This window comes from Humulus lupulus, chromosome X, assembly GCF_963169125.1.
Source record: "Humulus lupulus chromosome X, drHumLupu1.1, whole genome shotgun sequence".
NCBI lineage: Eukaryota > Viridiplantae > Streptophyta > Magnoliopsida > Rosales > Cannabaceae > Humulus > Humulus lupulus.
In genome coordinates, this window is record NC_084802.1 from 15427439 (window position 1) to 15486592 (window position 59154).

The following is a 59154-nucleotide window of genomic DNA, read 5'->3' on the forward strand; positions in this document are numbered from 1 at the left end:
AAGGCATATGATCTTTGTATTTTTGAAACTTACGAGAATTTAAAAAGAACATCAAAGGAGGAAGGTCAGAAACACCACCAGATGGAACTGGAACACAAGAACGACCAGAAGTTGCTTTGGAAGGAGCAGGAGACTTGTGCGAAATAGATTTTTTCTTTTTGACCACAGGAGAAATATGTTGCTTCTTTTTAACCACAAGAGAAACATATTTTTTCTTTTTGACCAAGGAGAGTTGGAATGAGGCTTATGCTTTTTCGGAGGGTTAGGGGACTCGGAACCTAAAGATCTCTTGTTGGAAGACACATTGGACGAAGAAGGCTGAGAAAGGACAGATGGGGAAGGAGATGGAGACGCAAAGTCAGGGGTTTTCGAATGAGAGCAAGTAGAATGCCTGGGATGTAAGGGTTTAGAAGAGGGTTTTCGGGCTACAGAATTAATGTTTTTACGCACAGATACAATAGGCACAACAACAGAAGAAACTAGAGGAATATTAAGGAGAACAAAGTCGAACTGAATACCTGAAGATGGAGCAATGGAAGCAGCCTCATCTGGAACAACAACAGAGGTGATCACTAGCACAAGAGGCAGAGAGACAGTCAGAGAACCCAAGGACGACTCAGCAGGAGAAGCAAGGGAATTTTGAGAAGAGTCCACATTGTCAGAAGCCATTGAACTGAAAAGGCTAGGGTTGAACTCAAGACAAAGATGAATAAGAAGCTCTGAGAACAGATTGTATATATATAAACACAAAACCCTCGAAAAAAATTAAAATAAACCAAAAAAATCACTGTGCACCAAAAGACTAATAAAAGGCTCGGCTCAAAACAAGGTAGAGAAAGTGAATAGAGACAAACCAAGCATGATATATCAATGAGATTTTAAGATATGGCAAAAAGACCAAAACGGAATATGTCAGACCAAATGAGAAAAAAAAAATGAAACACCAAAGAGCTCAAAAAACAAATAAGAGAGTGTGAATAATAAAAAAAATGAAGGTGACTAGAACAAAACTACTCATAACAAATATTTTCAACAGGATATTGAACCAGTATTTTCCATGACTGTGTGCAAAAGTGACCTCATGTGAGTCAACTGACTCACTCTCTTAAAAAAAAATCGCTCAATTTTTTTATATATTTTTTTAATTTTTTATTATTTTTTTATTTTGAAAAACAAAAGTACAGCTATGGTTTTTACTCTTGACCAGGGATGTAGCCATCTTCTCTAATGTAGAAAATACTAATGAAGAATGAGCAAACTACTCAAAAGTAAAATCAATAAGAGAAAGCTATTCCCATTACACCTGACAAGGTAGCCTTCTTAGCTGAGAAAAATAAAGGTTCAGATAAACACACAATCCTGAAAAATAATACTACTAAAAAAAAGGTAATTGTGTCAGTCAAACGCGTCAGTCAACGCAGTTGACTGGCGCTGTTGACCAAGAATTAGCATTTGTGGCAGTTAAGCACTGCCACAAATGAGGGGTAATTGCGTCATAATGTACACTGACGGTGTTTAATGGGGTTGTTAGCGTCAGTGGCCCACTGACGCAAACAACCCTTTTGCTGAATAAACCCCCTTCATCCCCAACAGACCCCATTTTACCTAAAGTTTCATAAACGAAAAAGTAAGATACCAGCAGCACCCCCTTCGACTTTTGCTCTATTTGGTACAATTTTATCCATTTTTTTTTTCAATTTTAATGAAAAATAATAATTTATATATGTTTATGAAACTTATATATAGTTGTTTTTTTGAATTTTTTTGTATAGATTTTGTATTTTTGAAGATTATTGTTTGAAAACTCATAAACTTTCTTGGTTTTTTTGGGTTTTCTACTTCAAGAACCCACATTGCTCAATTACCACAAATAAGTGCAGTTTTATTAATTTTTATGATTTAAATTTAATTTTTGTGGTTTTTTTTTTTTATAAATTGACTATATTTCGGATTTTTTAATTTTTGGATAGTTTTATATTAATGATTATGTAATTGTTTTAGGTTTAAACTTTGCATTTTAATATTTTATTTTTTAGAATTTTTTTTATTATAATTTCTTTATTTTTTATAAATTTTTTCTTTTTTTTTTAATTTAATTTAATTTCGAATTTACTTATGTAAATGAGTATATAGATATATATTAATGTATATATTTTGTATAAGATTCATTTTATTAATTGTTTAGTTTGATTATTATTAGTAAATTTTTGTTTATATTTTGTTAACTTTTTAAATTTATTTTTAAATTTTGGGTTTAATTGGTTAAATATGTATATATTAAAATTGTTTGTTTTTTTTAAGTTATATTTTATTATTGATTTAGTTAGGATATTTATAGTCGATTTTTCTTTATGTGATTTGTTAACTTTTTTAAAAATATATATTTTATTTCGGGTTTAAGTATATAAATGAATACATATAAAAATTATTTATTTTCTTTAAGCACTATATTGTTTATTTAATTACACTATAGCTTTAATATATTTTTCTTTATATTTTGTCAAATTTTTTATTATTTTTTTTATTGTTATATTTGAGTAGGTATTTTGTTGGTGAGATCAAGCTTTGAAGGATTTTATATTAGAGGTAATATTTTAAACCTTAATGTATAATTAAGATATTGAACTTAGTGGAATGTACGAATTATAAAATAACGGAGATAGGTTCTGGGATTGTGTGCTGCGGTGATATAAGGCTGTAATTATGCATGTTTGATTGATTAATTAGTTTGTTGTGTTTATGTGATGAATATATGTTTATTTAAATTTTGGGAAATATGATAGAAATAGAGGAAATGTTGGTCAATTTTTTTTAAGATTTAGTAATTTGAAAATTATGCATGTTTGATTGATTTGTTGGATATTTTTGTGTATACCATGTAATATTGTATAAATGCACATTTTAAATTTGGTAAATGTGATAGAAATAGGGGAAATGCTGCCCAATTTTTTTTGGACATATTGTTTCATTTATTTACTTGTCAATTAAGTAATCCACGAACTTAATTGTTAATGTTTGTTGTTGTTTTTTTTTTTTTTGTGAAGTTTGACAATGATAGAGATTGGATGTCAGTGACAGGTTATCCGTGAAATATGAGAATTGAGTACATATATACTTATATTAACTTTGATATCTGAATTACTTTTATAGTTTTGATCACAAATGTTAACTCTAGAGAAATGTTTAAAAAAATTTATACTGCTGTTTTTCTATTCATACTGTTGTTTTTCTGTTTCTGCTGCTGTTTTTTTATCAAAATAGGCCAGGGAAATTGGCATAAATATTTGCAATTTCCCTAGTTAATATTTTATGTGACAGTGCCCAACTGACGCAAAAAATACTCATTTTTAACATTTGTGGCAATGTCCCACTAACGCAAACCAGAGTACCATTTGCGTCAGTGGGGCATTATCACAAATCTGGCATTTGCTCAATTGTGGCAGTTATAAACTGGCGCAAATGGTCTTTTTTGTTGTAGTGTAATGAAATAAGAGTGTTCTAGACAAAACAACAACAAAAAACTGAAACTTGACCCAAAAAAATAAAATAGAGCAAACTCCAATGCATTTACGTAAATGAACAAAGGTCTGAGAGTTCAAAGCTTTGGTAAACAAATCTGCATATTGAGCTCCAGAAGACACATGAGATAACACAATTGATTTTGATTCTACCAACTCTCAAATAAAATGGTACCGAATGTCAATATGTTTAGTCCTAGAATGATGCACAGGATTTTTTGAAATATTAATGCACTGGTATTATCACAATACATGATTAAAGACTTTTGAGGGAAACCATAATCAATAAGCATCTTATTCATCCAAAATAATTGAGTGCAACAACTTCCAGCTGTAATATATTCGGCTTCGGTAGTGGAAAGAGAAATAAAAAAAAAATTCTTGCTTTGCCAGGATACAAGGTTATTTCCCAGATATAAACACCCTCCAGATGTACTCTTCCTATCATCTGAATTTCCAGCCCAATCCGAGTCACTATATCCTACTAATGACATATTCGAATCATTTGTATACCACAGACCAAACTCAGCTCTACCAGCCACATATTTCATAATCCTCTTAACAGCTATAAGATGAGACTCAGTAGGGGAGGATTGATATCTAGCACACAATCTGACACTAAAACAAATATCTGGTCTACTAGGAGTTAGATAAATAAGACTCCTTATCATACTACGAAAGAGTGCTGGATCTATAGGTTTGCCTGACATGTCTTTAGTAAGTTTAGAGGTTGTGCCTATAGGAGTTCTAGCATGCTTAGAATGATCAAGAACAAATCTTTTAAGCATGTTAAGAGTATATTTAGACTGGGAAATAAAAATTCCAGTTGATAACTGTTTGATCTGCAACCTAGGAAAAACAAAAGATCACCTATCATGCTCATCTAAAATTCAGACTACATTAAATCATCAAAATTGTGTATAGCATCAGGGCAAGTGGATCCGAAAATTATATCATCTACATAAATTTGAGCTACAAATATACCTAGATTCAAATATTTGATAAAGAGAGTTTGATCTGCATTTCCCCTGACAAATCTATTACTGAGAAGAAAAGAGGTTAACCTGTCATTACCAAGTTTTCGGTGCCTATTTTAGTCCATATAATGCCTTTTTTAATTTGTAGACATGATCTAGCAAATGAGGATTTGTAAAGCCCATTGGTTGCTCCACAAACACTTCTTCCTGAAGAATGCTATTCAAAAAGGCACTTTTAACGTCCATTTGATGAAGCTTCATTTTTAGTTGACAGGCAATAGCAAGAAGCATACGAATAGATTCAAGTCGAGCTACTGGAGCAAACGTTTCTTCAAAATCAATACCCTCCACCTGATTATATCCTTGAGCTACTAGATGAGCCTTATTTCTAGTCAATCCCAACTATATATGATTCTGCAGGCCTAGGAACCAGCTCCCAGACATCATTTCTCTTAAATTGTTCCAGTTCTTCTTGCATTGCACCAATCCAATGTTCATCTAACAAGGCCTCCTTAGCATTTTTTGACTCTATCAAGGACAGATAACAGGAGTGACTTATTTCATTTGCTGCCTTTTGCCTAGTCACCATGCGGTCAGCTAGATTACCAATAATCACTATTGGAGGATGAACTTTTGGAATCCATGAAGGTGGACCATTTTTGTATAATCTAGCATGAGTTGGTACGACTAGATTGGAACTAGTAGTCTCTTCTAGGTAAGACCTGGGAGAAGATTCATCCACAAAATCATTAGATTGATCTAATAGAGATGTCTCAACAGACTGAGAAGGGGACTGATTTCTTCAATGACAGGCTCAGTGAGAACAATTGGTGGAACAGATAGAACATTAGGATCATCATCTTCACTAGTCTCATCTTTATCCTCTGATTCATCAAATCTCACATTTACAAATTCCATGACTTTATGAGTGCGCTTATTGAAAACTCGATAGGCTCTACTGTTTACTGCATAACCTATAAACATTCTGTCATCACTTCTTGGCTCAAATTTGGTCAGATGTTCTCTATCATTCAGAATATAGCACTTACATCCAAAAATATGAAAGTGAGCTAGATTTGGTGCCTTACCCTTCCAAATTTCATAAGTTGTCTGAGTTGTTCCTGATCTGAGATGAACTCGGTTGCTAATATAACAAGTTGTATTCACAGCTTCTGCCCAAAAACAAGTGGCAATCTTCTTTCCACTTAACATGACTCGAGCCATTTACTGAATAGTTCTGTTTTTTCTCTCAACTACACCATTATATTGAGGTGTTTTTGGAACAGAGAACTCATGAGCTATACCGAGATGATCACAAAATTTAGCAAAAAGACTACTCTCAAATTCTTTTCCGTGATCACTCCTCACCCTGTAGACTTTCATAATCTTTTGGAGTCTTTCATTTTGGAGTTTAAGAACAAGGGCAGAAAATACTCCAAAATTATCAGACTTTTCTCTGATAAAATTTACCCATGAGTATCTAAAATAGTCATCTACACAGACCATTACGTATATTTTCCCACTTATGCTCCCAGTCTGCATGGGTCCCATCAAGTCCACATGCAAAAGTTCAAAAACTCGTGAAGTCTGTAGAAACTTAACTGTAGGATGAGTTGCTCTAGTTTGTTTCCCTAACTGACACGGTCCACAAACCTTTTCTCGACTAACTTTACATTCTGGAACCCCCCTAACTGCCTTGAGCTTGATCAGTTTCTAGAGGTCTCTAAAGTTTAAATGACCCATTCTATGATGCCACAACTCTGATTTTTCAAGTATAATTCTATGACACAGAACTTCACTATCCATCTTATAGCAGTTGTCATTGGATCTTTTCCTTGTCAAGACTGTATTTCCATCAGACGAAACAACAGAACAACGTCTGTTAGAAAAATTTACCAAATATCCTGAATCACACAACTGACTTATACTAATCAAGCTCACTTTCAACCCCTCAACATACAGAACATCCTTTAGAGATGGAAGATTCTTCAGAACAAGTTCACCTCTTCCTTGTATAGCTCATTTGTTCCCATCACCAAAAGTTACAACGCCTTCAATCCTTTCTTGGTACTTGATCAACAAGTGTTGGTTTCCAGTCATATGACGTGAACAACCACTATCAAAATACCACTGGTTGTCCTTAAATGCAAATAGAGAGATATGAGCCACACATGCTTTTGGATCCTCTGAATTTTCTTTAGGACAAATGTCAAAAGGGTCAAAGTCAATCTTCTTGGAAGACTTCAATCCCTCATTTCTATCAACTAAGTTTTGAAGATAAGATTGCAACTTAAAGCACTTTGTGCGTATATGACCACATTTATCGCAGAAATGACAAACTGGGACAAACCTTCCACTAGTCGAATTTGTTAAACTAGTTGGCCTACTCCAGGATTCATCTTCTTGAGACTGAAAATTTACAGATTAAACTGCATTTGAACGAAAACCTTTGGAAGTAGAGGGACCATCAATAAGAGTCTCCTTTCCATTTTTGTTTAATAGCCTTACCTTGTTTCGAGACCCTTCCATTCCAGATTCATCTCTTGGTTTTTAACTTTATGAACTTCAAATCTTAAACCCTACAACTGAACATTCTTATCATCAATTTCCTTTAATAGCCTTTTTAATTTTCCCTTAAGGTTTTTGTTAACAAGAATTAATTCTTGATTTCTTCCTTCGACTTGCCTTACCTTCTTGGTCATACTTACCCACTGCTCATACATCTGTTCATACGCAGTTTGTTGATCCAGGCTTTCTGTATCAGAGTCACCAGTCTCTTCATTCTCACTTTCATCTTTTCGATTAGATGAAGCCATAGAAGCAACCACACATTTATCTTGATATGAGTATTCACTGCAAGTTTCATCTTTATCCTCATCACTGTCACTCCAAGTTACAACCATAGCCTTCATCTTCTTTAGCGTATAGGCACACTCAGCTTGAATGTGACCAAAACCTTCACACTCTCGACACTGTATTCCTCTACTTTTCTTTTCTTGAAGAATCATAGATCTTTGATTAAAGGGCACACTCTTCTCGAAGGAATTCTCTTTTCCACCAAGGTTACCTCTTCTCGTGTTCTTTTTCATGAACTTTGCATAGTTTTTTGTAAGAAATGTCACCTTATCTTCAGTCATACATTCTGATACATCACACTTCTCCACATCTTCTTTGTGAACAAATGCAAGGTTGTTGTTTCCCTTATCCTTTTCCTTTTCTTTTCTTTTTTGCTTTGCCCCACCTTTTTTAGGTCATCTCATAGTTTTGTAAAGAACCTATCTGCTCATCAAGATCCAGTTCCAAAACATCATGAACCTCTTCAATAGAGGTAACTTTGGCTTTAAAAGCTCTTGGCAAGACAGCAAGAACCATCCTGACCAACTTCATATCGGAGTAAGTATTTCCAAGAGCATAGGACTCGTTTGAGATATCACATAATTTGGCATGAAAATCTGCTACTATCTCTCCATCCTCCATATTCAAGTTCTCGAACTAAGTAGCCAGAGCCCTTAATCTTGCTTTCTTGACAGCTTGAGTCCCTTCATTCTTTGTCTTCAATTTTTCCCAAGCATCTTTAGCAATTTCACAGTTGGTTATGACTTTCATCTGGTTTGTAGAGACGACATTGAAGATAGCATGAAGAGCTTTGGAGTTGAAATTTTCCTTCTCAATCTCAGTTTCAAACCATTCACTCATAGGCTTGACAATTTCAACTCAATTTTTAGTAACACTTAAGGCTTTCCACCCATTCACCACTGCCATCCATACTCTTTCATCTACAGCTCTTAGAAATGCCATCATCTTGGTCTTCCAGTATGGATAATTTGATCCTTCTAGCATAGGAGGTCTAGAAGTATATCCCCCTTCTCTGAACATACCCATTTGAATCTGTACACAACAAAAACAGACACCCAGATACAACAAGACAAAGGTTTGATAGATCACGAATTAACCAACACAGATCCACACAAAAAAAGTCACTAAAGCGAATAAACCCAAACAAAATGTCAAACAGATAGAGATCGGTCTTTGGAAACCATGCTCTGATACCAATTTGAAGATGGATTTGCTACTCTAATGAAAAATTCAAATTACTTGTGGAAATGAAAGAATCTTAATCTCTATGAATGTAAGCATTAAAACAAAGTAACATCAATTTCAAAAACTCAAGAAATTTTATCATAGATCTGAAAGTATACAAGAAATGTTAATGAAAACTTTGTACAGTCTAAAGTAAAGTATATATTCTGATTGTACAACAAAATCAAGAAATATAAAATAATCAGTGAAAGAACAATTCTAAAAGCAAAACTTCGGCAGAGCACGCTCTTTGAACCCCTTCAGTTGTTGTCTGATCCAAGCTTTTGCTTCCCTTCTGATCTTCAAAAATCCAGCAAAGATCTTTAGCTTCTTCTTCAAAATTTTCACTTGCACCTGAAACAAAAAGATAAGACCAAGAAACGAGATCTAGGGTTTTTCTATCAGAGTTAGTTGATTCTATTATGCTCAATATTTTATTTATAGAAAGAATGATAGGACTAGGTGACATTACACAGTCACGTGTGAACTGCCAGCTCGAGAAAGCACTGTTAGTTAAACTAAACAACTAACTCGTCAATTCAATATTAACAACTAATAATATTGAGATAAAACATATCGTAGCACAGACAGAATAAGATGCATAATTTTTGCCAAACAAAAGCAGGATCTAAAAACTGACATTAACACATAGGTTAATTTTAACATATGTAATAAACTCAAAATTAAAACATAATTCTAATAATAAAAATATAAGATATCATGTAACGCCCTACTACTGTAGGATCGTTATACTGTGTGTTTAAAATAATGCTTAACTCGTTATGTGAGTTATTTGGACTCAAAAGTGTAATTAAAATTAAAATGCGGTTTACGTGTTAAAATTTTTGGTTAAAATAATTAAACTTTTGATTGAAACTTTAAATATTTACATAGGCTAGTATTATTATTGCTCATTTATGACTCTTCTTCTAAGCTTTGCAAAACATTAAACTATTTATTTATATACATCGTTATTAGCATATTCAGATATGAATTTAGCTATTTTAAAAATAAAAAATAAAAAAAACTCAGTTTCTCCATATAGTTATGAGATCAGTGTTGTATCATTTTTCTTTTTTAATATATATATATATAAATATCTCAATTTATTATTACTATTAATATTTTTCTTTTCTGATTAAACTATATATCCGAGTTTAGAGAATTCAAAAGTTTGCTTTAATATTTGTCGTGTACTTTGCCACCAAACTAAGCACCAAAGAAATTCCAAAAAAAAAAAAGTGTAAAGACAAATAATAATTGTTAGTACCACTCAATTATACATTTGCGGTTTGATTATTATTGTTAATAATTATTTTCTTGTTTGCTTTGATGACTAATGATATGAACATTCCACCATAGTTTTTGTCACTTTCTTCCTCGAATGATAATACTATGAGCCTCATAATCGAGACCTTAAAAAGCCCCCAAAGGTAAAATGACTACTTAATCCAAATGATTATATCTATCCCATCTTAGTTAATGAAGGGCATAATTGACTTTCGGATCGGACTAGACATCAATATATTCTAATACTTCCTTTACATTTTCAGACCATCTTTTAATATCAAGCTCACAATTGTAGAAAAATAAAGATAAGATGGAAGCCCAAGGAACCAGCAACCAATCTCTCAGGTTTCAGTCTATTCTATAAATAAATATACATATCGATAAGAGTTGTGATTTTGTGACTTTTTTCGTTCATATATATATATATATATATATTATAGCTGATTTTGATGAAAGCCTATATGCTGTTGCAGCAGCAAGGCATTTTGCAAGTGCAGTGAAGGGTGGAGCTGTGTGATCACTCGTACGGTGGGGCCCGACGCCGGCAAGACCTTCGCCAAATGTGGCGGTGGATGCTGTTGTACTGTGTATGCATGCATGTCCATATATATATATACAATCAATATTAATTACAACCCAAAAATAATGAAAGAAAAGCCCTAAAGCTATATATGAATTATATATATGTGCAGTGATGCAGATGGGACAGTGTCCCAAGAGTTGAATGCGGAAGAGGCCAAGGGAGAGGCATACTGTGAGTGTGGGGAAGGATGGAGTTGTGTCATCTCTAAGCTTGAAGGGCCTGATATGGCTAAACCCTACTACGAATGTGCTCAGAAAAGTTGTGTTTGTACTACTACTGCTTCTTCCTAAGTTGTATTTGTACTGCTGCTGCTGCTGCCTGATGAATATGCCTTCATATGGCTTAGTTTGTTTGTGTGTGTGTATCTGTAATATCAGTGTTGTAAACTATGCTAGGATGATCCGGTGATGATGTTCAATGGAATAAAAATATAATACTAGATATCTTCTATAGCTAATGGTAATGAATATTTGTAAGAGTTTGAGAATAACAATAACTTACTTCTTTTTCCCCCCAAAAAAAAAATGGAATTTTGGGACCCTTTCGATCCATAGATCCATAGATGGACAAGAAAAAAGTCTCGGTAAGTTCTTCCCTTGTCACCATTTCGTACCATCGGTGGTCAAGAGCAGGGTCTAACCCTAAACATGAGCAAGATAGGCTCTTGTCCAAGGTTTCTACTCTAGTACAAACTCAAAAAATATACTATCACTTTTTCATGTATAAGTTTGATAAAAAAAATAATTAATTTAAGAAAAATTGTATGTGATAAAGACCCATAACTTAATTTTAACTTGGTGTCCTAATTGGATAGGACCAGCCTGGTTAAGAGTACTAACGTATTGATCTTATGTTATGTGTACTACCACACATAAAAAGGGACAATTTAAACCCTGGAATTAAATCCAAGAATCTCAACTAATCATGCACATGTTGCACCGCTACCTAGATTTGTTTCTTTATTCTGAATAAAAAAAATTAAATCATAACATGTTAAAAGACAAGTTGCATATTTTCAAAATTATTGACACCTTACACTGCCGTCTTGTTTGGTAACACTTAAAAAAATAATTTTTTATTTAATTAATTAAAATTTTAAAAATTAAACATAAAATATATTTGATAACTCTATTTTTATTTATTATCTTTTAAAATTTATTGAATTTTAAAAATATAATTTTTTTAAACAGTTTTTCTTTCTTTTTTTTCTTCTCTTCTTTAATCCAACACCTTATATTGTTAAACAAAAAATAAAAATAAAAGTTATCAAACCTATTTATTAATTTTTGTTTTTAAAAACAAAAAACAAAAATAGTTACCAAACATATTTTTATTTTTTAAAAATAAAGAAACAAAAATAAAATAATATTTCTATTTTTGTATTTAAAAAATTCAAAAACAAAAATTGTACATAATTGACAATAAATAAAATACTAACAAAAATAACTCTTTTTTTAAAATGGACAAAAGTAATTTCAAGAGCATTAAATTTTTCCAAACTGAAATTATCAATAAAAGAATACTTTCATTTATCCCAAACATAATCTTGTGGCTCTGAATTGATTTATAAGATAATGTATACACTAGATACTTATTATTCTCTCTCTCCTTCTTCTTCTTTTATTTTTTCTTTAAAAAAAAAATTGCAGCAGCGATCGCCCTATGTCACCTGCAACCAATATATCGCAAAAACATTATTCAGCAAAAACTATTAAGAGTCTATTAATAAAAATAAAATTTTGTTTAAATAATTTGTCAATAAAGTTATTTCATTTTTTCAACGGTATAAATTTTGTGAAGAAAAAAAAAGTTTTCTTGTATAACACTACTGATATATTTACCTGTATTGTAGAAGGAGGTTGATATTGACTTATTGAAGATGTGTCCTGAAGAATGTTAGAGTTGTCTTCATAAATCTATTCGCAAAAACATGAAATACAGACCTATTATTAGTTAATTATTTCATTGAAATAGAAGGCCTCTTTCCATTCATAAGAGAAAATTAAAAAAAAAAAAAAAAAAACTATTTGATGTATGGCCGTTAGTTGTAAAAATATTATAATTATTTTTTAATAAAAGTATTGTACGTTTTGTTACATTGTGACAATACTTTTTTAATGTAGCTAATGTTATTTTAGTTATAATATATGTTGATGGTATTTGTTTATACGCTTCTAATCCAGCATTAAATTTTGAAATGTCAACTTATCAATCATATCTTGTAGGACTCGAAATATTATTTTATATTGTATTTTTTATTATTTTTGCTGTCAAATCATTGATTATACCCTTACATTTATGGCTATTGGATACCCATGGCAAGCACATTACAATGTGCTTATGGTGGTATGAATTAGTCGGATTCAATATGGAACTATTATTCCATGCCTATTTCTACAGGAATCAATTTGATTCCACCGTTACTATCAAGTAAATTAATAAGTTGGGCGAATCAATAATATAATTTATTTATTTTTTTGGAAAAAATATGTATATTATCAAGCAAAATCAACTATTACAAATCAAAGATATTCACCTACAGAACTAGTAATAAAAATAACAAGTGTTTGGGTCACCCTACTCGCTACACACGAAATAGAGTGACAAGAACCGCTACCTACAACACTTAACAAAAAAGTAACATCACACACAAAAGAACTAAAAGAACCAACACCCTGACCTTTAGCAATCCTTGTAGCCACTACATTAGAATCACACTCAGCCACTTGAATATTAATCCCAAGCTGAAACGCAACTCAAAGGCCATATCGTAATCCACACTAACCAGAAAATTTCCAACAACTGGGCCCGCCCAAACAACACCCTCATCATCTCTAATGATACCATCAACTGCAATAAAGGAATCCCCACTCACCATCAAGGCATCAGAATTAGGTTTAAATATCTCCAAAGTCGGGCAACAAGAAGTGGAAGAGAATTCAGTAGACCGCTGCAATCCTTAGAATTCCTCTATAGCATTCTGAGCTAACACATCCACACAATCAATCCTAAACATAGCCCCACCAAACAAAATAGAATTCCTATCACTCCAAATCCACCTTAAAGTAACAGTAAACAACTAAACTTAATACTTTTTCTTCCTATTTTTAATATTAAATCTATTTTTTCCTGACTCCGCTAAATGGAATAGCCGAGCTAGCCATTCTACTAATTATAATACTGAAATTAATAAAAAGAACAAAACTAATCTATTAAATTAATTGGTCGTTTCATAATAACATGTATATTCTTAGGAATTAAGGATTTGTAATTGTTCATTCAAAAATAGATAATGTATATTTATTTTGGAATTACGGATGGTATTATTGTATTAAGAAAAAAGAAATTAATAGTTGTTTATTATTTCAATAAATAAAAGAAAAGTTTTTAGAGGTAAATATTAATGTACTCCATGGACAAAATGAATTTGATTTGAACCTTTTCTTTTAAAATAACATTATATATTAAAAAATAAATTAAGCTAATTAAATTTGTTTAGAAATAACCTATAATTTTATAATTGTGTTATATATCCTCATATGTATTTTTATTGAATGTGGGACATTTTTTATAATAATCAACATTACGTTAATAAAAAAAATTAAAGAATAAATTAATCACTCCTAATAATTCTTAATATATACTTTTATTTACAATTTTTATACATAGAGTATACATTCAAAACAATTGTTACAACATTCTAAAATAAGTTGTTAATTAAAGTTCTAAACAAAATACCTGGATTGGTGGTTTGTCAGAGAGCTTGACAAGAGTGTAGGTAGCAGCCCCAGCAATGGCCCCAAAAGGTGGAGCCACCATATATATCCATATTCCTTTGTAATTTCCCCTCGCAATTGCTGGACCTAATGTGCGTACAGGATTCATTGAAGCACCTGTTGTAGGCCTGCAATGAATGATAATTAACTTAGTTACCTCTCTAATTAACAATTAATTTCTCTTAATTTAAATTCCCTTTACATATTAAACTACTCATATGGTAATAATATTAGATCTTTTTGGTATTAATTTCAATAGGAATCCTAATGTGATGTAAAATTAAGGTGCTTGATCGAACCCTGCAATAAGTATGTCCATAAAAACTGTAGCTCCTATTGCTATCCCTGCCATCTCGCCCACCTGCACATTTTGTTCATTTTGTAAGAGCCTAAATACCAATATTTTTAAATGGAATATTTATGAATAGTAGTCTGAAAATTGTACTTAAATTATTAAGTAATTTTTTTAACTGCGAAAGTCAATATGTAATCTAGAATGTTGCATTTAAGTCACTACATAATTTTTTAGCGATAAAATCAGTAAATAATTCATAAAATGTAACGTAGGGTGACTAACTACTTAATAACTTGAATGCAATATTTTATACTGTTTTATGACTTTTATCATCAAAAATACTACTTAGTGACTTAAGTGAAATATTTTGTAACCAATTACTAATTTTCATTGTAAATAACTCATTTTAGTTACAATATATAATTATCTAATCATATGATGAGTGACTTATAAAAATAGTATAAATAATCAATTTCATCATTTTAGTTTTTGCTAAGATCAATATATTGTTGAGAAAATGAAATAATAGGCTAGTATTTGACAGGTGTATTGTGGTCATGAGGTTGTTAGACCTCTGATTCTGTGCCTCCCTATTTGCCAATCATTAGCATTCTGTTATGATTTTGATATCATTGGGAGGATTTTCCTTTGTATACGTGTAAAATGCTCAATGAGCTCATTTTGTATATTCTGTCAGTATAAATACAGAGGCATACCTCTCATCACATTTGAGTTTAGCATTACAGTAAATTGCATTTCTTTATTTCCCTTCTCTTCTTTTATTACTTTTTAAACTTGGTATCAGCACCTTTCAGGCATCTGCCCTAATGTCGACTAGTGACTATGGTGACTCAACTCCGTCCTCTTGCAAGGACCAAGAAGCCAGCAATGTTAGCTCTGCTCCTGTCGGCTCTTCCTCCACTCATTCGTTTGTTCCAGTTCCTCAGTTCAGCAGCACATTGAATTAGCCTTTTTCCCTCAAGCTCGACCGCGATAATTTCTCCCTTTAGAAGACGATGGTCTGAGTGATAGTCTGGGCACACAGACTTGATGGTTACCTCTCCGGTTCGAAGATGAAGCCCTCTGAGTTCCTTCCCAACGATACCAGTGACACCATTTCTCCTCTTGAAATCAACCCCAACTTTGAGCATTGGATTGTCCACGATTAGTTACTCCTTGGGTGGCTATATGGCTCCATGACAGAATAAATTCCCACTGATGTAATGGGTTGCGAATCCTCTGCTTCACTCTGGTGCAACCTCGAAGCCCTTTACGGAGCACACTCCAAGTCTCAGATGGATGAGCTCAGAACCAAAATCCAAACCGCACGCAAGGGGTCTCTCGCCATGCCTGAATATCTCCATCAAAAACGCCAATTGGCCGACACTCTTGCCCTAGCAGGTGACCCCTACCCTGAACGTCGTTTGGTTGCTAACATTTTATCTGGGCTGGATGTAGAATATTTGTTGTAACGTCCCAAATTCCCTAATGTGGCTTAATGCCTAGATTAGGGGACCAGGAAGGCCATAATTGATTTAATGTGTGATTATATGCATGATTATGTGAGTTATATTATGATATGATGATAATTGCATGCATGTGGGTCCACTTCTTATTAAAAGGGCATTTTCATAATTTTGACATGTTAAGAGCATAATTGTATATTTATGTGCATGTTTGTGATTTATGGGTGAGACCACATTGTTATGTGGATATGTTTGAGCTATTCAGCATGAGGCGATCTTAGGTTGCAAGATTAGCAGTTTGGTCATAATGGGATTAATTGTCGGGCTCGGGTTGAGCGTGGAGGAAATTTGATGATTAGTACATTACTGGGAATGAGCGAGTAATGAGATATGATTTAGTAATTATTTGAGGATATTAGGAGTAACAGAAAATTGGAGGACATTAATTATAATTAACGGGATAGATGGAAAATGACAGTTTTACCCTTGCTAGCCTTGAGAGGTTGTAATTGGCCCTAGGGGCATTTTGGTCTTTTGACCATGGGATAGACTTAAGGCTGGTAAGTTGTAGAAGGAAGTAGACAGCCAAAAAAATAGAGTTTTCTCTCTCTATCTCTCGATCATCCCTTTCTCTTTCCTTGGGTTGAGATTTTTGAAGGAACTTGAATATTAAAGCTTGGAAATTAAGGCTTGTGAGCTTAGGGTTATGTTATAGCCATTGAAGGGGGTTCAATTCAAGATTGAGGTAAGGTTTTCAATTTAAATTTCAAGGTTTGCTCTGTTTTAAGGTTAGTTTAAGGCTTGATAGTTTTGATCTTAGAAGTGGTTATTTGGTGTGGTTTTAAGTGTTTCCAAAGCTTGGGTTTTGCAGTTTAAATGTTGGTTGTGTTGTGGTAACGATTGGTGTTGATTTTGGGATTGATTTAGGGAAGGTTTGGTTGTGTTTGTTTTGAGAAAAATAGGGGGAAAATATTGGTTCCAGGTCGAGCTGCAGCCCTGTTCTTGGGCGCTGTGGCTCAAGCTGGACGAAGGAGAAGGTGGTGCTGCTGGGCTATTTGAGTCGCGGCACCAGTTAGGAGCATTGCGATGCTAATGCTTTCAGAGAAGGCTTTGGGCCCCTAACTTGAGTGGGGCTACGACTCAAGTGCTTGGGGTCGCAGCTCAAAATGGGAAATTTGGCCAAAATGGGTTTTAAGTGACAGAAACTTGAACCTGAGGGCTCGGGATCTAACTTACTACCCAGTTTAGTAGAATTCGACATCCCGGGGGTTAGGAATTGGTCTGGGAACCTTTAATTGCTCATTTATCGATGGGATTTCATATTTGGTTATGTTAGGTGACCGCTAAGGGGTTTAAGGACCAATCGTTCTCAAGGGTCGTTCTTTTATTATTTCACGCTCGAACCAGAGGTAAGAAATTTGCACCCAGTATGTGACATGCATGGTTATTGATAAGGCATGCTTAGTTCTCTATATATGCACATTGATTTCATTGTAAATGCCTAGCAACTTTGCTTATTTGTGAATGGCACTGACTTATTATTCAGAAACAGCATTGGTGTTAGTACTGGTCGTGAAGTCTTGACTTATCAGTCATGATCATCAGTAGTACTGAGCATTAGTCGTATGGTATTGTCTTATGAGTCAAGAGCGGCATTAATGTGTTTAATGCATGCCAAAATGATTAGGTCTAATCAACATGAGCATTAAATGCTTGACCGAGCTATATGTCAAAGAAAACTAAAGTGTTGGTCTAGTCTAACGGGTAGTTACTTAGAGCCAGGGCCAAAAGGCTCAGGTGACTGAATCATCACATGGCTTAGGGTGCAGAGCCCCAGAGTGTGACTCATTAGTGACCTATTCAGTGTGTGACTCATTAGTCACCTACCCAGGGAGTGACTCATTAGTCACCATCTAATTAGGGTTGCAAACCCCAGAATGATTTATTTATATTGTATACATGGAGTAATAAGTTTTCTTGATTCACAGGTGCTATGTGGTGCAGGTAAAAGGAAATAAAAGCTCACCCAATCTTGAGTGGAGAGCTTAGGTGGCGATGTATACATATGCGGCCACTTGACCACCACGGCTAAGGTGTTTCTCAGGGGAACTAGGGTTTAACCCTATTTTTGTCACTTAGATCGGCAGGTTGTAACTTTTATATTGTAATGACCATTTTGGATTGTAAATAACTTTGTGAACACTTTTCTGGCCCCATGTACAATTTAATGTTTTAAATTAAAATATATCCATTCCTTTTTACTGAATTTTTACCCTGGTCTATTAATAACACCTAGAAGCATGTTTATAACCTAATGTCTTGAATAGCAAGTTAAGCAGTATTTAAAGTACACACAGTAACGGTCCTGGAGTAACCTGGGCATTACATTTTCCCATAATTGTTAAAGTTGAAGCACGCTCATCCACCTCATGGCAGGAGCTCCAGGATATACTCCTGAGCTTTGACAGTAAAATGGAGAGATTGAGTGCTCTCTTGTGTACTTCGAATCTCCCAAACTCTTATGCCTTACCTCAAGCTAACTTTGCTCATAAGTCTCAGGGTTCTAATCAGGGCAGGGACTCTTCCTCTGAGTCATTTTCGAACCAAAATCATGGTGGCTATCCTAATAGAGGTGGAGAAATGTCTCGAGGCAGGGGTGGTTGTTCAGGTGGACGATCCAACAATTCAAAACCCACTTGCCAAGTTTGTGGGAGATTTGGACATTTTGGCTGCTATATATTATAATAGATACGATGAAACCTACATGGGGACAATTCCTGGTGGCAACAATCAAAGAAAAACGGCCTCGAACCGCTCCACTTTCATAGCCACACCAAAAATGGTCAAAAACGACCAGTGGTACGCCGACAGTGGCGTCAGCCACCATATCACGTCAGATGCAGCCAACTTGCAGCAGAAAAATGAATACCATGGTAAGGATAACCTGGTAGTTGGTAATGGTAACACTCTGCAAATTGCTCATGCTAGTAATATGCATATTAAGACTTCATATGGTTATAATATGTTGCTGAAAGATATATTACACGTTCCCCATATTACTAAGAACCTTGTTAGCATCTCTGAGCTCACTTTAGATAATAATGTTCTCATTGAATTTTTGTCTGACTATTTTTTTGTGAAGGACAAACAAACAAGGAATGTGGTTCTTCAAGGGAGAATTAGAGATGGGATTTATCAATTTGAGACACCTTCAGCTCAAATTCGAAAACCAGTGGAATCACCAGAATCTTTAAATTTCAAGAAGTTGTCTTCAACACTTGCACTTTTAAGTTAGTCTGAGTCTTGTCAGTCTTTAAATTCTAAGAAAGAGGTTTGGCATAGGAGATTAGGCCACCCTTCTAGTCATGTATTGAGTCAAGTTCTAAACACCTTAAATGTAAAAGTTTTCAGTGATGAGAATGATAGTTTTTGTGATGCTTGCCAATTTGGGAAATCTCATGCACTTCCCTTTAACCACTCCAACAATAGAGCTCAATATCCACTTGACTTAATACATACAGATATTTGGGATCCGACTCCAATCATGTCTAACACCAATTTCAGGTTCTATATTCATTTTGTTGATGATTATAGTCGATACACCTGGATTTACCCTCTTAGATCAAAATCTAAGGCCCTTCAAGCTTTCATTCAATTTAAAACCTTAGTTGAAAATCATTTTGAGATAAAAAATCAAGAAATTACAAACGGACTGAGGTGGTGAGTATCAAGCCTTTGAGCGTTTTGTCATTGAAAATGGGATAGCCTTCCAACATTCTTGTCCTCACACCTCTGCTCAAAATGGTAGAGCAGAGAGAAAGCACTGTCATATCACTGAAATGGGACTCACTTTGTTGGCTCAAGAGAGCATGCCCTTGATGTTGGGTTTTATGCCCTTATAAAACCATGTCGTACATGTAACACAATTTTATATTGTCAATAAAAGTAGTAGAAATCATTTAGTTTGACAACCGTGTTGCTTGCTTGTTTTATGACATGATTATTGAAATAATACAAACATTTATAAAATCCTGAACATATGGATAGTTACAATTATAGTGACTAGGTCACAATGGATTTTAATTGTAATTATATGTTCAAAAGAACAAGTCCTAAGATTAGATCAGTGCATTGGATTTTCACTAATTAGGCAATCTACGATATGATCTACTTACACATTCGGTGTGTGATGTCTTATCCAAGGCATTGACCAAGTAGATAAGATCGGATGTATCTGGTTACATCGGACTAGGACCGATATTGATTATTGATTGATAAATAAGTATTGTTGTTATCGAATCTAATCAATGCCACAACATTGACCATATGTTAAGTCAATCTTAATTCTGAGTGATAATATTCTGTTAATTATATTATTTAAATCTTTTGACTTGTTCGTTTCCAGCTTACCCTACGGTCTAGCCCATACTTACATCTTGGAGATTTAGTAGTGTAATTGAGTGGGAGTATTATTCATAGATATAAAATTGATAACTTCTATATGAGAAGTGAAAAGATGATTTCCTTAATTGCTTTGTTCAAAAGGTGAAACGATTGAGATCTCATTTCTGTGATTAAGTTCACGAAAATATCATTTATAAGGAACTTAGTGGGAGTTAAGGATAAAATACTAATGAGGGGTAAAACGATAATTTGCGCCCAACTCATTAGTAATTAATCGATAGAGGATTGACTGACTGTAATAGTTATAACAATGGATAACGTATTTATGGTTTGGTAAAAACGTTCTATGAATTCAAGAGTTCAATTCTGAGTCTATAGTGGAGTCACGAGGAATTAATAAGGTATGAAATTATTCGTAAATAATTCACGGTAACTTATTAGAGCTTGATTTCATGGATCCACGGTCCCTGCATCACCTTTGAGTAAATCATCTATAATATCTCAATTAATTGATTTAATTATCATTTAGGATTTTAAAGTTGACTAAGTCAATTTTGGAAAATTTACAGAGATATGAGATTTAGATAATAAAAGAGAATCTTTGGGTAAATTTATTAATATTGATAAATTGGTGCCAATATAAATAAATAATATTAAATCAAGTTTCAAATTATAATTAATTAATTTGAACACTGATTTAATTAATTAATTAAAAAAATAAACAAAAGGTTTTGAATTTAGGCCCAATTGGGATTTAAATTCAAAACAAAAAGAGATTGGGTCCAAGTCCATTTGTGGGAGCCCAAGACTTTTATCTTTTTGTTTATTATTTTAATTAATTTAAATAAAGCTCATAAAGTTGCCTATATAAGGAATATGATATCTAGGGTTTTCAGAAGTCAGTCTCAGTTGATTCATTGGGTAAGTGAAAACCTAGACAATCTAATCATTTCTTAGCCACTATCTCTTCTTCTCTTCTAGATCTCTATCTCATGTGTTGAGAACCAGCCCACACTAGTTCTGGGTTGATCAAAGGCTTGGTGAGGAAGATTGTGTTGTTGATCCAGTTCAATCTCTTGATAATACTCTGTTACATAAATGAATCAAGGGTTGGAGAGATTGAAGGAAGGAGGTGTTCTAGTTCTGCTGCATAATGTAAGCTTTTACTTTATTATGTATTTGTATCAATTTCATAGGAGCATGTTCTAGGAATTTACATGTTTGTTTGATAATATGTAAATTACATGAAAATAAATAAAGATCCTGCAATATGTATTTCTACACTTGAAATATTGGTGGGATGCATTTGTTACCTCTGTTTACCTTATTAATAGGTTGCCTTCACCCATTCTTAGTGATCAGTCTCTGTGTCATGTTGTTTTTGCTAGAAAACCAAATTATAAGTTCCTCAAAACCTTTGGTACAACTTGTTTTCCATGTATCCGACCTTACCAAACACATAAGTTCTCTTTTCACTCAGTAAAATGTGTCAATTTACAGTATAATGAAGCTCATAAAGGATACAAATGTCTCAGCTCCACAAGTTGTATATACATATCTCGTAATGTCATCTTTAATGAGCTTGAATTCCCTTTTAAATATGGTTTTCTTAAAAACTTTCAATTTGAACAGTTTGTTGTTGCGGAAGTGCCTTCGTGGTCTGTTATGCTTCCTGCTCAAAATCTTGTCCCTTCCACATCTACTCTAGGTTCTCAGATTGATGGCTCCCAATCTCATGCCTCTATTGAAGAATCACCTTCATCCACTCCATCACAAAGCAGCAATCAGGTAGTCTTTCCATGAGCATATTATTACTAACAGTGACTTAGCTAATGAGCATTCTACAGCACACACCTCAGCCACCTCTCATTCCAGCCCTAAACACACTAGTTCTAGCTCCAATATTGTGCATCCACCACCTATCACAGGAACTTCAGTGCACCCCATGGTTACTAGATCGAAGGCTGGAATCTTTAAGCCAAAAACTTATCTAGGACACTCTCAATGGAAACCAGTAAGTGAAGAATCGACCTCTAAACAAGCTGCCCTTGCTCACAATGGCTGGAAACAAGCTATGACTGAAGAGTACAATGCTCTCATGACCAATGGAACATGGACTCTTGTCCCTCATTCTGCTGCTATGAATGTTGTAGGGTGTAAGTGGGTCTTTAAAATTAAAAAGAATGTTGATGGTTCCTTTCAACAATATAAAGCTCGCATTATTGCTAAAGTCTTTCACCAAAGACTGGGATTTGACTTTGGAGAGACTTTCAGCCCCATTGTAAAGGCCTCTATTGTGTGAATTAAACTCACTATTGATGTAGCAAAGGGTTGGGATATTCGACATCTTGATATTAACAACCCATTCTTGAATGGCCACCTTGATGAAGCAGTTTTTATGAGCCAACCACCTGGTTTTGAGCGTACACAACTCCCTCAACGTGTTTTTCATCTTCATGAGTCCTTGTATGGCCTAAAGTAAGCCCCTCGAGCGTGCTTTGATCGTTTGAAAGACACTCTTCTCGGCTGGAAGTTTCTCAATTCTAGAGCAGATTCCTCCCTCTTTTATTACAACTTTAATAATGTTGTGATATTTGTTTTGATTTATGTGGATGATATAATTGTTATAGGAAATCATTCTTATAAACTAAGAGATTTTACTAGTCGACTGCACCAGACATTTTCCTTAAAGGATCTAGGTGACTTAAACTATTTCTTGGGTATAGAAGTTGTTCGAGATGACACAGGGATTTATTTGACACAATCCAAATATATTGTTGATCTGCTAGAAAGAAGCAACATGACCCACACCAAGCCTTGCCCAACTCCAATGACCATGGGGAAAACTTTGTCAATTAATGATGGTGAATTGTTGGAAGAACCAAGCATGTATCGGAGCATCATAGGAAGTCTACAATACCTCACTCATACTCTGCCATACATTAATTTTGCAATCAACAAGCTCATCCAATTCTTTAAAGCTCCTACAACTTCTCATTGGAGTGTGGTCAAGCGTGTTCTAAAGTATCTCAAAGGAACCATTAATTGTGGTATTCACATTAAATTCAGCAAGCATCTAAGTTTCACTGGATATTCAGACGCCTATTAGGCTTGTTGTCGGGATGATTGGAGGACAGTAGCTGGATATTGTGTGTATCTTGGTGACACGTTAGTAGCATGGTTCTCAAAGAAACAAGTTGTTGTCTCTCGATCTAGCACTGAGTCGGAATACAGGACCCTAGCACATGTAGCAACAAAAATCTCTTGGATTCAAGGATTCCTTCGTGAATTAAAAATGCCATGCTCAGAAACTCTTATAACATGGTGTGACAATCTTGGAGCAATTGTGCTTGCTTCAAATCCTGGATATCATGCTCATACGAAAAACATTGAGTTGGATGTGCACTTTGTCCGAGATAAGGTCTTATAGAAGAAACTTGAAGTTCGATTCATCCCTTCTCATGATCAAATTGTTGACTGCCTCACCAAGAGCTTGTCTCCTTCAAGATTTCAATTTCTCATCGACAAACTCGGTGTCCTTCACTCCCCACTTCGTTTAAGAGGAGGTGTTGAGAAAATTAAATAATAGGCTAGTATTTGACAGTTATATTGTGGTCATAAGGTCATTATACCTCTGATTTTGTGCCTCCTTATTTGCCAATCATTGGCATTCTGTTATGATTTTGATATCACCGAGAGGATATTTCCTTGTATACGTGTAAAATACTCAATGAACTCATTATGTATATTCTGTCGGTATAAATATAGAGACATACCTCTCAGCACATTTGAGCTGAGCATCAGCATTACAGAAAATTACAGTTCTTTATTTCTCCTCTTATTTTATTACTTTTTAAACTAATATTAATAAAATAAAATTGTTATACTATTCTTTTAATCATTTTTTATTATTTTATATAGAAATGGTTATGATTAAAAAAAATGTATATACATATATATATTGTTGACGCGGTTCTTCGCCAACAGGTAATTAATAGAATAAGAGAATGGGATTAGTGCTAAGTAATGAATCATAACAGATGAATGATCATGAAATAAAATGGTGATACGAATACTTTTTTTTTGTGGTTCAAAGGTTAAAATCATTCTACTCCACCAGCCAATATTATTGCTAGTTTTCTGGTATTCTTTACAGGGTATTTCTTTACACATTAGAATCCAACCCTTTGCAACTCCCAGGGTCTCCATATTTATAGGAGAGGGCACCTAGGGGTTGGCAAAGGAGGGTTATCCCGTGACCTCCTTACCCATCATGTCACTTCTGTGACATTCATGATTAATTCCTAAAACCTGACAAATGAAGTGTGGTCTAATCAATAGGTAAGGGGGATAATGGGCCGCACGGCCCAACCCAATCGTGGGTGCCTGAACACGCACGTTTAGGCTGCGTGTCCGAGAATTCAGGGATATATCAGACACGTGATGTCTGATATATGCACGTTTACATTGCGTGGTTGACTTTATAAAGGGTCACAATTTCCAACTCAAGCACTCGCCTCAAGCTGGATGACTTCTTAGCCCGTGGTGTCTATACTTCTGACCCGACTCCTTGGTAACCTTAGTAAGCCTTTGGTTATCTCGAGCTAAAGAGGTGGGACCTGGTAACAGCAGCTCCGGGTACGCAGCATCCACGTGGCTGATATAATTATGCCATACCTCAACTCGCTAATAGCCCGTGGATAATTAGGGCGTACATATATATATATATAATCACATCGAAATCATTATCATTCTTAGTGACTGGCACTTTCTAATCATTACCATTATATATAATATTTATAAATGTATTAGTCACGACAGTATAATAATCAAGTATGCTTCAATTATTAACAAACTAAATTAGATAATTTTATATTTTATAATGTTTCTTTAAGGTTTTATTTAAAAGAAAACTTTACTTTTGTTGACGCGGTTCTTCGGCAACAGATAATTATAAGAATAAGGATATCGATTAGTGCTAAATAATGAACCGTAATAAATGAATGATCTCAAAAGAAAATTATAACTCGAATACTTTTTTTAGGTGGTTCAAGGTTAAAATCCTTCTAGTGCACCAGTCAATATTATTGATATCTCTCTGATATTCTTTACAGGGTGTTTCTTTACAAATTAGAAGTCAACCCCTTACAACTCCCAGGGTCTCCATATTTATAGGGAGAGGGAACCTGGGTGTTGGCAAAGGAGGTCATCCCGTGACCCTCTTACCCATCATGTTACTTCTGTGACATTCATGATTAATTCTTAAAACCTGACAATGAAGTGTGGTCTAATCAATAGGTAAGGGGTGTAATGGGCCGCACGGCCCAACCCAGTCGTGGGGCGCCTGAACACGCATGTTTATCCTACGTGTCCGAGATTTCAGGAAAGGATCAGACACGTGATGTCTGATATATGCACGTTTACATTGCGTGTTTGACTTTATAAAGGGTCGGAGGTGTCAACTCAAGCTCGTACCATGAGCTTGATGTAATCTCAGTTCGCGACATCCCCACTGCTGTCTAGATACCTTCGTGTATTCTTTCTGAGCCTTTCGCTACCTCGAGCTAAAGAGGTTGAGATTTGTAACAGTAGCTCCGGATAGGAGCTTCCACGTGGCTAAGAGGATTAGGCCCTTACCCAGCTCGCTAATAACCCGTGGATATTTAGGGCGTACATTTTCCCCCCAAGCCCCTGCTCGTGGCATATGACGCCACATGCGGCCACAGTGGGGGCTTTTAGGCTTCCTTGTGGACTCTTCATATTCCGCCCATTACGCTAGCATTTGATACGTGGAGCATCGTTGTTGGTGACGGTCCGTCTTCCGAGAACCGCATTAAATGGCCTAGCCTATCTTCGGCCGTCGTTTCGTCTTTCGAGTAGTGATCCTCGTATCCGACATCAAGACGATCGAACGGCCCTCATCCTTTGGCTTTTTACGTATATAAAAGGCTGGCCACCTTTCGCCTAAACCACCATTTCATTTGAAAAGTTTCTCATCTTCTTCTTTCTTCTCAGTCTCATAACCCTTTCTTTCTTCCGGTCACTATTCCCAGCGTTCCAGAGGTTCAGACACAAGGGCTCTTTTGTGACTCCGTTACCAGCGATTCCAGCAGGATTTCAACCCAGACGCTCCTTTCAGTCTTTACACAGCAAGAAATTTTTGTAAGTCCTCCATTTGTTGCATGTTTTAAATGTTTGTCCCTTACTGTTGCTTAGGTAAACTCTCTCTTTAGCCGCATGCAGTAAGTTGTTGGTCTTTTGCTGGTATTTTATGCGTAGGTTTTTATCCTAGGGATATCGACCATAGGAAAAACCGTTTAGGAGCAGACTCATAGGATACAAATTCTGGGGTGATTTTCTGAGTAAAAACTTGTTATGCCTGTTTGGAACAACAAGCTTTTAGGGTGCAAAAACAGGGTAGCTTAGGGGACACGCTTCACAGGCGGTTTTTCCTACTGTTGCCTACTAAAACTTTCCTTCCAAGGCAAACTTTTATTCTGACCCTCCTGACACACGGATTCTGAGTAATCGGGGACCCGTTGGGAGCACAGGCGCGTGTACATAGAACCGCGTGGTCTCACTTGTCGCAGGCTGAGATTACCTCTGCCCGTGTAAAGGAAACCCTTTGCGGTAGATTCTTTCTTATGCTTAGGTCACCTTTTCTAAACTTTCTTCTTTGTTCGTTAGGCGACCAGATGAGACCCAAGAAGAGTACTGGTAGCTCGTCCTCCCAACAAACCAGTAAGGGGAAAGTGGTGGCCACAGACTCCTCGATCCCCAAATTTGGCCCCACCGTGGAGAAGGAGGTCGAGGTGGGGCTCGACGCCTTTTTTGAGGCCAAGAGGATCGCCTCGAAGGTCACCACCCAAGGGAAAGTCAACAAAATTTTGCTTTCCCATAACATTGAGAAAGGGAGGGGCGCCCTGGACGCACGACCTCCCCTTGAAGGCGAGCGGAGTTGTGCACCGCTCGACAAGGAGTACACCGCCTGAAGGGATGAGCATCTCAAGGTTGGGGCCTTCCTCCCATTGGATCAGTACTTTGTGGATTTTTTAAATTACATGAAGCTGGCCCCCTTCCAGCTCCCCCCTAACTCCTACCATCTGTTAGCGGGGTTGAAGTATTTATTCCTGAACCAGGAATGGGAGGTCCCCACGCCGGCGGACATCCTGTACTTCTTTTGCCTCAAAGCCAGCCCAAAGCAATGGGGGCGAGGTGACGAGTTCTACTACCTGACTCGTTTTCCAAATTCGGTTGCGGTCATCGAGCTGCCCAGCCACCCCAATGACTTTAAGGATCAGTTCTTCATGTCAAAGGGGTTTCGCAACTGCGAACACCACTACTTCAACCGTCCTCGTAAGTTCCTTCTATCTTCAGCTCGCAAGTTGATTGCTGATTAGCCTCTTTTTATCTGTTCCTGACTTAGAAACTATCATGCAGCTATTTTCGCGAGGACGGCCAAATCAGTGACCCTTGGGGGTCAATATGCAACCTTGACAGGGCTCCCCCCAAGTGAAAAGTATTATCGCTAGCTCGTGTCTGACAAGACGATGCTGGCGTGTAAGTTAATCTCTCCAGGCCAGACTCTGGCCTTGAGGAGACCGCAGACCATCCCCGAGGAGGCGGCCGCGGATGAGAATGAGGACGAGGAGGACGAGGTGCCCCTCGTGCAGCGGAAGCGGGCTCTGGAGGTCACCCAAGAAGTCAATGCAGAGAGGACCCAGTCCAGGGTAGCAGCCGGCCCCTCTGGCCAAGGTAACCCTTACTTATTTAGGGACTTAGACAGGGCCACCGCAGACCTAAGGCTTGCTAGGTTTAACCCCAGCCAACTCATTTACCGCCACCAAACAGACCCAGATCGCAACATCACTTTACTCCAGTGTGTTGACAAGCTCGTGTTGCATAATGAAATGGGCCGCCCTAGGGGAACTGTAGTAGTAGATAATACCCTAGCCTTTAGGTCGGCCTTCTTTGAGGAGTATGGGACCAATCTTAGGTCGTGACCCTCCCTTCTGGAGGGTGTAGTAGCCCCGGGTCTTAGGCAGTATGTAGAGGAGTCTAGCCCTGAGGCGGATCCAGATCCAGAACCTCTTTTCACCCGTGAGGTCATTACCTTAGACCCTCCCGTAGAAGCTTCGGGGCCAGAGGTCATGACAATAGATTCCTCCTCTAGCTCGGAGGGTAGGACCTCTTTCAATGCATACTTAAGCTCTACTTCCTTTTTTTTGTGATCAAAGTATTTTTACATGCATATTAATACTTTGTTGTCTTTGTTTCAGACGAGGAGATGTCGCAGCCCGGGGATGACAACTTACGATCTATGTTCCAAGGGGGAAATCCTCCCTCCGACCCTCCAAGTCCCCGGCCAAGGGGAAAAATCCAGGTCCCACTGCCATTGAAAAGGTGCCTCCACCCCCTCCTGCCGTAGAGAAGATGGCTCCACCTCCCCCATGACCTCTAGTTCCTGCTCGGGAAAAGGAGGCATCAACCGAGGCCTTGGCGACTCCAGCTCCAATGGTGCACATCCCAGTCAACACCCAGACCTTGGAGAAAATCCCCGAGGTCTTTCGGGGGACGGTTTATGAAACCGCGAGCTATACAGTGGACCACTATTACAACGCCACCCTGAGGGACCTGCAGGAGATTAAGACGAGGAGTCCTGAGAACGTGATGGAGTCTTCAATGGGAATGACCCTCACGGTAAGCAAGCTCTACCATTTGTTTCTTTTTATCGGCTTTATTTCTAAGGCATTTTCCTCACACATTTTTTCTTTCTTGCAGGCAGTTTTGGCTCTTCACCGGAGCATATCCCGGTCCAGGGCCAGGCTCGAAGAGATGAGGGGCGAGCATCAAGCTGCCCTGGCCACCCTCACGTCCGCCCAGAAACAGGAGCAGGATGCTAGAGCCACCCTGGCGACTGTGCAGGCTGAGCTGGATGCATCTCGACCCAAGTTGCTAGAGGCCGAGTCTACCAAGGTCGCCTTAGATGCCGCGAAGGTGGAGCTTGAAGAAGCTAAGGCTGCCCTTGCGGCGGAGAAGGCGACCTCCAACGCCTCCATGGAGACCATGTTGTACCATTGTTGGGCCTTCAACTTGGCTGGTGAGTTTTCCTTCCTGGGGACAGAAGTTTGGGAGTCCTTCCTGGGGAAGTTCAAAGCTCGCCTCAAACAAGAGGCACCCTCTGAAACCGGGGAGACTTCTACTGGGACCGAGCAGGATGGCGAGGGGGTGACTTCATTAGAGCGGCCTGGCGGGGCTTAGGATTTCCTCCTCTTCTTTTTTATTTTTATTTGTAATTTTATATTATGAGGTTTTTATCCTCGAAACAATTGGTATTCCCAACTTTATTTCAATTTATTTACATATTTTTGCCCCGGCCTTATGGTTACCTCTCTTCTATGCACTTGGTGATAACTTAGTTTTTGTTGGTGCCGTGATTGACATCTTATGCTTTTCTAGGAAAAAACATGTTAATCAACTTGAACCAACTTCCAAGACTTAAGTCCTGGTTGTATTCAGGACATTAATTTAAAAACTTAGTTCGTGTTAATTCTTTATCGATATATCGTGCTTTTTAAGAAAAACACCGATCAATCAATTTGAACTAACTTCTAAGTTTTAGGACCTGGTTGTATCCAGGATATTAATTTAAAAACTTAGTTCGTGTTAATCCCTTATCGATATCTAGTGCTTTTTAAGAAAAACACCGATCAATCAATTTGAACTAACTTCTAAGTTTTTAGGACGACCTGGTTATATCCAGGATACAACTTAGTTCGCGTTAATTCTTTATCGATATCTCGTGCTTTTTAAGAAAAACATCGATCAATCAATTTGAATTAACTTCTAAGTTTTTGGGTCGACCTGGTTATATCCAGGATACAACTTAGTTCGCGTTAATCCTTTATCGATATCTCGTGCTTTTTAAGAAAAACATCGATCAATCAATTTGAATTAACTTCTAAGTTTTTGGACGACCTGGTTATATCTAGGACATATGCCCCCCAAGTAATTAGGAAAGGTTCTTTCGTGGTTACTTGACTTTACATCCACAAATATACACAATAATGTAAAAAGATTTAATTCTCATTACTTAATAAACAAAAGATGGCTTTTCTGATTAAGCCTTACAAAGGTATCATTGGTAATATTTCTTCAAATGGATAGCGTTCCAAGTTCGTGGGATTGCTTCTCCATTAAGCCGAGCTAACTTGTAGGCTCCTTCTTTAATGATCTCGGTTATTAGGTAGGGCCTTTCCCATTTCAGTCCCAATACTCCGTCCTTAGGATCCTTACTAGCTAGGACGACTCTTCTGAGGACCAGGTCGCCAACGCTAAAGGCGCATTTTATGACCTTTGAGTTGAAATAACGAGTGATCTTTTGTTGATAATGCGCGAGTTGTAGCTGTGAATCTTCTCGTCTTCTCGTCTTTCATCAATCAAGTCAAGGGACGCGCAGAGCAATTCGTCATTGCGGTCTTGGTCAAACGCCTGGACTCTATGCGAGGCTACCTTTACTTCGACAGGAAGGACTGCCTCACTCCCGAAAGCCAGGGAGAAAGGAGTATGACCCGTCGGCGTTTGATGCGAGGTCCGGTATGCCCACAGTACCTGGGGGATTTGTTCCGACCAGACTCCCTTGGCTTCGTCTAGTCTTTTCTTAAGGCTTGTTTTTAGCATCTTATTGACGGCCTCGACCTGCCCATTGGCCTGGGGTAGGCCACGGAGGAGAAGCTCTTTACAATGTCGTGCCTCTCACAGAATTCGGTGAAGAGATCGCTATCGAACTGTGTTCCATTATCTGATATGATTTTCTTTGGCAGCCCGAATCGGCAGATAATGCTCTTGACCACGAAGTCGAGGACTCTTTTTGAAGTGATTGTTGCCAGGGGCTCTGCTTCTGCCCACTTGGTGAAGTAGTCGATAGCCGCCACCACGTAACGAACTCCTCCCTTGCCAGTAGGGAGGGCGCCAACCAAGTCAATCCCCCAGACCGTGAATGGCCACGGGGACGAGATCATCTCAGCTCGACCGGGGGAGCTCGGGCAACTGTGGCAAATCGCTGGCACTTGTCACATTTTTTGACGTAGGAAATCGAGTCTTTTGACAGAGTGGGCCAGTAATATCCTTGCCTTAATATCTTCAAGGCCAGGCTTTGCCCCCCAGTGTGATCTCCGCAAAAACCCTCGTGCACTTCTTGCAAAATGGTCTTCGCCTCACTTGGCATAACACACCATAGGAGAGGTAAAGAGTGTCCACGCCGATATAATATCCCATCTACCACTATATACCTTGGAGCCTGGTAAAGTACCCGCCTTGCGTCATTTCGCTCTTCAGGTAACTTTCCTGCTGTGAGATATTCGAGGATGGGGTCATCCAGGTCGGTCTGGCATCGATCATCTCGACCTCTGCCCCGACTTCCTCTATGCTTGGTTTCTCCAAGAACTCTACCGGCACTAACCCCAAAGTCTCCGTCTCTCCAAAGGTAGCGAGCTTTGCCAGGGCATCCGCATTGGCATTCTGATCCCGAGGTATCTGCTCAATTGAGCCACGCTCAAATGCAGATAGCTCGCTTTTTACCTTGGCCAGGTAAGTAGCCATCTTGGTTCCACATACTTGGTATTCCCCTAACACTTGGTTTACCACGACCTGGGAATCGCTGTAACATTAGATGGAGCTGGCCTTCAGCTCCTGGGCCACCCTTAGCCCGGCCAGTAAAGCTTCGTATTCGGCCTCGTTGTTGGATGCTTTGAATCCAAATCGCAACGCCAAGTGGAATCGATGTCCTTCTGGGGATATCAATATGATTCCAGCCCCGGAGTCGTTCTCGTTAGACGAGCCATCTACGAAGACCTTCCATGAGGCCTGGGGTAAGGAGGCCTGAGCTGACTCTTCTACAGGATCTTCTCGGAATCCCGTGCACTCTGCCACAAAATCAGCCAGGGCCTGGCTTATTATTGCAGTTCGCGGTATGTACAAAATCTCGAACTGGCTGAGCTCCATAGCCTACTTCAACAGATGTCCCAATGCTTCAGGTTTTTTGCAAAACCTGCCTTAAAGGCTGATCGGTTATGACATGTAATGAGTGGGACTGAAAATACGGCCTAAGCTTCTGGGAGGCCGTGATAAGATAGAAGGCCATCTTCTCCATCAACGGATACCGGGATTCATCTCTGAAAAGCCTCTTGCTGATGTAATAGACTGGCTTCTGAGACCGGTCTTCTTCTCGGACTAATACGGCGCTAGCTGCATCTTTCGTGACAGCTAGGTAAAGGAAAAGAGGCTCTCTTGCCGTTGGTTTGGATAATACGGGCAGCTCGGCTAAATGTGCCTTTAGGTCAAGGAAGGCACGTTCGCACTCCTCGGTCCACTCGAACTTCTTATTCCCCGGAGCAGGTTGTAGAATGGCAGACACTTGTCGATAGATTTAGAAATAAACCGATTAAGGGCCGCCACCCTTCCTGTTAGGCCTTGAACGTCCTTTCGCGACCGAGGTGAGGGCATCTCGAGCAGCGACCTGATCTTATCGGGGTTTGCCTCGATTCCTCTGGTATTGACAATGAAACCCAGGAATTTCCCTGACGCGACCCCGAACGTGCATTTTTGTGGGTTAAGCCTCATGTCGTATTCTCTCAATATCTTAAAGCATTCCTCTAGATCGGAAACATGGTTATCGGCAGTTTTGACTTGACCAGCATGTCATCAACATACACTTCCATGTTCTTCCCGATCTGGTTGGCAAACATCCTATTTACCAACCTCTGATATGTAGCTCCGGCGTTCTTCAGCCCGAAGGGCATGACCTTGTAAAAATAAACGTTGGTCGGGGTCATGAATTTAGTGTGCTCCTGGTCCTCTAGATTCAGGGCGATCTGATTATAGCCCGAATATGCATCCATAAAATACATGAGCTCGTGCCCCGCCGTGGCGTCTACTAGTTGGTCGATCCTTGGCAAAGGGAAGCAGTCTTTGGGGCAGGTTTTGTTCAGATCGGAGAAGTCGATGTAGGTCTGCCATTTCCCGTTGGGCTTCGGGACCAACACAGGATTGGTAACCCAGATCGGGAACTTCGCCTCGCAGATAAAGCCGCACTTTAAGAACCGGGCTACTTCTTCTTCTAGGGCCTCAGCTCGGGTTGTTCCTAGGCGCCTTTGTTTCTGGGATTTCGCAGGCACACTTTTATCCAAGTGGAGGGTGTGCATGATGATGCTCGGACTGATCCCCACCATGTCTTCATGAGACCATGCGAACACGTCCAGGTTCTCCTGCAGAAACTTAATCAGCTCTGCCTTCCTTTCACCACATAGATTTTTCCCGAGCTTTACCATCCGCGAGGGATTTTGTGGATCGACATTTACCTCCTCGAGCTCTTCGATGGCTTGGAGCTCGAATTTATCCTCGCCTATTCTGGGGTCAATATCATCATTTAGGATGATACTCTCCCATTTGGTGCTCTGAGGTTTTTCAATCTCAGGACTAGGCACAAGTTCCTGAGATTCCTCATTTCCGCCCTGGACGGTCATCGTTAACTACCCGGGTTTTAATTTTCCCTTCATAGAAATGTTGTAGCATTCCCTGACAGCAAGTTGGTCACCTCGGACCGTGCATATCCCCGAGGAAGAGGGGAATTTCAGCACGAGGTGGCAGATGGAGGTAATGGCTTCAAACTCTATCAGTGTAGGTCGACCCAAAATGGCATTGTACGCGGCGGGACAATCGATGACCACAAACTTGAGGAGTTTCGAGACTGTCTGAGGTCCCTCTCCCAAGGTGATCACCAGCTCGATCGTTCCTATTGCCGCCGATCCTTCCCAGAGAATCCGTATAGCATCATGGAGGTGGCTTTCAGCTTGGTGACAAACAAACCCATCTTTTCCAGTGTAGACCGGAACAGTAGGTTTACCAAGCTCCCATTATCAACCAGTACTCTCCTCACCCTCCGGTTAGCGAGCTGAACGGCTATGACCAGAGGGTCGTTGTGAAGGAACTGGATGTGGTTGGCATCTTCCTCGGTGAATATGATCGGTTACCTCTCCAATCATTGTTGTTTGGGTAGATGCTGCTCAGGGACGAACTCCATTCCATTATGAGCCTTAAGTTCGTTGACGTATCTCTTTTGGGCACCCCTGCTCGTGCCAGCCAGATGGGGACCTCCGGAGATCGTGGATATCTCTCCTCCTATCACGGGAGGAGGGACGTCCTGATCTACCCGAGACCCGGGCTGACTAATCGGGACTTCCGGAGCTGGATGGCCGGCAGGAACTCTATTCCGCGCGTATTGAGCCAAGGGTCTGGCTCTGATGAGAGTCTCGATCTCATCCTTCAAGTGCCTACAATCATCGGTGTTGTGGCCAATGTCATTGTGGAACCGACAAAACTTAGAGGGGTCTCGTTTACCCTTCTGGTGCTTCAACGGTTCCGGCTTCTTCCAGGGGAGGCGAGCAGAATTTTCTAGGAAGATGTTCTCCCTAGAGTGGATGAGCTCGGTATAAGTCGCATAGACCGGCTTGAATTTTTCTACAGACTTGTTCTTCTTTGGGTCGTGCTGGCCGCCCCCGCTGCTCCATTTTCTCTTGCCTCCACCAAACTGGTTATTCTGTGTAACGGTTTGGGTCGCTGCCGCGACGTCCGTTCCCACTCCAGCGGGCTGCTCAGGGGCCTGGCTAGTTCCCGCGGCTGATGCTTGAGCCTCCTCCAGGTTGATCCATCCCTGGGCCCTATTTAGGAATTTGTTTATGGTGCTGACTCCCTTTCTTCGTATTTCTTCCCAGAGCCCGCCTCCGACGAGGATCCCAGTCCTCAAGGCCATGAGCTTGGAATTGTCATCTGTGTCTCTGGCCCGAGCAGCGACGTTCACGAACCTGCTCAGGTAAGCCTTCAGAGGCTCGTCGGGCTACTGCCTTACGTTCGCCAAAGTATCGACCTTGATGCGGGCAGCCTGAGAAGCTCAGAATGCCCTTTTAAAGTCGGCAGAGAAGGCTTTCCATGAGCTGATTGATTGCTTTTTACTCTGCTTGAACCATTGCCTGGCTGGCCCGGTCAAGGTGGAAGGAAATATTAAACATCTCAGCTCGGGACCAATGTTGTGGGCCATCATCAAGGTATTGAACATACTCAGATGATCTGACGGGTCCCCGTCTCCGTTGAACTTGGACAAGTGAGGCATACGGAAACTAGGTGGATACGCCGTTGCTGCTATGCTGAGGGCAAAGAGCTCAAGTTCGTCCCCTGAATCATACTCATCTTTCTCTTTTTCTGATAAGAGCTTCCTCATCAACTCCTCCATCTAAGCCAGACGCTCAAGGGTTTTGTCTTGACTTCCTTGGTTGTTCCGGGGCCTTTCAACGGCTCCGGATCCATTGTACGCGTTTGGCGGGTTATTGTCCCTCCTATCTTGAGATAGGTTATATGGGACGTCCCGCTGTCACGTACTTCGGACAGGCCTTCCCTTTGGCAAGCACAGCTGCTGTTTCCAACTAGGTCTCCTCTCTGAGAGTTTAGGCGATCTCGGAGGTCGCCCCTCGGGGCGGCCTGGGGACTTTGCGTCGAGCTCAAGCATTGGTTCAGGTATCCACCGGAGAGATCACTTCGACGGCTTCCGGTCCAATAGCATCCATTTGAGATGCTCAGAGCCCGCCGCTGGGGATGAGGATCCGGGGCTTCTCTGGGCGCCCAGCTACAATGGGAAGGTCTGGCGAAAGGATGATTTCTCCTGCTACTCCCGTGAGTCGGAATATCTCGGACTGGCCGAGGAGGAGACGGGTATCTTATTGGTGAGGGAGGATGTCTGACCAGGGATGCGATCCTAGTCCCGTTAGGGCGGATCAAGTTAGGTCGTGGCCCCTCCGCTCTACCATCCTCCGCGTCCTGTGCTCGGCGGTCTGAGCGGGGCGCAGGACAACTGGTCGGGACAGGCTGTCGTCACGAGCCCTCCCCAGATCTTCTTCGCGAGCTTCCTCGAGCCCTCCTAGGTGCGCTCGAGGGCGGAAGTGAGCTGGGAGTTGAGGTCAGGACCGACCGACTGAACTGTTGCTTGGCCCTAGGGAGTTCCTCAAATGTGGTTTCCCAGTGGTGCGACGTGAGAGAAGAATTTGATGTTGGGGGTCTGACCGACCAACTGGGCTTGGATCAATTACCCCGGCGGGACTTATGAGTCTCACCGTGCCCCTTTCCGACGTTAGCGTCGATTGTCAAAGGGGGCAATCGGGCCAAAACCTCTTGAATCTGCTGGTTTGCTTTCGCCAGCTGACTCCTCAACTGTGCATTTTCCATTTCTACCGCCGTGCAGAAATCCGGGTACGGATTGGGCGGTCGGGGAGCCAAACTTCCAATGTCATCTTGGCCTATTGGCTGCTTGCCCGGCCACTGCTGAACCTAGGGTTCTGATCATCATTCATGGCGGCAAGATGGGCCTCCTGCCCATCACGTTGGTCCGCCTCGTTACCATGTCTTGAGCGAGTAACTACCATGGTTGGGTATTTGCGATAGCACCAATCTAACAGCTCTCAATGAAAGCACCAAACTATTGACGCGATTCTTCGGCAACAGATAATTATAAGAATAAGGAGAGGGATTAGTGCTAAATAATGAACCATAATAGATGAATGATCTCAAAGGAAAATTATAACTCGAATACTTTTTTTAGGTGGTTCAAAGGTTAAAATCCTTCTAGTTCACCAGTCAATATTATTGATATCTCTCTGATATTATTTACAGGGTGTTTCTTTACAAATTAGAAGCCAACCCCTTGCAACTCCCAGGGTCTCCATATTTATAGGGAGAGGGCACCTGGGTGTTGGCAAAGGAGGTCATCCTATGACCCTCTTACCCATCATGTCACTTCTGTGACATTCATGATTAATTCCTAAAACCTGACAATGAAGTGTGGTCTAATCAATAGGTTAGGGGGGTAATGGGCCGCACGGCCTAACCCAATCGTGGGGCGCCTGAACACGCACGTTTATGCTGCGTGTCCGAGATTTCAAGAAATGATCAGACACGTGATGTCTGATATATGCACGTTTACATTGCATGTTTGACTTTATAAAGGGTCAGAGGTGTCAGCTCAAGCTCGTACCACGAGCTTGATGTAATCTAAGTTCGCGACATCCCCACTACTGTCTAGATACCTTCGTGTATTCTTACTGAGCCTTTCGCTACCTCGAGCTAAAGAGGTTGAGATTTGTAACAGCAGCTCCGGATAGGAGCTTCCACGTGGCTGAGAGGATTAGGCCCTTACCCAGCTCGCTAATAACCCGTGGATATTTAGGGCGTACAACTTTAAAAACATCCACTCTTTTATAAAAATGTGATTTTTTTTTATCTCTTACGCGCCATGAAGGAGTATACATACATGCTCTTGATCAAATTAAAATAAAACATATATGCTCTTGATGATCCTTTCTAAACAAAAATATTTAATAATTTTAAATATTTATATATATATTTACTTATAAACTTAATTTTTTTCAATAATAATATTTTAAAATTTTATATTTTGTATTACTTCGATCCTATTTGGTTAACAAAATAATATAATGATTCATTTACTTATTTCATTGTTGATTAATTAATTAATTTATTGATTTTGAAAAAAAGAATTAAAGCATTTAGCAGCTAAACGAGACATTTATATATACTAAGTAGAAGCAATGTACAATCCAGATTTGCTTAGTTTTAAAATTATAAATATTATCTATAATTTTAATAAAAACGGATTCACTGTTTTTTTAAAATATATATATATATAATAAAATGAATTATAGTTCTATAATATATATATAAATATTTATTTTAATAATCTCTATACATATGATATATAAACACAACGTTAATATATATATATATATATTTATATGGCTACATAACATATATATATATATATAAAATACAATAATATTTAGAAAGAAATTAATAAAAGAAATAAAATAAGAATAGAAAAAATCATAGTGTAGATAGTAGTATACACGCATCAACTATTTTTAGTTTTTAATATATCTCGCAATGTCCTTTGGTAGATTTAATGAAGAAAAAAAACTCCAATCATTTGATAAAAAAGAAACGATCACACAAATTTATAAGATAAAAAAAATGATATGTATGTCTTTATTATTTTTAAATAAATATCATTTAATTTTTTAGATTATCATAAAATATCTTAAAAATATCATATTTTAATCAACTAATTTATTTATTTTTATTTAAATTTATGTTTGTTATAGTTTTTTAATTTTGCAGCAAAAATAAAAGATTATATATTATATGTTTAATATAATATTAAGTTTAAGTTTAATTTTATTTAAGTTATAAAACATATGATTTTATTATTTTTTTAAATAATTATTATTATAAAATATCTCAAAAATATCCTACTTTAATTTGTTTAATTATTTATTTATTTAAGTGTTTATAATCTACAATTAAATATAAAAACATTCTGTTAAATATAAGAATATTCTGTTAAAATTAGCAGAAAAAAATAAAAAATTATTAAAATCAAGAATTTTTCATATCTACACTTTGTATATACAAGAGATATTGATAATAATTTTGTTATAATTATATCTAATATGTATTGTTATTATGTTATATTCAATACCCAAATAGATACACATTCGTGTTGTGTTATAGCTAGTACGATTTCTTACCATCTCTCTGGAAGAATATTTAATTGTTAATTATTTTCTGTTATATTGTGTAATGTATCTATATTTTAAAAAAAAAAAAAAAAAAAAAAGTTTTCTAACTCGCTATGATCTATTCCATTGAGTTCCTTCCAAAATATATTTATGTATAAATTTGAAAGTTTTGTAGGTACGTACCGCACGAGTGTCTGTGGCCACAGCAGTAATAACAAACATGAGGATGAAAGTGGCAATGAACTCAAGCATGAAAGCTTGGCCATGGCTGACTCTAGGACTTGGAACCGTGACTCCACCAGACATGAAGGGATTAAACACAGCCTTGAGAGCCAAAGAGGCAGAAATGGAGGCCAAAACCTGGACTGTTATGTAAGGAAGAGCTAACACCCAAGGGAAGTGCCTCAGCGTGGCGAAAGCTATGGTAACCGCCGGGTTTAGGTGTGCACCCGAGATGTGGCCTGTCGAGAAGATCACCACCATCACTGCCAGCCCGGCGCTGGCCGCGCTTCCCATCAATGTTTCAACTCCGTTGTACTTTTCATTCACGATGGGCGCCGCTGTGGCCGCAAACACCATTATAAAGGTTCCCACGAACTCAGCTCCAAGCTGAGATATGATTATTTGTTAAATTTTAAGTGGTAGAAGAAAGAAAAGACACGTAATTTAGAGACATGAGAATCTTACAGGAACTGTGTTTTATGATTGAATGGGCTAGTTTTGTCATACCTTGCGGGCAATAGAGACATTGGACTTGGGCAGAGCCAATGGGCATTTAAATTTTGACATTTGAAGACTTGTTGTATCGATATCATAGATATAAACACTTGTGCAGAGAGTTGAAAATGTTGCATATAAGTACTCTAGACTACATGCTTGGCGTTTCTTCAGATGTACCAGAATATTATATAAGCGATACTATACATATATATATATATAATGGTAACGCATGATTGAATTAAATTGTTAAATTAACTTGATCAACTACACTATTTTTTAATTATTTACTTCACTACGTGGGAGATGAAAGTCAACTTATATGCTGAGTACCATCTGAAAAAGTCCCCTTTCCGATCTTTATCACTATAATATTTCAGAAAAGGTCAGCTAAAGAAACAAGGATTACGATGCAACCATTTTATTGGTAAAAGATAGGAAAAAAAAATCTCCAATTAGGCAAACTTTGTTGCCTACTATAGAATCAAAATAACAAGAACTCAACACGCATTGCAATATGCAACACTCACAAGACCCGAAATCGCGTTTGCAGTGAATCAGGCATGTAAGTTCATGCAACAACCAACATCTCTGCTCAATGGCTTTCTGTCGTTTTTTGTGTGGAACACTAAACTGGGCCTCACCATACATGCTTCTCCTTCGAACTTTGCTGTTACGGCATATCCTAATGCTGATTGGGCCTCCTGTTCCGATGATCGAAGAAGTACATCTGGCTGGCTACTGTGTGTTCTTTGGTGATTCTTTTGTCTCCTGAATCAGAATACAGTGCATTAGCTTTGGCTGCAGCTGAACTCTGTACATGCAAATCTCTGCTCTATGAGATGCGCAAGCAAATACCTCGAATCCCCCTGATCAGATGTGATTACATGATCAATCTTCACTTGGATTCCAACCCTCTATTCCATATTAGGACAAACATATAAAAACTGACAAAACGCCTCACCTCCTTCAGATTTCAGCAGCTTTGAGCCGAGGTGAATGTTCTCCCAACCAAGACCCTTAAACTTGCGGGAAGATGTAGTTAATCTATTTATGTTCTCCAACTCTTGTATTCTGACTTTGCTATATACATAAAGTCTCTGACTCATAGCTCATTCATTCATTGAGCTATTTTCCCATTCAAATTCTTTCATCTTCATTTTCTGTCAGTTTATTTTAATTGTTCTCCAAAATACACACATATTTCATCATAACTCCAAACGACAATAGGCAAATAAAAAAGCAAAGGAATCATAAACTTGGTGTTCATCATATACTATTTGAGCGGCTTAGATTGTTTCTGAAATTAATGAACTAAACATATTTCATTGACCCTAAAGTAAACTCGGCAAATAAATGGTATAAATACCACAACAAAACTCTCTATTGTCCTCAATTCTACACTCTCATCATTAATGCATACATATAGATATTATCTAATTATAATATATTTTAAAATATCATCAGTCAAGTTAAGAGAATGCAAAAGCTGAGTATAATAAAGTGTATTTAACATTTCCCTTTGAAAATAATATAAACTTTGGGAACATAATAGTATCACAAACAACCCCAAATGACACGACAGAAAACTCAATATGCAATTTAATTGTGCTGTTGTATTATATTTCCGGGTTATAAGTAAAAATGTTTTCAATTTAATGAAAAAAGCAGGCCAAAATTCTTGCTCATAATCACTGCGCATTGGATCACAACTTACTCTAAAATAGCTTCACTGTTCGTCTTTTTCTTTTTTTCATATATATTTTTTTAATTGAAAGAAAATAAAAAAAAAACCTGTTCTAAAATAATCATCCAACTCTATATGGGTTTCTCATTCATTTCCTGCAAAAATAAAAAATAAAACTCTCCTAAAACCAATAAATCTGTTTCTTTTCTTCATAACTTACTGTTGTTTCTTTTTGTAACTATGTAAACCAAAACCGACCGTGTCTTAAGGACTCTTCATATATTCATAATTTAACATATATTCATAAGCTATATAAAAGTCAAATCCATGCCTTCAACAAAAAATAAATTCCTGGCAGGAAACCCAGATTCAAAACCATTATCAAGTTATAAAATCTCTATGTTATGATGGGTACTATCACTTTTCACAAGAAGCTTTTGCTTCTATTGCAGACCCAGCTTCCGGAGTAATCAACATCTCTTCTCACAATAACTCACATAATTGTACATTCTAATCGCTCTAAATATTGCTTATCTTTGCCTCTTTTTTGTGTTTTCTCATGACTCTACAGGGCCTAACAGCTAAAGGAGATTTACCTGTAAATTGCTTGATGCAAAAAAGAATCTTCAGAAGGACGAATTCTAAAATTGTACTGAAAATTTACATGATGAGAGATCTTTTTCTACTACTCTTAGGGGCATCCTCTAGATGTTGCATCGGCTTTTAACTCCCTCTAGAACAGGTAATAGTTAAGTAACTAGTTAACCACTTCAGATTACACACAACAAAGACAGCATATCTTGAAAACAAGACAAAATTGAAAAATTTCCACAAGTCATCTCTTAGTTCCTAGTTCTTCAAAGTAGAACCACCAATATTTAGCAGAGCTGATTTTTTTTTAAACTAGGCTGCCAGCCTAAGCTTATAATATTTGGGGACCGGGAATCTATAGCAATTGTTATGTAGGTACCTAGGAGGGACTCGAACCTTAGACCTTGTGAGAACAAACCATGTGCCTAACCATTTGAGCTACCCCTCTTGGGGTATCGCACCAGATCTGATTGAACGAGAGCAACAGAACATAACTCTCTCATGTCCTACTAGACAAGGAGCCTATATTTTTGTTTTCTTTATCTGCTGTCGCTAAAAGTAAAGACCAGATCTAACTTTTCCCTTAATCTATTTTCCTAAGATAAAGATAATATTAATAATAATAATAATAATAATAATCATAAAAAAAAAAATGGCCAGAAAACACAACTAAGATATAAATAAACCTTTTACAAGACATGCCATTACTGGCCAATGGAAACTAGCATAATGTACCACAAATTCATAAATGCTCACTAGTTGTTAATGATATGCTTTAAGATAAATAACATGTAGAAATGTTTCACCCATGAAAACCAAAAAGCCTCCCGCAAGACAAATCCTAGTATCTGTCTAAATGTGGGAATGACATGACCATAAAACTTGTATGCATTTCCTATGAGAGCAGGCCTCCCTCAATTTAAAATCTAATAGTTTCAAAGCTAGGAAACATTCAGATGTTTCCAAGCTTGATTTCATACCACATCTTAAATTCTAACATATGATCAGATACAAAACCAAAGTTCATATCTAAAGTAACTCTTTCTCACTAAAGGTAATGAGTGTACAAGCACCCTATCACATTTACCTCGATCTATATAGTATATACCAGTAATTTTGTTTTATTGTCTTGCTAAAACCGCCATGAAGCCAATAGAAAAATAGTCTTTAAATTGATACCAGAGACTTAATAAAGATTTTCTCTCAATGCAGGTTTCTGAAAGAATCAAGATACAATGCGGTACAAATCTAAAATAATGTTAGTATGAGAGGGAGAAAAGTTTACATAATAAAATCCTTTAGTTATTGCTTAAAAAAATGAAGAGAGGAGAAAAACTAGATAAATTGAATACAACATAATGTTCAAGACATCAAAACTCACCTAGTGAAACAAGCATCTGACATCTTCAAATACTCTTGAGGCATCTTAACAACGTATGTTTGGCATCACATCATGTCACCAAAAAAAAATGATTTATTTTATCTAACAGACTAATAAAAGGTTATAGAATTTATTGCAAACCATAATTCCACAATTACCAATTACAGTGCAAAATGCTCTATGAACCTTGCTCCAGTGTCACTTGAATATTTGATTACCAAAACAGGCAAGGTGGTGTCAGAACAACACATAGACTGGTTCTTAAGAAAATACTTCATGGACATTACCTCAATGATTCTTTAGGAACTACTTCATGGAGATTACCTCATTGCCAATCATTCCTATTTCATAAGGACCTGATACCTACTAAATAAAAGGCTGCAAAATGTGCAGCTAGTTCTTCTAAAGGAACCACAATCGTAGGATTCATAAGTTCATATTCATGTATAAATGAATGAATATCAATAGCAACCCAGACTAAAATCTAATTAACATATATACAAGAATAAAAACAAATGCAAAATATAAGAAATAAAAAACAACAACCTAAAGGTCACCCCTTTAGATAAAATAACGAGAAGGTGCTAATACCCTTCTGAATTTGTATCAGAAAAGTTCCACACAAATCATGTACTTATTTTAACATTTTGTTTTTCAAAAGTTAGAGACACAAATGTAAAAACACTTTGAAAAAAGAAACTACACACAAAATAAGCAAAGTAACAAGAACAGCAATTTTCTTTCTCCTTTCGACATGAAAAATTAAGCATTCAAATTTGTGAAAGTAAATACAGTACAACATGAAGACCAACTGGGAAATTCTCTTTGATTTGCATAAACACATTAAACTTAACAGTAATGGCAAGTGCTCTATTTCAATTTCTACATACAGCAGCAGCAGCAGCAACAACAATAACATTGGTCTCGGTTGTAAAATATATAACCAACCTCAAATCCGAAACTCGAGCAGAGTCCTCAAGGCTACAATGCCGTGAGCCTCGCCTCGAAAACGAATCCCCTGCTGAGGCCGTCACCACTTCCGGGCACACCATCTATCCATCGCCAATCCCCTTTCCCGGAGCAGTAATCCCACAAGGCCAATCTTCCGACCCTCTTCGCCGAAAAGCAAACCCGGTCTCCCCCACCAAACACCTTAAACTTACTCGACTCCTGAAAACACCTGAACATTTCCAACGGCATCCGACCCGCTTCGTCCCACTCCAAACTATCCAAATCCAACCTCAGGATCAAAATCGTCGAACACGACGAGTTCAACGAGAATGAAGATTTCAACCCACCAACCATTAGGATTCGATTCCCACTCCCCCTCACCAAACGGGGTCGTTTCAAGATATCAAACACGTCCCCCCACTCGTGCCTCTCGAGCCGATTCCATGTCTGCGAGTTCTTCATCTTCGCGATTGTGCACGAGAAAAGCTTCCACTGACTTCGCCACGGCGAACCCACATCACAAAGAGCGTAAACAGAGTCGGAGACCAGAATAGGGCTTCTGGGTTTCGACGGCAAATTCGAAGAGAAGCTTAGCCATTGGTTCGAGCCCGAAAAACAATAAAGCGCAGCAAGTTCAGTCAACACCATGACTCGACTCACCGAATCAACCAGGACCGAACCATGACGCGACCAGGCCGAACCCAGCTGAGGCAAGACCCGGAACTGTCGAGTCAAAGGGTTGCAAACAAGAAGCGACTTGCTGATCCCGGGAGAAGAGTCGGGTGAGTCTCCCCAGAGATAAACGAGTCCGAGAGAGGAGGCGACTGGGTGGAGAGAGCGGAATGGGAGGAAATCGAGGTTGAATCTGAGCCATTGGCTCTGATCGGGGTCAAAGACGTGGAGGCCGGGATGGGAGGAAACGTGGAGGCGGTGGGCGTGGTGGTGGTGGTGGTGGTGGTGGTGGTGGTGAGGAGGGCGGAGAGCGAGGAGGTGAAGCGATGAGGTGGCGGAGATGAGGTGAAGGAAGCAAGGTGTGGTGAGGACTTCGTTGAAGAGCTTACAGACGGAGCGACAGATCATGATCTGACGGAGGGGAAGAGCTGAGAATATCTGGTGCAGCGTGTCCTGCGGAAGACTGTAGATCGGCGGCGCCTCCATGGTACTTGCCGTGGGACCGTACACCATACGATCTTAGAGAGAGAAAGAAGGTCGAAAGATAGAGAGAACGAAAGATATTGAAAATTAAACTCTCGAATGGTCGTAGGGGAAGACGAGTCCAGACATGTCCATGCCGTTCTTTGACGGTATTTTCGTCATTTAATCGGATTTGATTAGAGAGCCCATGTTCAGGCCCAAAATACTAAAGCCCGAAATGAGGCCTGAAGTTCTGAAGCCCATATGCCGAGATTATCATTCATGGAAAAAAAATATTAAAAAGGAGATCTTGTCATATTTATGGGATATTTTTGGGTATTTATATATATACATGGGAACTTTCCCACTAAAATATGATGATCGGATTAAAAAGATGCATGGGAATTTATATTAGGAACAATTCTGCATTCCCATAGCAAAACCTAATTAAAATAAAACCTTCTAGACAAACTCAACCAACTCGTTGTACCAAATCTTGACGACGAGCTCGACGACCTTGAACCGCTAATTTCAAAATGCATCTTCATCGTTGATGAACCAATACAACAAGAGTGAACTGGGATGTAGGGATGTGAACGGGTTAGGGAATTGCAGGAGAATACTCCCATCATCTTCGTCCCCATCCTCGCTCCCGCCTTGCATGTTCTTCAATGAAGGCGGGGCATGAATCTCCACGGGGACCTATTTATTTAAAAATAAAAGTATAAATAAGAAAAGGTAAATTTTATAAAGTATAAATACTCATTTGATACCATGTGTTTTATCAAATACAAATTCGATGCCCTCTCTTTCTGATAATTATCAATCAATACCCTTTGTTTGTAAAAACTACATAGCTTAGTACCCTCCGTGCGTTTAAATTTTTAATATTCTCATAATACCCCTTAGTTGATTTTCAATTATTTTATTATTTTTAAATGATTTAAATATATTTTTCAAAATTCATAAAATAAAATAAATGTTTAATTAAAACTTTAAAATAATTTTAATAAACAAATTTAAAATAAACTAAATTAATTAAAAACAAACAAAAATTGGAATTTAAATGTTATCCAAAAAACAAGCATGGATGACATGGCAAACATTTAGTACACGTGGCTAACATCTGGTAGAATTCGTGCTCGACCATCGCCCAGGAAGATATCTACTGTCATGACGTTCGATCTCTTCATACGACCAGCCTGGTCGTACGCATGCTATACGCGGAAAAGATCCTATGCAGTTGTGATAATATTCGAAATTATCTCCCATGATTTCCTAAGTATCCGATTATTTAGGAAATAATATCTGTAACAAATTAATGTAAATCCTCCTTGAGCCTATAAATAGAGAAGGAGGGCTCAAGGGAAAAGGATCTTCTTCTTCTTTTTCGCTTTCTGATCATTTGATATATTGTCTTGTTCTTCTGAGGTTGGTGAAACTCATTGAATCCCAGTTCTTTGATCACTCATTTGAGTTCTATATCAATAACAATTCAAGTGGACGTAGGTTATTACCAGATTCTGGGGCCGAACCACTATAAACTCTTGTGTTCTTTATTATCTCGTCATCACATTCTTTCCAACGTATTTGTCCACATCAAGAAAATTTGACTCCGTGTCAGTTAGCCAAAATCAGGGTCAACATTCTGGTGCTTTCATTGAGAGCTTGATTCATTATCGTTGAAAGATCAATGGTGAAAACTACCAAGAAGACTGGACAGGCGGCCGGCGCTGCACCATCTCACCCGCCTCCTCCTCCAAACGTGGCTGAGGATGAGCCACATTTGGAATTTGATGAGGAAGAAATGGACTCCGAGACGATGAAGAATACCCTAGGGGTATTGCAGGATGAACTGGCCAATTTGAGGGCCAGCCAGGAAAGTGCTACCAAAATCATGGCGCGGCAGCAACAAGAAATTGAACGACAGCGCCTGGAGCTGAGTGAAAGACAGGCAGAGATGGACTGTCGCCAGAGGGAGGCCATGGCAGCCCTCGAGGCAGCCCTACAACTGGCTAGGAATCAGGCTGCGCCTGCCTCGCAGCCTAATCAACCTGCGAATGGGCCGCCCCACAGGGGTCCCAATCCTAGCCCGCCTATCCAGCCCTCGAGCCCATAAAGGCCCGAGCAGCCATCGGCGCCTCAGGACGATGTCCCGCTAAGGGCCCCCAAAGCACAACCTCTATCCCAAGCTGGTCGCGGCAATCCCCCGCAGCAGAGACAGAATAGGGCCTCGCAGCCGCCTCGCAGCCCTAGCAGGGGCGACGAGCCAAACCCTCCAAGCAGAGGACAACGTCCACCTGATAACAAGAGGAACTCAGAGTTAGGCTCTGCGGTCCGAGGCCCCCCATGGCATGATAATGCACGGGGACCTACCGACCAACGCAGGCCACCCTCTAACGCTCAGGAGGTTCCAGCCCGGGAAGATAACCGAGGGAACAGTCGATCCCACCATAGCCAATCAAGATTCAGAGATGGCCATGGTTATAACGAGGCTGACTCAGGCAGAGGAAATTCCGGTCGGAGGAATGAAAAGAAGTGGAGGCAGGAGCCAGCCACCTCGGGATGACCAACCCGAAAGACGGGACGCTGGGGGGCAGCCCAAACAAAATAATGTCTTCAACCGGCTCGGAGCTAGCGAACAGCGGAGGAGAGACGAGGATTTGAGAGATGTTCTCAACAATCGCCGCGAGCAGCACGACGAGTACGTCCCCCCAGCACCAGAGGCCACGGCGATACCTGGCGCCGTACAGGCCCAAATAGGTGCCCTCAACCAGGCAGTGCAGCAGCTGGTCGGGGGAAGAACATCTTATATCGACCACGATAGGAGAAAAGGCACTCCTTTCGTCCAGAGGATAGCTATGGCAGAAACTCCTAGCAAGTTTAAGATGCCTACGCTTCCAAATTTTGATGGGTATGGTGACCCAGTATCTCACGTCAACAAGTTTGAGATACAAATGGATATTCAGAAAGTGTCCGAAGACGCTCGGTGCAGGATCTTCCCTGCAACACTTTCTGATGCCGCACAGGAGTGGTTTTTCAAATTCCCTCCTGCAAGTATAGTTTCCTGAGAAATGTTCGTAAAGGAGTTCTACGGACAGTTCTACGCGGGTCATGTGCACCCGACTGAGGCAAACCAGCTGGTTGAAATAAGCCAGTAAGATGGAGAACCACTGAAGGACTACATCCAGCGCTTTATGCGAGCAGCTACTGGAGCAAAAACAGTGGGAGACGAAGGCAAGATGATGGCCATAACCGCAGGGGTTAAACGCCACACGCCTCTCTAGGATAGCCTCAGAAAACATGGGGTTAGAACTACCCAGGAATTCTTGGATCGAGCTGATCGATACATCAAGCTCGAAGATGCTATTGCCAATGAAGGGAAGCCCCCAGGCAAGGATAAGGGGACTGCCGAGCCCGCCAAAGCCGCCAATGGGTCCAAGCCCAACGGCAACGGCAAAGGCAATGACAACGGCAACGGCAATGGCAAGAATGGGGGGAAACGGCCACACAATGAGCCTTCCACCTCTGACAGTAAACGATCCAAGGGTAACCGTTATGAACCTCGGTTCACTAACTATACTGCCCTTATTGAGTCTCGGGGAGAGGTTTATCAAGCCACGAGTTCCAGCGTGCCTTATAAGAAACTTGCTCCCATTCGAAAAGATATTTCAAGAAGAGACACCACCAAGTTCTGTCGTTATCATAACGACTACGGACATGATACCAATGAATGCAACTAGCTGAAGGATGAGATCGAGTTCCTTATTAGACAAGGACACTTGAGAAGATATATACGGGCCTCGGGAAATTCCCAACGAGAAGCTCCAGGTGGCAACGAGCAAGCGCCCACACGCCAACGCTCGCCACCTTTGCAGCCTGACCCCGTAACTGGCACATTGTTAACCATCTGTGGAGGCCCGCACCTCGCGGGAAACAGCGGAAAGGCCAGAGAACGATATGCTCGGACTCTACGCCATGACCAGGACATCGAGATGATGACTGTGGATGACCGCGCACCGAAAAAGGCTCGGTCAGAAGAGGGCAAAATAACCTTCTCTGATAGCGACGCCCAACATGTCCGGTTCCCACATTCCGATCCGCTAGTCTTGGATATCCAAATGGCCAACATGATGGTGAAGAGAGTGCTAGTTGATACAGGAAGTTCGGTGAACATCCTGTATAAGTCTTCGCTGGAACGCATGAAGCTGTTCGTTAAGGACCTGGAGCCCTGCAACCAAACAATATACGGCTTCTCTGGTGAGGGACTCGCCCCCGCAGGGTCAATCAGACTACCAGTGACAGCAGGTACAGCGCCTGTTACTAGGACATTACTCGCTACTTTCATAGTAGTCAATTGTCCTTCGGCGTACAATGCCGTCATTGGGAGGCCAATACTGGTTGATCTACGGGCCGTCACCTCTATATGGCACTTAGCCATGAAATTCCCGACAGACGCAGGAGTAGGACGCGTGTTGGGAAACCAGAGGGAGGCCAGGGGAGTGCTACAACGCCTCAGTCACAAAGGCGAAGAAGGGAACGTCAAAGAGCACTCCCCCAGATAGGTTGCAGATGGCAATTGATATACAAGCCCAATCCGGTGATGAAGTCACCAAATAGGGTGTTGCCCAAAGTGAGGATAGAGATTTAGATCCTCGCTTTGGGGATTTTGAGGAAAATGTTGGACCCGTTGAGGACCTGGAAGAGGTCTAACTTGACGAGAAAGATCCGACCAAAGTCGTGAAGGTCGGGAAAAACTTAGAACCAACCACAAAGCATGCACTGGTGGAGTTTTTGCAGAAGAACCAGGAAGTCTTTGCCTGGTTGCACAAAGACATGGCTGGGATAGATCCTGCAGTTATCAGTCATGTCCTGAACATAGACAAGAGTTTTCCACCCGTGCAACAGAAAAGAAGGCTGCTCGATAAGGATCGATCAAGAGCCTTAAAAGAAGAAGTTGAAAGATTAAAGGAGAATGGGTTCATCAGGGTGGCGTTTTATCCATCGTGGGTCTCTAATCCAGTACCGGTTCCCAAACCTAATGGCAAATGGCGAACCTGTGTGGATTTTACAGACCTCAATAAAGCCTGCCCAAAGGATTGCTTCCCACTCCCAAGGATCTACCAGTTGGTCGATGCTACTGCAGGACACGAGATCCTCCCCTTCATGGATGCATACTCAGGCTACAATCAGATTAGCATGCATCCCCCTGACGAGGATCACACCAGCTTTCGGACCGATACGGGATTATACTGTTACAAAGTAATGCCCTTCGGACTGAAAAACGCAGGTGCGACTTACCAGCGATTGGTTAACCACATGTTTAAAGAATTGATCGGCGTAAACATGGAGGTGTACGTGGACAACATGCTGGTAAAGTCGAAAAAAGCAGAAGGACATGTGAAGGATTTACGAGATTGTTTCGACATATTGAACAAATATCAGATGAAACTAAATCCTCTCAAATGTTCCTTCGGAGTTGGATCAGGGAAATTTTTGGGGTTCATTGTTAATTCAAGAGGAATCGAGGCCAACCCCGACAAGATAAAAGCCCTGATCGACATGAAATCGCCAGAGAAGATCAAGGATGTACAAATTTCAACTGGAAGAATTGCAGCCCTAAGTAGATTTATTTCCAAGTCAACGAATAAATGCGTCCCTTTCTTCAATCTACTTAGGGGCAACAAGAAGTTCGAGTGGACAGGAGACTGCGAGCAAGCTTTTCAGGCCCTAAAAGCCCATATGGCACAGCCTCCTATTTTATCAAAGCCTATCGAAGGAGAAACTTTGTTCATTTACCTGGCGATCACTGAAGTTTCTGCTAGTGCGGTACTAGTACGAGAGGAAGAAGGCGTACAAAAAGCGGTTTATTATGTAAGCAAGAGGCTAATCGGAGCAGAACTGAGGTATCCTCCCATCGAGAGGTTAGCATACTGTTTAATCTTAGCCTCAATCTTGGCCTCAAGGAAGCTACGTCCTTACTTCCAAGCCCATCCCATTACAGTCTTAACTGACCAGCCCTTTCGGCAAGTCCTCCAAAAACCAGAGGCGGCTGGGCGTTTATTAAAATGGGCAGTTGAACTGGGGCAGTTCGATATTACATATTCACCGCGAGCAGCAGTAAAGGGACAAGTCTTGGCTGATCTTATTGCAGAGTTCACTGAACTCCCAGACAACAAGCAGTGCAAAAAGCCTAGTGCGTCTGAGCCTCAAGATGAAGCTCCTTCGTGGAAGTTATTCACAGATGGGTCGTCCAACGAATCTCACGCGGGAGCAGGAGTGATCTTGATAACGCCAGAAGGGCATTGATTTCACTGCGCCATTAGGTTCGACTTCTCATCGTCAAATAATGAAGCCGAATACGAAGCACTCCTCGCTGGATTAAGAATGGCAAAAGACATGAGTATAAAGGTGCTGGATATTTACAGTGATTCACAGCTGGTAGTGAATCAAGTTCTAGGGGAATATCAAGCGTGAGGCCTAAAGATGGTGGCCTACTTGAACAAAACTAAAGACTTGTTAACCCAGTTCATGAAGTATACCCTCCAGCAAATACCCCGGGATCAGAATTCGAACGCAGATGCCTTGGCCAAACTCGCAAGCACGAAAGATGCTGACACTTTGAATATCGTGCCAGTGGAAAGATTGAGCAAGCCAAGCATACGAGCAAATGAAACCAGTATGGAAATCCGAATGGAAGATACATGGATGGCGCCTTATTTGGAGTATCTTACAAATGGTGTACTACCAGCAGATAGGACCAAGGCCAGAACTCTTCAAAGGTCGGCTGCTAGGTATATACTGGTCGATGGTGTTCTATACCGAAGGGGATATTCCATGCCACTGCTCAGATGTATTTCACCAGAGAAAACTAAGGAGCTAATGAAGGAAGTACATGAAGGCTTTTGCGGGGATCACGCTGGGGGGCAAAGTTTGGCGAAAAAGATTCTAAGACAGGGTTAATTCTGGCCGACTATGAACGAAGATTCAATGGAGTTTGTGCATAAGTGCGATAAGTGTCAGAGATTTTCTAAAATCCCACACGCAGCTCCAAACGAGTTAAAGCAGATGCAGAGTCTTTGGCCTTTCGCAGTATGGGGTATAGACTTAATTGGATCCCTGCCAACAGGAAAAGGCGGAGTAAAGTACGCAGTTGTAGCAGTCGACTACTTCACCAAATGGGCCGAAGCTGAACCACTCGCTACCATAACGACCAAGAAAGTTCTTAACTTTGTCATCAAGAACATTGTTTGCCGATATGGTTTGCCTCGAAAGATTGTCACAGACTTCTGCGAAAGGCACGGGATTATTAAAAGCTTTTCTTCAGTCGCGCATCCACAAGCAAATGGGCAGGTCGAAGCAGTGAATAAAACGCTTAAGGACACCCTGAAGAAAAGGCTTGAAGACGCTAAAGGAGCATGGCCAGAACAGCTGCCTGAAGTCCTCTGGTCATATAGAACTTCTCATCGAACAGCGACAGGTCATACCCCGTTTTCCTTAGCATACGGATATGAAGCTATGTTACCTGTCGAATTAGATCCCCCCTCACATCAACGCATTACATACGACTAAAGCCAGAATAACCAACTAATGATGGAGTCCCTAGACTCAATTGAAGAAATACGAGAACGAGCCCAACTCCGAGTTGCTGCGTACCAGCAAAAGGTCACCCGGTATTTTAACTCAAAAGTAAAAGAAATAAAATTCAACGTCGGAGATCTAGTGCTACGACGAGTTTTCTTAAACACCCGCGACCCCACTGCTGGAGTACTCGGACCAAACTGGGAAGGACCTTACCAGATTGAAGAAGTCCTTCATCCGGGCACCTACAAACTTGCACGCTTAAATGGAGATCTCGTTCCACGCTATTGGAATGGAGAACACCTGCGCAAGTATTATCAATGAACAGTCCTTCTTAAAGGAGTGGCTTGTATTAATTTTTACTTTTTACAAGTTTCGAAAAAGGGTTAGCCACGTTGTATGGCTAATCGCTTATAAGTGTAAGATCTTTTTAAGATCACTCGTACAGACATGATTAGTCCATCTTTAATACGAGATTATAAGGGACTGTGCGCAGCCAGTCATTCTTGCCAACCTTTGTAAATTTATTTTTACAAGTATTTGTTCATTACGTGTGTTGTTTTGCTGTATTATAAATGTTATGTCTACTATCGAGCAGTAATGTTCGCACAAGTCGTGGTCAAGGCAAGTGACCAAGGACCTAAAGCTCCTCGATCACTTGGGGGGCACATAAGGTACATCGATAGCAAAGCATACCAAAGGGTATGTAAACACATGAACAAAATGAGTGAAAGCATGCTACGGTACTTAGAGTATTTTTCAAAATTTATGTTTTGTTAAATCAAACCAAAGTACTATGCTAAGTTCGGTCATGCGAACAGATATTATAATAAAAAGAAACATTATAATATCAAAGGCAATCTTTTACACCGCGAGCAGCATTGCTCGGATGTAATTGTTCAATTAAAAGTAAAAAGCTTTTGCACCGCGAGCAGTATTGCTCGGATTTAACTGTTCAGTTATAAGTAAAAAAGCTGCCTTTGCAGCAATAAAAATAAATTGTCTTCACAAGCAGACCCGTAGGCCATAAAAACAAAACAAAAAAGAAAAAATTTTACTGAGCAGGAGGGTCTTGAGGATTAGGGGGAGTGCCCTGGTCGGCAGGAGGACCAGCTTCAGCATCAGCAGCAGGAGCCTTAGCCTTAGCCTTCTCCTCTGCCTCCAACTGGGTGGCGCACTGCGCCATCAAAGTTCTCTTCAACCGCTCGGAAAGATAGTTGAAGTTGGCCTCCCAGTTGTGCTTCCAGAAGTCGTAAAAGCAGAGGAGAGTGGCCTCCTTATACTTCTTCAAGTTCATGGCCCCTTCCTCCTCAACCTCCTGCACTCGCCCCTCAAGTTCATGCACTCGCTCCTCGAGCTTCTTCGCCTCATCCCTGCTAGCGGTCAGATCGAGTCTAAGCTGCTTATACTCTTGGGTAACAAGTACAGAACTTTCCCTCCATTTTTGCCGCTCCTTGTTGGCTTTCTTCAAGGGCCATTGGCTGTCCTGAAGCTCCTTGGTGAGAGTGGCTTGGTCCTCGCACAGTTGTTCATTCAGCTTGGACAACTCCTTGTTCTCCTCGAGCAGCTTATTGTTCTCATCCTCAAGTGCTTGCTTAGACTGGGCAAGCCTAGAGTCGAAGTTCTGTCCCCGAGAAACCAACGCCCCAGCACGGCGCCAGCTAGCAGTTAAAGACAGCAGCCCCTGAAGACAAAGAATGAGATAAAGTAAGGAATAGAAGTCAGACATAAAGGATGAAGTAGCAGAAGATGACTTACGCTGACTATCTCATTCAACCCTCTGTTGATGATTTGGTTTACCTCCATTGAGGCAGTTTCATTGATGGCGGCCTGGCTGCGTCTGTGCTTCGAGAGCTTATATATCCTCTCCCTGGCCGACCCGACCACGAGGCTGGACAGGGAGCCTTCGGGCAAGTTTTCCAGTGCCTCCTTGTCAGCGGCCCTAGAGGAGGGCTGTGGATTCACAGGTGTGGGGGTTGACTGCTCAGTGGGGGGGCGGAGGTGTCGTGTTCTCCTTTGAAGTGACGACGGCTGGAGCATCGTCTGTTTGAGCCTTCTTCGAGGGGGTCTTGCTGCTTTCCCCTCGAGCCCTCTTGCTATCCTTCTTCGGGACAGAAGAGGCTACGGCAGCCTGATAGTGCGCAAAGACGTCCTCGAAGTCTATACCTGCACCAAAGGAAACAACTCGAGCAGTAAGAATAAATGGTCATAGGGGGAAGAGATAAAAGTAAAAGGATTACAAGTAAAGTACCCGGGCTACAACTACTGGTCGTAGCATTATTTACTGAACTACCTAGTTCCTGGAAGAAATCTGAGTTTAAAGAGGGAGCATTCCTAAAGTTGCCGTCCCCATCAAATAAATGAGAGGGAATTAGCAAGTTATTTAAAAGCGAGATTATTGTACCGTTTACATCTGACGAATCGTCAGAAGGTTCGGTAGGCTCGACAGCCTTTTGTTTTCCCTTGCCCTTAGGGACTGAAGGTTTCTCCGCTTGGGGGGGGGGGGGGAGGTTCCCTGATTGTAACCCCAATTGGCCACCTCTGAGGAGGAGGCGCCTGAGGTTGCTGCTCGGGTTCCGCGTCGGCTTGGACACCGCCCGCCGAAGGTTCATTCGTCGCAGATTGGGAGCCCCAAAGGCCGACCAGCCTAAGGTTAGCCTCGTTGACTAAGTTTTTCACACTCTTATCAGCATTCGGCATGCTGGCTAAGAGTGTTTCCCTTGACTCCATCCCTTGAGTAGGGACTGGACGTAACCAGGGGCTTGGAACACAATGGATGTCAAGATATTATGACAGAAAAACACTAAGTAAAGAAGCTACTCGCGTAAGAATTTTTACCTCCTTGGGTGAAGGCCAGGTTGCCCGCAGCAAGGTCAGGAGTGAGGAAGTATTCATGGTGATACTTCCCTACATTAGAGATATGGGTGGTGTTGGACAAAAAAGTGCGTCCGGATTCTTGAAGGCAGAAGTGAAAAAACCCCGTACCGTCTTGGTTGGGGTTGGACTTAAGGTCAAAAAGAAAATTGACCTCGTGGGGGAAAGGTACTGGCCATTTTTTGAGCTTATAAAGGATATAGAGTGCGACCAGCATTCTATATCCGTTCGGGGTGATTTGAAAGGGGGCTACTCCGAAGTAATTATCCACCCCCTGAAAAAACGAGTGGAAAGGCAGGGTGGCACCTGCCTCAATGTGGAACCTCGACCAGGCGCTGTAGGCCCCGCCTGGCAGGTTGGCTCGCTGGTCGATAGATGGTTTAACTAAGGTCACACCCGTCAGATTGTATCTGTTTAAATAGTTGGCAATCATCCGCAGTGTCACCGTACTTTGAGGGACGACGTGCCACGTAACGGCTGGCTGGTCAACATGGCGAGGGCGGGCACGCCTTTGGACATTGATCTCTGGAGCGAATTCTTTTTTTGAGCTTTTGTTTTGGTTCGGGCCATTCTTTGATTGGGGACTGGAGGACGGTTTGAGCTAGGGCGAGAAAAAGGGATTTCTGGTATCAAAGTAGATGGGTTCTCTTCGCCTTCAAGTAGTTGGGCCAAGAGGTCGTCTTCAATAGGTCTTTCTCCCCCCCAAGGGTCTTGCATATGAACTGCAAACAGACAATGGAGGAGATAAGACACAATCTGCGAAGTAGTGTGGAAGATTGGGATAACGTTGCTCGTGTCTAAATAACCAGCAGCATCCTACTCCTACACTAAGTTCAGCACTAATGGTTTGAAAAAAGGATCAAAGAGGAAATAAACCGTTTTCTGAAAGAGAACTGTTTCAACTCCTAAAGGGCGGGAAAATACCCAGTTTTTCACCCAGCTTAAAGATTGAATTTTTACGTCAATCTTACGCCCTAAGCCTATGATCCTTACTATCAAACTAAGTCCTAACCTATACAAAGCATAAAGACGCCCTCTTACCAAGTAGTGGAAGGTTTATACAAAAAAAATCCTCATAAAACCCTATTCAAGAACACAGAAATTATAGAACCTAGAAACGGCATGCATGGTATAATGAAAAGTTTAAAAAGGCAAAGTGATTACCTGGGCGAAGATGGAGATTCGGAAGAGAATGAAAAAGTTCGAGTCGGAGAGATCCTCGGCTAGGCAACTGACTGGTTTTGAAGCTCTGTACTCTGAAGGCAAGGTTCTTGAAGTTCTTGACAAAGATGGTAAGAAAAAAATTTATAAAGAAGAAAAAGAAGGTATTTATGGGGACTGAGGTATGGCCAAAAAGTAGCAATCATTATTTTTAATTCTCGAAACGTGGGGAAGTGTATAAGCCGTCAATTTGTTTCTTGAAAACTGAAAAGGCTTGATTAGACATAATTATGTCACGGCTTTCAAAAACGCACGAGGATCCTGACAGACATCGTGGGGATATGAACGGTTGTTTCCTTAAAGTTTATTTATTGCTGGTCGCACTAAACAAACTTGGGGGGCAAATGTTATCCAAAAAACAAGCATGGATGACATGGCAAACATTTAGTACACATGGCTAACATCTGGCAGAATTCGTGCTCGACCATCGACCAGGAAGATATCTACTGTCACGACGTTCGATCTCTTCATACTACCAGCCTGGTCGTACGCATGCTATACGCGGAAAAGATCCTATGCAGTTGTGATAATATCCGAAATTATCTCCCATGATTTCCTGAGTATCCGATTATTTAGGAAATAATATCTGTAACAAATTAATGTAAATCCTCCTTTAGCCTATAAATAGAGAAGGAGGGCTCAAGGGAAAAGGATCTTCTTCTTCTTTTTCGCTTTCTGATCATTTGATATATTGTCTTGTTCTTCTGAGGTTGGTGAAACTCATTGAACCCCAGTTCTTTGATCACTCATTTGAGTTCTATATCAATAACAATTCAAGTGGACGTAGGTTATTACCAGATTCTGGGGCCGAACCACTATAAACTCTTGTGTTCTTTATTATCTCGTCATCACATTCTTTCCAACGTATTTGTCCACATCAAGCAAATTTGACTCCGTGTCAGTTGGCCAAAATCAGGGTCAACATTAAATATTAAAAAACTAATTAAAATCTTATTAATTAACTTTAAATAAACCTAAATTCTAATTTAATTAAGGAACAAAAATGCTCATATTTCACACAATCTCACCCACCCAATCTCATCTACATTTTTTTGTTTCAAAGTTTGATTGATTTGTTAATTAAATTAAAATTTAAGTTTATTTAAAATTAATTAATAAGATTTTAATTAGTTTTTTTAATTTTTTTTAATTGATTAAATTTATTTTTAAAATAATTTTGTTTATTAAAATTATTTTGAAGTTTTAATTAAACATTTATTTTATTTTATAAATTCTGAAAATATATTTAAATCATTTAAAAATAATAAAATAATTGAAAATCAAATAAATTATTAAACGAGGGGTATTATGGGAATATTAAAAATTTAAACTACCAGAGGGTATCAAACTATATAGTTTTTGCAAACAAAGAGTATCAATTGATAATTATCAGAAAGAGAATGTACCAAGTTTGTGTTTCGATAAAACACAGAGTATCAAATGAGTATTTACCCTTATATAAAAATTAAAATATTACAAAGTGTACTCAAATACTAAATATTGTTCCAAACTAAATTAAAAATATTTTTTTTTAAAAAAAAAAGCTACAAATATACTATAAAAAACATAAGAAAAAAATATGAAAAATTACAAAATAAACAAAAATTTAAATGGGATCCCCTGAGGGTGGGAGTTGTTTGGAGGAAGTGAGATAACATCACCACAATAATAAGAATCTGCACACAATTATCCTTGACATGGTCCAATAAAAGATTGAGATAGAGAAATGCAAAGCATAGTTATAGAACAAAACTCTTGGATCTTTTTGCAAGCTTCAAACCCTAATTAGAACACCACTTGAAACTTATTCTTCTTTGATGAGAATTAAAACCAAGGCTTATACAAGAAGAGTATCGTTGTTCAAATTCTCTATTTCCTAGCCCTTGATGGATGCTAGAGGCTTTCTCTAGTAGGAAATGAATTTGGATTGAACAAACCTTGAAATTCACAAAGAGAAACACTTTCTTTATGAATTTTTTGGAGAAACTAA

The 59154-nt window shown here is 39.6% G+C and overlaps 2 protein-coding genes and 1 pseudogene across 3 annotated transcripts; 1 reads left to right on the forward strand and 2 right to left on the reverse strand.

Annotated features, from left to right (window-relative positions):
* Nucleotides 1–5719: 5719 nt before the first annotated feature.
* LOC133805556 (probable aquaporin NIP5-1) lies at nt 5720–40853 on the reverse strand (annotated as a pseudogene).
* Nucleotides 10058–10900, forward strand: LOC133803223 (uncharacterized). 2 transcript variants are annotated; one of them, XM_062241196.1, is made up of 3 exons: nt 10058–10210; nt 10339–10452; nt 10558–10900. In XM_062241196.1, exons 1-3 carry the CDS (start codon nt 10176–10178, stop codon nt 10736–10738), a joined length of 330 nt encoding a protein of 109 aa, XP_062097180.1. In that variant the 5' UTR covers nt 10058–10175; the 3' UTR covers nt 10739–10900. The 2 variants fall into 2 exon arrangements, with proteins under 2 accessions (XP_062097180.1, XP_062097181.1); XM_062241197.1 differs by having other exon boundaries at nt 10080–10210; nt 10342–10452.
* A 3270-nt stretch (nt 40854–44123) lies between the features above and the next one.
* Nucleotides 44124–45632, reverse strand: LOC133807181 (SKP1-interacting partner 15). Its single transcript, XM_062245351.1, has one exon. It carries the CDS (start codon nt 45537–45539, stop codon nt 44385–44387), a length of 1155 nt encoding a protein of 384 aa, XP_062101335.1. The 5' UTR covers nt 45540–45632; the 3' UTR covers nt 44124–44384.
* Nucleotides 45633–59154: the final 13522 nt, after the last annotated feature.

Excerpts from the sequence above, each read along its gene's own strand:
- LOC133803223 (XM_062241196.1), top strand. The coding sequence starts at position 10,176 with ATGGAAGCCCAAGGAACCAGCAACCAATCTCTCAG. Across the intron at positions 10,211-10,338 it reads ACCAGCAACCAATCTCTCAG|CAGCAAGGCATTTTGCAAGT; the intron begins GTTTCAGTCTAT and ends ATGCTGTTGCAG. Across the intron at positions 10,453-10,557 it reads GGTGGATGCTGTTGTACTGT|TGATGCAGATGGGACAGTGT; the intron begins GTATGCATGCAT and ends ATATATGTGCAG.
- LOC133807181 (XM_062245351.1), bottom strand. The coding sequence starts at position 45,539 with ATGGTGTACGGTCCCACGGCAAGTACCATGGAGGCGCCGCCGATCTAC.